This window comes from Asparagus officinalis, chromosome 8 (genome assembly GCF_001876935.1).
Source record: "Asparagus officinalis chromosome 8, Aspof.V1, whole genome shotgun sequence".
In the NCBI taxonomy this organism is placed as follows: domain Eukaryota; kingdom Viridiplantae; phylum Streptophyta; class Magnoliopsida; order Asparagales; family Asparagaceae; genus Asparagus; species Asparagus officinalis.
The window spans coordinates 116280796-116352884 of NC_033801.1; the positions used below are offsets into that span (position 1 = coordinate 116280796).

The following is a 72089-nucleotide window of genomic DNA, read 5'->3' on the forward strand; positions in this document are numbered from 1 at the left end:
TCTTCAAGTCATGGAGGCAAAGGTAAGACATTGTAATTTTTTTCCTTTTTTTATGGCGATGGAAGGTCGTGGGTCTTTATTTTTTTAAATAAAATAGTCTTCATTATCTTTAGTTGATTGCATGTATTTGATCGGTGTTTACTTACCCCCAATTTAGGGTTTTGAAGTGAAACCCAGTTTTTTTTTGAAATTGCTCATATTTTTTGAAATTATATTATTTCTAATTAAGTTAATTTTAATTTTATGCAGATGGGAGTATTAATTATGGTTAAATTCCGACATGGTGGCTATTTTAATTTTAAGAATTATGATTGCAACAATGGTATACGTGATGTTAGGTTCATAGATGATGATGCAATGTCTATTGAATTTCTTAGAGAAAAAACTGTAGAATTTGGCTACAAGAATCTGTTCACATTGTGGTATTGTATTCCAGGAAGGGGTTTGAGCCAAAGTCTATTGCCTCTTACTTTGGAAGACAATTTGGAACTTATGTTACAATATGCTCGTAAGGAAAGGGCAATTGAGATATTTTAAAATCATGGGGTTGACAGGGCTGAGTTGGTGGCAGATGATAATAAAATGGAAATAACCAATGCACAAGATAAAATAGATCCAATGCAAGAGAATCAACTAATGCAAGAGAATGAAACGTTGCAAGAGCAACCACTGCTACAGAATCAAGCAGTGCAAGAGCAACCAGTGCAAGAGAATGAAGCAATGCAAGAGATACCCAAAAAGAGAAAGAAGCTGACACCAATAAGGAAAAAAGTATGGATGAAGGTCAAGTTGATACGGGTGTATCTCCTCTTCGGAACTTAGCGATCCTCATGGGAGCTTAAGGATAGATGATTCTCATGGTAACTTGAGAATAGAGGTGTAAAACAACACGGTAGAACGCAGGTCGAAGCATGGAATGAGACGACGAATCTAAGCAATCAGTTTGCTGCCCGTGAGTCGACTCATACATGCACATGAGTCGACTCATCAGGTTGAGTCGACTCATACCTGTTATGAGTTGACTCACAAGACCCAGCCGTTTTGTCAGAAGTTTCTGACCAGTCAACTCATGACTGTCATGAGTCGACTCACGAAACCCAGCTATTTTATCAGAAGTTTCTAACCAGTCGACCCATACCTGTCATGAGTCGACTCATATATGCACATGAGTTGACTCATTGATGGTTTCTTGGTTCGTTTGGGTTTCTGTTTGCACGAATTCCTGTGGGGTTTGGGTTTGGTTATTTACCACTTTGCCATTCATATTGTTACACATATATAAGGGATTGTTTTAGGGTTTTAAAACAATCAAGAGAGATTAGATTGTATTGGAGAATTGAGAGAGATTGTTCCTCAATTCTAGTAAGATTGTGAGAGATTGTAAACTATTTAATTCTCATAATCTAGAGAAGGAATTTTCCTTCACCACCACTGAATTATCCTTGTGTTCTTGTTATTTTCTTCTCAACCACCTTTGATAATTCCGCGAACAAAGGTGCTCGCACGACGACTCGTATCAAGTTGGTATCAGAGCGATTAGATCCTGTGAAGGGACATTCTGTATATGGTCCTGACTCGATCGTAATACAAGAAGTTATGTGATATCCTTATTTCATTAGAAGGGGTCCAGAAATTAAGGAAGAAGAAGATGACTGAAGGAGATAGTTCAGCGAGGCTAGATGCATTGGAGAAACAGATGGAGACAATGAGTTCGACTCTCACACAGGTCGTCAATATCTTCCAAGAAAAGGACAAAAATGAGAAATCTTCTTCGAAAGGCAAGAAGCAACTTGTGGAGTCCGATGGAGAAGGCGAGGAATCTGATTCTGATAGGGAGGCCGAGATTGTCAAAACTATTCTGCATCAAGAGGGTAAAAATTACTACCAGAATTTAAAAATTTATTTCAAGGTAGAGATTTCTATTTATGATGGGAGTGTCAATGTGGAGAAGCTCGATGATTGGATCGAGCGTATGGAGATGTATTTCACGATGGGAGTGTCAATGTGGAGAAGCTCGATGATTGGATCGAGCGTATGGAGATGTATTTCACTCTCTATGGATATTCATGGATCGAGCGTATGGAGATGTATTTCACTCTCTATGGATATTCATCCAAGGAGAAGATTGTGTTCACGACTTTGAAGCTTTCAGGGCATGCGTTGACGTGGTTGAAATCCTACTGCAAGCAGGAGAAGAAGGCGGTGTCATGAAACAAGTTTAAGGAGTTATTGAGGAAGCAGTTCTATCCAGTGGGGTTCCTTGAGGAGCATTGGTACAAGTGGTACGGCTTGCGCCAAAGATTCAATCAGACCATTCAAGAATATACGACAGAGTTCCAGCAGCAGGCGATGGTTTTCAACATCACGACGGAGGAATATTCCATCTTTATGAAGTATGTGGCGGGTCTGAATGAATATATCTGAAAGGAGATGAAGTTGTTCACAGTCGAGTCCATGGCAGAAACGAGTGTGAAGGCCATTACCATTCAGGGCAGGCAAAAGAAGGGTAATGAAACAAAGAAAGACTCCAAACAGACGAGAGGTAAGTCAAGTGGATCTCAGCCTAAAGAAGAGAAGAAGAAGGGTGACTCGGGGAAGGCAAGATTGACATGCAATCACTGCAAACAGACAGGACACGTAGCTGATCGTTGCTGGGAGAAGTATCCTCATCTGAAGCTAAAGGGATTGAAGAAAAAGGAGGAGAAGAAGGCATACGTAGTAGCTCAGGGTCCGAAGGAAGTTCCCGGGATGACAGCACCCAATAGCAGTCTCAACCTTATGGCGGGGAAGCAGACCACGACGGAAGACGAAGACCCGAGGGAGCAGCTCTTTGTTTTGAAATTGTAGGTCAAGACCAGCTTGGTTGATGCCATAGTGGATCCAGGGAGCCAGAAGAATTTGATATCTGAGGCCCTGGTTCAGAAGCTGGGATTGAAGACGGTTAAACATCCAAAACCTTATCCTTTAGGGTGGATTCAGAAGGAGGCGATATTGAGTGTAGTCAACCAATGCGCTTTCAGATTTGTACTCCACGAGTCGTATATTGACGAGGTCACATGCGACGTCATTCCGTTGGATGTTTGCCAAGCAATACTGGGGAATCCTTATTTATGGGATAGGTTTGCGTTCTACGATAGGCGAGCCTAGTAGTATACGCTCACTAAAGATGGTGAGCAATTTTTCTTTCATTCGGCATCTCTTCCACAGGAGACGAGTTTGGTGACAATGACTCGGGCGAAGAGGCTAGTGAGTGCGAGCAAGAGGTTTATATTATTAGTTATTAGGCCTTATGAGGAGCAGCTGAGTAGGGTGTGCTTGCCTACCTTGAGCAAGTTTCAGAAGGGAGAGCTTGATAGGTTGAAAGCCAAGTACGTGGACTTGTTTTCGAAGATCACGGGACTACCACCACGATGTGGTATGGAGCATGAGATTATGTTGACCGGTGAGGGTTCTTTGCTGAATATAGGTCTATATCGCACATCTGTAGAGGAGTCTGAGGAGATCAAAAGGTAGGTTCAAGGGGTTTTGGAGACAGGAGTGATTGTGCCGAGTTGTTCCCCTTGCGGGTCACCAGTGTTGTTGGTGCCCAAAAAGGATGGAGGCTAGCGCATGTGCATGGATTATCTGGCGCTCAACAAAATAACCATCAATAATCGATACCCATTACCTCGGATTGATGATCTTATGGACCAATTGGAAGGAGCGAGATTTTTCACAAAGCTGGATTTGAAGCCTGGTTACCATCAGGTGAGGATTAGGGAGGATGACACTTGGAAGAATGCGTTCAAGACCAAGAAGGGCATGTTCGAGTGGTTGGTGATGTCGTTTGGATTGTGCAACGCTCCGGCTACCTTTATGAGACTTATGAACGATTTGTTGTGACTCTTTATAGAGGATTTTGTGATAATTTACCTCGATGATATCTTGGTGTACAGCAGTACCTGGGAGGAGCATCTTGTTCATGTCGAGAAGGTGTTTGAAGTGCTGCAGAACGAATAGCTGAAGCTTAACGGGAAGAAGTGTGAATTCGGTAAGGACGAGTTAGTGTATCTCGGGTTCATCGTGGGAAAAGGCCAGCGGAGGATAGATCCAGACAAGGTGGCGGTGATCACGAAGTGGCCGACACCTTGGGCAGTGACAGAGGTGAGAAGCTTCATGGGGGCTTACCAGTATTTGCGCAAGTTCATTCGACATTTCTCGACTTATGCAGCACCTTTACATAGTCTTACAAAGGCGAATGTTCAGTTTGAGTGGGGGAGGACGCATGAGGAAGCTTTTCAGTTATTAAAGAGGAAGATCTCGGAGACACATGTATTAGCATTGCCGAATTTACAGAGGACCTTCGAGGTAGAGACCGACGCTTCTAGTTATGCTATGGGCGCTGTGTTGATTTAGGATGGGAAGCCGGTAGAGTACCATTCAGAAATATTTACGAGTGCTATTCAGAACTACCCCACCTACGACAAGGAGTTTTATGCACTTTATCAAGCAATCAAGTATTGGCGGGTGTATTTGTTGGGAAAGGAGGTGGTTGTGCACTCAGATCACAAGCCATTAGAATTTTTACATGCCCAGACGAAGCTAAAGCAGGCACGACACATGAAGTGGATGTCCTATTTGATGGTGTTTAATATCATCATTAGGTACAAGAAGGGACGACGAACAAGTTAGCCGATATATTATCTCGCCCGCCCCTGAGAGCTCTCTTGGTGGCATGACGCGCATTCAGCCCTTGGTTCCTTTGGAGTATGTATAGGTGTACGCATCGAGCCGAGATTTCAGTAGTGTGTTCGATCAGGCTAGGGCTGGTCGAAAGGGGGAGTATGAGATTGGTTCAGATGGTTTGTTGTATCAAGGGACGTCGCTATGCATTCCGGAGGATGGCGACCGATTGCAGTGGATTTGAGAAGCCTATACATCACGTGTGCAAGGTTATTTTTGGATTCAGAAGACGCTTCTCAATCTACGGCACCATGTCTTTTGATCGAAGATGTTAGAGGATGTCACTAAATATGTTGGAGGGTGTAATCTATGTTACATATTGAAGCCTTCTAATAAGAAAAGGGGATTGTATCTATCATTACCTATACTGTCAAGACCGTGGGAGAGTATTTCTATGGATTTCTTAGGAGGATTGCTAACGACTAAGCGCGGGAATGATTATTTGTTCGTTGTGGTGGACCGGTTCCAAGATGGTCATCTTGATTCCTTGTAAGAAGACTGTGATGGGAACGGGTGTGGCACAATTGTTCTTTGAGCATGTATGGAAGCATTTTGGGTTGCCGAATTTGATTATTTTAGGTCGAGATAGCTGGTTTCTCGGACACTTTTGGCATTCTTTGTGTAGCTTGATGGACACTAGGTTGAAGAAGAGCACGATCTTTCATCCACAAATCGACGGGCAAACAGAGGTAGTTAATCAGACTATGGTACATATGTTGAGAGGATACAATTCCAAACATCCCAAGACTTGGGATGAGAGCTTACCATATCTTTAGTTTGCATTTAATCGGGCTATTCATGGATCTTCGGGAAAGACACTATTTGAGACTTGTATGGGTTTTTACCTCCGAGTCCATTTGATCTCGTGTTTTCTAATGAAGCTACGAGCGACGGTAAGGAAGGGAGTGAGAAACAACGTGCTCAGTGATTTCTGGAGAAGATTGCACATATTCATACCACGGTTGAAGCGCAATTGAAGAAATCACAAGTCAAGTACAAGGCGAAACATGATCGGCATCGGGTTCCTTGTAACTTTGGCATAGGCGACATGGTATAACTGAAACTGAGTAAGGAGAGGCTAAAGGGAGAAGGAAAGAAGTTGAAACCTATACCACATGATCCGTTTCTGATTCTCGATCAGATTGGTGACAACGCCTTCAGGCTGGATTTGCCACCTTACTTAGGCATGTATTCGGTATCAGATTGGTGACAACGCCTTCAGGCTGGATTTGCCACCTTACTTAGGCATGTATTCGGTGATCAATGCCGAGTATTTGAAGTTGTTTGAGGCATGTATTCGGTGATCAATGCCGAGTATTTGAAGTTGTTTGAGCCTCCATTACTGGATGATGAAGGTGATGACAAGATGATCTTGCCACATGTTGAAGACTTGTGGTTGGATGGAGAAGAGACACTGAAAGAAGATTGCATTTTGGAGCGGAAGATGACTACGACGAGGAGGGGGACGAAGGAGTCGTTTCTCATTAGACGTCAAGGTCAGGTTCCTAGCAAGGCTAAGTGGTTCAACAGGGGGACGAAGGAGTCGTTTCTCATTAGACGTCAAGGTCAGGTTCCTAGCAAGGCTAAGTGGTTCAACAGGGAAGGAGGAGCTCATGAGTTTCCTCAGCTAAAGTTCTAACTTGAACGAGACTTCAAGTTCCTAAAGGGGGGAGCCATGATACGGGTGTATCTCCTCTTTGGAACTTAGCGATCCTCATGGGAGCTTGGGGATAGATGATTCTCATGGGAGCTTGGGGATAGATGATTCTCATGGTAACTTGAGAATAGAGGTGTAAAACAACACAGTGGAATGTAAGTCGAAGCGTGGAACAAGACGGCGAATCAAAAATTCGAAGCATCCAGTTTTTAGCCCGTGAGTCGACTCATACATGCACAGGAGTCGACTCATCAGGTTGATTCGACTCATGCCTATCATGAGTCGACTTACAAGACCCAGCCGATTTGTCAGAAGTTTCTGACCAGTCGACTCATGACTGTCATGAGTCGACTCAGATATGCACATGAGTCAACTCATTGATGGTTTCTTGGTTTGTTTGGGTTTCTGTTTGTACGAATTCCTGTGGGGTTTGGGCTTGGTTATTTACCACTTTGCCATCCACGTTGTTACACATATATAAGGGTTTGTTTTAGGGTTTTAAAACAATCAAGTGAGATTAGATTGTATTGGAGAATTGAGAGAGATTGTTCCCCAATTCTAGTGAGATTGTGAGAGATTGTAAACTATTTAATTCTCATAATTTAGAGAAGGGATTTTCCTTCGCCACCACTGAATTATCCTTGTGTTCTTGTTATTTTCTTCTCAACCACCTTTGATAATTCTGCGATCAAAGGAGCTCGCACGATGACTCGTATCACAAGTAGAGGATGAAATTCAATCCAGTGATGATGATGATTCAGTGGAAGATGAGACATATAAGCTGGACCCTACAGAGGCATTTGATAATGAGACAGATGAGGATGATGAGAAAGGGTATGTTGATGAGTTTAATGGCAAAGTAGATGTTAGACCCTAAAGGGGGGGGTGATTAGGGTCTTATGCTAATCTAATCCCAATTAAATACCAATTAAAATTAATTAACAAGTTATCATAGCAAGGAAATATAGGCAATGTATGTGCAAGGATATATAAACTCAAGGGTAAACAATCTAAACTAGATAGTGGATAATATAATCAACAAGCAATATACAAAGGCGATATAAGATATGAACATAAAAGGAAGTGCGCCAATGCAATCACAAACAAACAATATGATTATGGAGTTCGGTCCCCATGACCTACGTCTCCGCTCCTCACCTCGAGGAGATCTCCACTATCATAACCGGGTTTTCTACGCTCACCCGAATAACGTTTACAACCACACTATGTCAGTTTTCAACGATCACCGAACAACGTTCATTCCTCACACTCGGTTTTCTAGTTCACCGAAAACTTCACAACACACTCGGTTTTCTAGCTCACTGAAAACCTTACACCACTCACAATGTAACAAATATAAATTTGTTCTCTACAATAGATGAGAATACAATTAAGCACAACTCAATGTTACAATCTCTCACAACCCTAATATACTATGTATGCAAATACAATAAGCTCAAGTGGGTGTGTGTAACAATGAGATAATATAATCAAATCTAAACTCAATATAAAAACTAGCTTTAAAGAATGATAATCAAATAACTAAGCAAATGTAAAGCTAGATAGAGTTTAGAAAACTTCTCCAATAGATGACAAGATGGAGAGATGGAGATTGGAGCCCAAACAAGAAGATGATCTCCTCCACTTGTGAAAACAATCTTCAAACCTAACAAACACTAAAACACACTTAAACCCTTGTTTAAAGCTCTTTAAACTTGTTTAAAACATTTCTTGAGTCACCTTAGAAGTATGATGGCATGGAGTATACATAGGCTCATGAAACAAGCCCAAAAACCCAAAAAAAAACCAAGCAAAAAGACAAAAAAACGGATATATCAAAATCTGGAAAATATAGTCGTTGTGCTACAGTAATCACGTCCAGAGAGTTTGGCGGTCGACCGTACCGGTCGAATACTGTAGCACTGCGTTTCAGTTTTATAAAATCAATTAAAAATAGTAAAACAGCTCTAAAAAATATGAAATTTTGTGGAAAGGTTATAGACATGTAGAATAACATGTTAGTGAAAGAATTTCTGAAAAATCATTTCCCAGTTGAGATAAATAAATGTTTGAATACAGATTTACAGTTTCTGAAAAACTGCTGACATACGCAATTTTGTAAAATCAATTGGGCACAGTAAATCAACTCAAAAAATAGTAAAATTTTGAGAGAAGTTTCTAAACATGTATATAAACATGTCAAAGAAAGAATTTCTTGAATATCACTTTCCATTTATGAAAAATCATCTGTTTTGTAAAACATGCACGAACATGTGCACGAACAAAAACATGATTTTGTAAATTCCATTAAACATAACAAATCAATTCCAAACTTGATGAAACTTTGCAAAATATTTATAAACATGAAAACAAACATGTTACAAAAATAAATTTTCAATTTTCATTCCTCAATTGTGAAAACTCATTATTTTGTAAAAGCATGCATGAATATGAATTTGTTAAGAACATATTTTTGACAAAAAGAGTTTAAACGCATATTGAAACTTTATGAAATGTCTTCATAAACATTATAACACATGAATATAAAGTAAACATGATCAATAAAACAATATCATAAAGTTTTCTCAAAATAGCTCGTTTTTGTGACAAAATCCAATATTGTGTGTGTATATGATATTGAGCTTAGAGTACTTAACACACATAATATAAAATCTAAACTAGATTACCCAAGCTTGGTCTTGATCTTCATTGTAGCTCAACTTGGTACACATGCGGATAAAGCTTGAACTTGATCTTTAACTTTGAATCGCAAGGCCTCACACCGACGTTCCGCCAACCTCCATTGGATATGATCGTTGAAGCATAATTCCATCCATCCTCCAACTACGTTGTTTGTCTATAATAAATAAGAAAACACAAATACTAGACAAACAACATTAGTGGTAAATTGTTTGTTAAACATCATCAAAACAAGAAGGCCAACAATCTCCCACTTTTTTATGATGACAAAAAATTTACAAAAAAGATATATGCATGAAAGGAAATGAATATATAACTTATTATTCACATGCATATAAACAAGAAAGAATATACTCACAATATTTCTCCCCCTTTAACAACATCAAAAAGGGGACAAAAAAATTAAGAGAGCGAAAGCTCCCCCTATCAATAAGCATGAGTATAACACATAGAAAGATATAGGGATTGCTTCCCCTATCAAAAATCCATATAGAAAATAAGCAATAAAAGATCGTGGCAAACATGAGCAAGCATAGATAAGAGCATGCCAAAAAAAATTACTCACATACATGAAGATAATGAGAACATAAAAACCGATGTATAAAACAGATTTATAAAATCAAAAGAAGAGAAACATGAGAATCATGTAAAAAGTTTTCAAATGAAAACAAATCAACCAATTAAAATCATAAATCAAAGTTTAAATCCAAAAACGTAAAATCAAATCATCATTGATTCAAAAATCAAGAGAGGCAATTATATCTAGCTCTTGAGCTAGTAACAACCCATATAAATATGTTTAGCACCCGGTAAACAATGTTTGGGAATAAACACCCAATAACTCCGGAGGGTTATATAAACATAGTCCTCTCATCAAAACAAAAATAATAATCATGAAAACAAAAGATTTGATACAAGAAAGATTGTTTTCATAACCAAAAGATTTTAAAGAATAATTTTCAAAACCAAGAAAAAGAATGATAAAAACATTAAAATTCTTGGTGTAAAAATCAAATTTGTTTTGGTACCCAAGAACTCTTGGTACCAAAAGATTTAGGGACATGACCCCTATCATTTAAGCTCAAAGCCCTAGGATTATGGACCCTCTTAGGCGCATGTAGTGCACTAACATGGTCAAAGCAATAATCGCTCAAATGACCCTTCCGATTGCAATATGTGTAATAAAAGAGATCCATTTGTTTTTGTGGACCATTAGCTCGTGCACGGGAAACATTAGAAACATTTGCAAACATAGATGGTCTTTTAAAATTATTTTGCAAATGAGAAACCTTATTAAAACAAAACTTTCCTAAGTGCAAACATAGATGGTCTTTTAAAATTATTTTGCAAATGAGAAACCTTATTAAAACAAAACTTTCCTAAGTGGCCATATCTACCACAAACATCACATTTAAAAATATGTGGTCTATTGGAAACATTTGTCAAATGAGATTTTCTTTTCAAATCAAAACAATATTTGGCCAAATGACCAAAACGATCACAATGATCACACTTGAACACACTAGCATGCTTATGATGAACTTTGTGAGAATGAGCATGTGAATGTGTAAGTGTACAAGATGAAGAAGCTACATAAGATGCACAAGGAGCAGTAGAATTCTTATGTTTGTGTGCATCATAACAAAACTTAGCTAAATGACCTTGACGGCTGCATATAGAACACTTATAAGTTTTGCTATACATGTGTGCATAATGAGTGGATGATTTTGACTTAGTCTTAACACACATATCCATAAGCTTCTTATGATTATTAATGCATGTTTTCAAAGTTGAATCTAAAGATGAAATGCTTTTATTCATAAGATTCAAATCTTCATTGTTAGGCACATATGCATTTTTAGAAGTAGAACATAAATAGTTATTTATAAAGGAAGCTGTATCATTTTGTATGTTCTCTACTTCTAAGTTGGCATTATCTTTTTCATGAGTTAAACTAGCAATATTTGAAGTTAAAGAAACATGATCCAATTTTAATTTTTTATTGTTTTCTTTAAGGATCACATTTTTATTAGAAATAGTTTCAAACTTAGATGCTAACAATTCATGATCGGATTTCAAATCCTCATGCTTGCTTTTTAAATCATTAAAATCATTTTGCAATTTGTTAAAGGCATGCAATAATTTTTCACTAGCACAAACAAGTTCATCATTAGGTAAATCATTAATAGATTCGAACTCGCAAACCTCACTAGGGCTATCGCCTAGTGCTCGTGTTCATAAAGCTCCGTATGAACTTGAAGTCGGATCCTCCAAAGCTTGTTGGATCGCCTCCAAGTCCCCTTGATGTGCTTCTATAAATTTCCAAAGTTTGTAAGCACTATCAAAATGAACAAACTTGTTAGACATAGATGAATTAAAAGCATTTAGCAAATATTCTAACAAAATATTGTTCATTGTAAACATACGATGATCATTTTTATTCCACTTGGATTTCTCCAAAGTGGACACAATATAAGCATCATCTATAATTTCCCATAAATCAAAGTGTTTAGATTGAACAAAAAGTTTAAATCTAACACACCATTGGACATAGGGGAAATTATCTAATCTAGGAGCAATATTAATAGCATAACCTAAACCATGCATATCCATAATATAAAAGACAAGCAAGATACAAATAAAGCTCAAAATTAGATTAGCACAATAAACTAACTTGGATCTTTAACTCAAAACGATTAGACCTTAAATCAAAGAGCACCAAGCTCTGATACCAATTGTTAGACCCTAAAGGGGGGGTGATTAGGGTCTTATGCTAATCTAATCTCAATTAAATGCCAATTAAAATTAATTAACAAGTTATCCTAGCAAGGAGATATAGGCAATGTATGTGCAAGGATATATAAACTTAAGGGTAAACAATCTAAACTAGATAGTGGGCAATATAATTAACAAGCAATATACAAAGTCGATATAAGATATGAACATAAAAGGAAGTGCGCCAATGCAATCACAAACAAACAATATGATTACGGAGTTCGGTCCCCACGACCTACGTCTCCGCTCCTCACCTCGAGGAGATCTCCACTATCACAACCGGGTTTTCTACGCTCACCCGAATAACGTTTACAACCACACTATGTCGGTTTTCAACGATCACCGAACAACGTTCACTCCTCACACTCGGTTTTCTAGTTCACCGAAAACTTCACAACACACTCGGTTTTCTAGCTCACCGAAAACCTTACACCACTCACAATGTAACAAATATAAATTTGTTCTCTACAATAGATGAGAACACAATTAAGCACAACTCAATGTTACAATCTCTCACAACCCTAATATACTATGTATGCAAATACAATAAGCTCAAGTGGGTGTGTGTAACAATGAGATAATATAATCAAATCTAAACTCAATATAAAAACTAGCTTTAAAGAATGATAATCAAATAACTAAGCAAATGTAAAGCTAGATAGAGTTTAGAAAACTTCTCCAATAGATGAGAAGATGGAGAGATGGAGATTGGAGCCCAAACAAGAAGATGATCTCCTCCACTTGTGAAAACAATCTTCAAACCAAACAAACACTAAAACACACTTAAACCCTTGTTTAAAGCTCTTTAAACTTGTTTAAAACATTTCTTGAGTCACCTTAGAAGTATGATGGCATGGAGTATATATAGGCTCATGAAACAAGCCCAAAAACCCAAGAAAACCAAGCAAAAAGAAAAAAAAACGAATATATCAAAATCTGGAAAATATAGCCGTTGTGCTACAGTAACCACGTCCAGAGAGTTTGGCGGTCGACCGTACCGGTCGACCGCTGGTACTGTAGCACTGCATTTCAGTTTTGTAAAATCAATTAAAAATAGTAAAATAGCTCAAAAAAATATGAAATTTTGTGGAAAGGTTATAGACATGTAGAATAATATGTTAGAGAAAGAATTTCTGAAAAATCATTTCCCAGTTGAGAGAAATAAATGTTTGAACACAGATTTACAGTTTCTAAAAAACTGCTGACATACGCGATTTTGTAAAATCAATTGGGCACAGTAAATCAACTCCAAAAATAGTAAAATTTTGAGGGAACTTTCTAAACATGTAGATAAACATGTCAAAGAAAGAATTTCTTAATTGAATATCACTTTCCATTTATGAAAACTCATCTGTTTTGTAAAACATGCACGAACATGCACGAACGAAAAACATGATTTTGTAAATTCCATTAAACATAACAAATCAATTCCAAACTTGATGAAACTTTACGAAATGTTTATAAACATGAAAACAAACATGTTACAAAAATAAATTTTCAATTTTCATTTCTCAATTTTGAAAACTCATTATTTTGTAAAAACATGCATGAATATGAATTTGTTAAGAACATGTTTTTGACAAAAAGAGTTTAAACGCATATTGAAACTTTATGAAATGTCTTCATAAACATTATAACACATGAATATAAAGTAAACATGGTCAATAAAACAATATCACAAAGTTTTCTCAAAATAGCTCGTTTTTGTGAGAAAATCCAATATTGTGAGTGTATATAATATTGAGCTTAGAGTACTTAACACACATAATATAAAATCTAAACTAGATTACCCAAGCTTGGTTTTGATCTTCATTGTAGCTCAACTTGGTACACATGCGGATGAAGCTTGAACTTTATCTTTAACTTTGAATTGCAATGCCTCACACCGACATTCCGCCAACCTCCATTGGATATGATCGTTGAAGCATAATTCCATCCATCCTCCAACTACGTTGTTTGTCTATAATAAATAAGAAAACACAAATACTAGACAAATAACATTAGTGGTAAATTATTTGTTAAACATCATCAAAACAAGAAGGCCAACAGTAGAGAGTGGGAAAGTTAAACAGAAGGGTTTGAACGAGGGGAGTAGCAGTGCGGCTGGATATGCAAGTGATGATTCAATGTATGCTTTTGATAGTGAGGCTGAGGGGGTTTGGACAGTGATGTTGAGGAGTTGAATGAGATTAGAAGGATGAATAAAGATAAGATAAGTGTTGTAATTGGTAGAATAGCATTCAATGCTAGTGTTAGATTGACAGATAATGACGAGGGACCTCCTGCTAGAGTGAGGGTGTTTCAGCCACTTAACATAGAGGAAGTTTAAGGTAATACAGTACACAATGATAGAGCTACTGACATGAATGCACAAGAGGGTAACACAGAGGAAGTTCAAGGTAATGCAACTTCAAACACAGTAGAGGAATGGGATGTTTCAGACAACACAAGGGGCACTGTAGGCTAAACAGATAATTGGCCATCTTTCTGGTTGAATTATGAGGGAAGGTATGAGTCAGAGCAAAGAGATAGTGAGGATGAAGGCCCGTTAGATGGAAGTGAAATAGAAGAATTCAAGAACAAGCTCCAGCCCCATCTTAGTTAAGAAAACTCAGGATGAGGAAAAAAGATTAAGTATCCATTATTCAATGAGGACGTGGATATGAGTTCAGTGTACTTTACACCTGGATTGAAGTTTACATTAAGGAAGCTATTGAAACAAGCTATTCTCAACTACTCTATTCAAAATCATTATGACTTGCTTTATATGAAAAATGATAAAAGAGAATAAATGTTGGCTGTTCATTGCACTACTGGGAAATAAATGATGGGCCTGACTGTGAAGATGAACAAGCTTGGCAAATTAAAGCATTCAACCATTGCACACTTGCAGTAGAACCTTTAAGAATAGGTTAATTACAAAAAATTGGGTGGCACATGAGTTCCTAGATAAAATTTTAAGAAATCCCAAGATGAAACCAAGAGAAATCTGTGAAGAAATAACTACAAATTATAAGATCAATGTCACTCTTAGAAAATGTCTGAGGGCAAAGGATACGGCATTGAATGCTATAGAGGGACTGATGGCAAGACAATATGGGTTGCTTAAACCCTATGTGAATGAAATCTGTAGATCAAATGTGGGGAGTACATTTGTGCTTAAAGTGGTGGGTGGAGGATCAGGCCTATGCACATTTCAAAGAATCTATGTGTGCTTTTTTGCTTTGAGGGAGGGAACAACTAAATGTGACCAATAACATGGGCCATGGTTGAGGGAGAGAACAGGTCATCATGGGAGTGGTTTATAAGGCTCCTGACTACTGATTTGATGATGGGAGATGGTGAATGTTGGACTGTTATTTCAGATCAACAAAAGGTATGTCTGTAGATACTAGTTCCAGCTATTTGGTGGTTGACTGATTTATTTTTGTTATTGTTTTTTATGATAGGGTATTGTTCTGATATATTATTGTTTTTGTAGGGACTAGTTCCAGCTATTCATGAAATCTAGTCTTCAATAGAGCATAGGCAATGTGCTAGGCATATTTACTCTAACTAGAGAAAAATTCATGGTGGTAGGCAACTTCAACGATAGTTTTGGAAGTGTGTGAAAGCCACAACAAATGCAGATTTCTTAGTTAAAGCAGCAAACTTGAGTAAATTGTCTGAAAAAGCATTAGAGGACTTTATGTCAAGGGATCCCAATATATTTTGTAAGTCTCACTTTAAACTCCATACTAAATGTGACAGTGTTGATAACAACATGTCTGAGACATTCAACTCATTCATACTTCTTGCATGATATAAACCAATAATATCAATGTTAGAGGATATTAGATTGGTTTTAATGGATAGAATGCAAGAAAAAAGAAAACTGGTTAACAGGTTTGTGGATGGGATTTCTCCTAGAATTTAGAAAAGGTTGAAAGATGCTTATAATGAGCAAATAAATTGTGTTCCACATTGGAATGATTCTGGAGATGAAAGTGGCTTTGAAGTCATTCATAGAGAGCTCAGTCATGAGGTTCATTTGGGTAATAGAACATGTTCATGTAGAGAATGGGAGTTGACAGTGATTCCTTGTGCTCATGCTATAAGTGCTATCATGTTAATGAGACATAATCCTAAAGATTATATTGCACACTGGTATAAATCTGAGAACTATGTAGTCACCTATGCCAACTTGTTGAATCTAGTTGAAGGTAGCAGATTTTAGGATAAAGAGGGAGAGGGGATGGTACTGCCACCTAACATTGCAAGGAGGAAAATGAGGAGGCCTAAAACTGTAAGAAGAAGGGACCCCAATGAAGAAATAAGGAAAACATATAAGGCTTTAAGGCAGGGAATACCTAAGAAGTATGGGCTATGTGGGTCAACTGATCATACAAGGAGAAAATGTCCAAATCCACCCCCACCTGCTCAAACAACAAGCACAGAAAACATACATGTAAGTTTATCTTATGACTTGCTTTATATTTCCATTAAGTAATCAATTATGACTTGCTTTATATTTTTTGTGTACTGTCAGACAACACAAGTAGTAACTGAAGTACAAGCCAAACCAAAAGAGAGGGAGACCAAAGGGGAGCAAGAACATGATTGGTCAATCAGTGAAGGAAATGAGAAGGCAAAATATTCCTGAGCCAACATCAGTGTTATTCGAGAGAAAAGATAGAGGTGGAAACAATAGTACACAAGGGGTTTCAGGAGCAACCAAGTCACAAGTTTCAACTTTGGGGAGGGGAGGAGGTAGAGGTAGAGGTAGACGCAGAGGGAGGACTATTCACAACATAATACCTGAAGGGTTTGGACTATGGAAAGGTAAACATGGTGAGGCAATATATAGAGCAACAAGTCACACAGATGCCACAGTTATCCAAGGACCATCAACTCAAGCATCAGTCAATGACCAACCAAAGTGTTAATTAAGTGGATGTGTTGTGTATATTTTGTCTAGTTTACGTATGCTACATGATGTGTTAAGCACAAATAGTTTGATGTGTTGTGCATATTTTGTCTAGTTAAAATATGCTACGTGTTGTGTTAAGTGTTAAGCACAAACAGTTTGATGTTGTTGTGCATATTTTGTCTAGCTTAAATGCCAGTTTTTAAGCACAAACAGTTTGATGTTGTTGTGCATATTTTGTCTAGCTTAAATGCCAGTTTCTGTATGCTACACGATTTGTTATGCACAAAATGTTGTTGTGCATATTTTGTCTAGCTTAAATGCCAGTTTCTGTATGCTACACGATTTGTTATGCACAAACAGTTTTTGGGTTTGCACAGGTGGCTCATTGTGTCCATTTTTTAGTTTCCCGGTTTGGAAGTGATGTTGTTGTAGTGGGTTATTGTGAGATTGCATGTGTTTGATGTTTTTAGTGTAGGTTTGCACATGTTTGATGTTGTTACCATCTCAAATTTACAACAAAATGAAAACAAAGCATTTCATGTTTGCACAGGATCATGTTGTTGTGTCAAGGATAAAAGCTACATCACAAACAAAGCATCTGACACAAATTGAAAACTAAATACAGCATTTCATTTGAAAGAGTACATCATACACCGTTACATTGTTATAAATGAGAGCATCTCATTACAATTGCCCACTCAAATTTACAACAAAGAACCCTAAGCAGATTACAATAACTCCACAGACCATAATTACCATCTCATAGAATTTGAGCTTATTCTGGTGAAGTTTGATCAGATCCTCGCATCTTGTTCTACCAATCTTCAGGTTTGAAATATCCAATAAATAAGCGTTAGCCTCTCTTTAACACATACGTAGATCTTCTTTAGTCTTGGCAATATCATCACGACATTCTTTCATCTCATTCTCAGCAAGTGCGATCAATTGATCCTTCGGTATATCATTGTTCCTCGGGTTCAATATCTCTTTTCTCAATAGAGGTACCAACTGAGATGCCATATTACACAATTGACCATCAAACAATTCTCAAACATGACAACCACCATTCTAGAACCACATTTTTAAAAACATACTATCAGTCTCAACAAATCAAACAAATGTAAAAACTGCATTGAAAATTTTACCTTATAGTTTCGGCATCTGTAGAACCTCCTCTTGGGGTTTGCATCCGTCATTGATGAATAATAGTCACATTCATCTCCATAAGAACAGTTTTTGACCCCGTACCTCTTTGCTGCTTCATTCTATTTCCGAATACAACTCATATTGTTGAATCCGCAACCAATTTGGTAGTTTACTCTAGATCTAGATATGTTTGAACCTCCAGATCTGTTCCTGCTTGAACCTGAACTTGAGCTTGACGAGGCCATGTTGGGACTGCCACTAATTTGAAGATCTGAGTGAAAGGTGAGAAGGAAGTCCCTGAAACCCTAACTTCAAGTTCATCCCCAAATTTGATCGCGAGTGGGGAATGAGGAAGAGGAGAATTTCAACGGTGTTATATATCCACGTCATTACTAAACTGCCAACTCATCGTCCACGTCAACCCTTTAAACGGCACGTGAGCCACAAGATTTTGAGTTTTGGTCGTCGGCGAACAGAATGTGCATTGTTGACAAAAATGTCCATCTTTAATGCATTGTTGTCGCCGGAGTTTTTTTAAGGGGCTGTTTAGTTTGTTTCCTTGATATAGGGAAATGCAATTCCATGTAAAGAAATACAAGTTTTGAGTTTTTTAAACTTTTCTAAGAAATAGATTGTTTTGCTTTGGTTCGCACATAAAAAATGGTGAGAAACCAATGTATTTATTTTTCTTGTGTTTGGTTCGCATAGAAAAAAAAGGAAAACTTTTGTAAACAAAGCAAAGAAGGGAAAAAATCTGACGTGGCAGAGTTTTCATCAATTTCACTCGGTTGGGGAAGGAAATCGGAGAGGGAAAAAAATCTGAGCTGACGGCGATTTCAGCAGAGTTTTCCCTCTTCCATCCGAGCAAACCAAAGCGGCACAAAGAAATGGATAGAAACAAAAAAACTGACGTGGAGGACTAAAAATCTGACGTGGAGGGGTTTTCTGAGTTTTCCACCCCTTATAATAGCGAACCAAACAGCCCCTAAATACCAAACTGGCAAATGTGTTCGTATAAATATACCAATTTGGTATTTTAGCCTTCGTAAATATGAGAAATTTAAGGGATATATGTGCAAAAAATCTATAATTTTGTATTTAAAGCTCTCCGCTAACGGTCAGATAGGCCTTAATGGCAATTTTGAGATAACTAAATATACCTTATTGTCACTAGTGCCACTAAATTGAACTTAATTGGTACATGGGTGCTACTAAATACACCAAAATGGTAATTTAGCCTTGAAATAAGTGTAAAAAGCACATGGACGCATGCTCCAATTCCCTCTCCACTGCCTAGCATTACTAAAAACCTTGTCGATCAACTAGTTCTTCTTGAGAAAGTTTAGCGACAGTTGCTCTCAGCAACTACAGTTTGACACTCAAGTTTTATTGGCCCACGTGTTAACTATTTTCCATTGGATACATGTACCGCCAAAGAAGGAAAAAAAATTGTATAGCTCGCAAAAATGGTAGAATAGATACAATTATAGTAGGGTTAATTTAGAAAGAAACCAACTGAAGTTTGGGAGAGATCCAAATAAGGTTTTCTATTACATTAAACTCCTATAAACTTTAGGAGATATATTGCACATAACTCTGAAATTTTCCATAGAACTAAATTTCACTTAAAATTTATCATTCCTTCCTCCAAATTAGCAGAAACAATTGTTAACTAGAATATGTCACGTCTTAAGCACATGACAAAAAAGTATAAAAATTCATTCTCAACCTGAAAAGTATCATTTGATTAAAAAATGGGTTATTTGTACTTTGGTATCCTAAAATTTACTCATGTTTTAACTTTTAAACTCTAGAGTTTATTTTTCAAACACTTTGATGTCCTAAAGTAATATCTTTTTTTAACTTTGATACCCCAACGTTCTTTTATGACACTTTGATACCCCAAAGTGTATTGTTTTCTAATTTTGATATCCAAAATCTTGGCTTTGACACTTTAATGCCCTAGAGTTTTGGATATCAAAGTTAAAGAAATGTGTACTTTTGGGAATCAAAGTTAATAAAGCTGTAAAATTTGGGATATCAAAGTTAAAAAATTATAAACTTTAGGGTATCGAAGTCTCAAAAAGAAATTTTAGAGTATCAAAATGTTAAAAATAAAGCTCCGGCTATCAGAGTTAGGAAAGGTATAAATGCCCTAGAGGGGGGGGGTGATTAGGGTCTTATGCTAATCTAATCCGATTTTATGCCAATTAAAACTAATTAACAAATATATTCTTGCAAGATAGATATATAAAGAGTTGTGTGCAAGAATATGCAATATACACAAGGTGATATATCCTAGCAAAGAGGTATACTATATGATATATGCAAGGATATGCAAACACAAGGGTAACATAAACAAATGATATAGTGGATGAAATAAACAATGAGAGAAAGGCTATAAAGATGAACAAATATAAGTGTGCTAAGCTAAACTCAAATAAGCAATATGATCACGGAGTTCGGACCTTCCGTCCTACGTCTCCGCTCCCCACTCCCGAGGAGAAATCCACTATCACAATCCGGTTTGGAAGCCGGAACTTCTACACACTCGGTTTACAAGCTTACCGAAAACTCTCACACAACAAACACTATGCAATCACACTCTACACCATCACAAGTGTTGGACCTAGCCGTGTCTCCCTCAAGTGCTCGGTTATAACCTCTCCCTAGGTTCGTCAAACGACGCCACTCCTCTTGGGACGATCCCCGACTCTCACCACACACTCCTCTCGGTGTACAAGTGTATTACAAAGTGTATCCTCACAATTAGGCTGAGAACTCAATTAAGCACAACTCAATGTTACAATCTCTCACAACCCTAATATACTATGTATGCAAATACAATAAGCTCATGTGGGTGTGTGTAACAATGAGATTAAAATCAAATCTAAACTCAATATAAAAACTAGCTTTAAAGAAAGATAATCAAATAACTAAGAAAATATAAAGCTAGATAAGAGTTTAAAAAACTTCTCAATAGATCAAGAGGTGGAGGGAGAATAGTTGGAAGCTCAAACTTTAATAGATTATCTCCTCAAGCTCTTGTGGAATTTTCTTCACAAACAAACTCTTGAAACAAACTTAAAAACCCTTCAACAAACTTATAAAACTCTTTTTAAAACTCTCTTAAACATCCATGAGAAACAATAAAAGTTAAGAGCTTTTTATAGCCTCTTAAACCAGCCACAAACTCCCAAAAACCGAAAATATCAAAAACTAGCCGTTACTAGCCGTTATAGGCTGAAAAGACCAAAATACCCCTAAATTCAGTATTCTGGAAATTTATATATCTGGCTTTGTAAAATCAATAACAAATAGTAAATCAACTCCAAAAATTATGAAAATTTAAGAGAAGGTTAGAGACATGTAGAAGAACATGTTAGAGAAAGAATTTATGAAAAATCATTTATCATTTGAGAGAAATAAATATTTGAACACAGATATACAGTTTCTGAAAATCTGCTGACATACACGATTTTGTAAAATCAATTAGGCACAGTAAATCAACTCCAAAAATGGTAAAATTTTAAGAAAAGTTTCTAAACATGTAGGTAAACATTTCAAAGAAAGAATTTCTTAAATATCACTTCCCATTTGTGAAAACTCATCTGTTTTGTAAAAATATACACGAACATGCACGAACGAAAAACATGATTTTGTAAATTCAATTAAACGTAATGTTTTGTAAAAATATACACGAACATGCACGAACGAAAAACATGATTTTGTAAATTCAATTAAACGTAATAAATCAATTTCAAACTTGATGAGACTTTGCGAAATGTTTATAAACATGAAAACAAACATGTTAGAAAAAGAATTTCTTAAATTGAAATTTTCATTTGTGAAAACTCATGTATTTTGTAAAACTTATAAATACATGTGTACATAAACAACTTTACCATATGAAACCAAACATGTAAACATGAAAACCAAAACTTGTGTTGTATATATATGTGATTACATATATATACAAGGAAACCAATAAAATGTGTGTGTATATGATATTGAGCTTAGAGTATATAACACACATAATATAAACCTAAACTAAATATACCCAAGCTTGATTGGTCTTCAATAAGCTCTACTTGGTAATCTCGCGGATGAAGCTTGAACTTGATCTTTAACTTTGAATTGCAAGGCTTCACCGACATTCCGCCAACCTCCTTTGGATATGATCGTTGAAGCTCTATTTCATCCATCCTCCAACTCGTTGTTTGCCTAAAATAAATACGAAAACACAAACACTAGACAAACAATATTAGTGGTAAATTATTTGTTAAACATCATCAAAACAAAGAGGCCAACAATCTCCCCATTTTTTATGATGACAAACAATTTACAAAAAAAGGATATATGCATGAAAGGAAATGAATATATAAGTTACAATAAACATGCATATAAGCAAACAAGATAGATATACTCACAATATTTCTCCCCCTTTGACAACATCAAAAAGGGGACAAAAGAATTAAGAGAGCGAAAGCTCCCCCTATCAATAAGCATAGGTGAGTATAATACATAGAAAGATATAGGAATTGCTCTCCCTATCAAAATGCCTCATGAATGTATGAAATTAAAGATCATGGCAAAACATGCTAAACACAACTCACATACAAAAAGATAATGAGAACACATATAAATATGTTAATATGAAAGAAGTGTCTCATTAACACAAAAGATATAAAAGCCATATAAAAGAATAGATTTATGAAAACAAAAGAAGAGGAACATGAGAATCATGCAAAAAGTTTTCAAATGAAAACAAATCAACCAAAAGAAATCATAAATCAAAGTTTAAATCCAAAAACGTAGAATCAAATCATCATTGATTCAAAAATCAAGAGAGGCAACTATATCTAGCTCTTGAGCTAGTATCAACCCATATAAACTTTTTAGCACCCGGTAAACAAGATTTGGGAATAAACACCCAATAAATCCGGAGGGTTATATAAGTACAAACCTCTTATCAAAATAAAATAATAATCATGAAAACAAAAGATTTGATACAAGAAAAATTGTTTTCATAACCAAAAGATTTTAAAGCATAATTTTTAAAACCAAGAAAAAGAAAGATAAAAACATTAAAATTCTTGGTTTAAGAATCAAATTTGTTTTGGTACCCAAGAACTCTTGGTACCAAAAGATTTAGGGACATGACCCCTATCATTAAAGCTCAAAGCCCTTGGGTTATGAACCCTCTTAGGCATATGTAGTGCACTAACACGGTCAAAGCAATAATCGCTCAAATGACCCTTCCGATTGCAATATGTGCAATAAAAGAGATCCATTTGTTTTTGTGGACCATTAGCTCGTGCACGAGAATCATTTGCAAACAAAGATTTTCTTTTAAAATTATTTTGCAAATGAGAAACATCATTAAACAAAGGTGGTCTTTTTGGAGCAAATTGCAAATTTGGAGCATTTTGCAAATCAAAACAAAATTTAGCAAGATGTCCAAACCTACCACAAACATCACATTTAAAAACATGTGGTCTACTAGAAATATTTGGCAAATGAGATTTATTTTTCAAATCAAAACAATATTTGGCCAAATGACCAAGACGACCACAATGATCACATCTATACACATGAGCATGCTTATGATGAATAATGGGTGCATGTGTGTGTTCATGTGATGAAGAAGCTACATGAGATGCACAAGAATAATTAATATTCTTATATTTTTGTACATCATAACAAAACTTAGCTGAATGACCTTGACGGCCGCAAATAGAACACTTATAAGTTTTGCTATACATGTGTGCATAATGAGTTTGGGCAAAATGGCCAGATTGGTATATTTTTTAGAGGCTTGGTGACATGTTGGTATATTTTCTTTTAGTTTTGTCAGATTGGTATAAATTTTTAACTCCGGCGCCATATAGACCTTAAATTTGGTCGGAGTTACTGTTCCGACCAGGGCTGATGGAATTTTTTACAAAAAACCCCCTCATCAAATATAATTTCCTGCTCCTACCCCCCCCTCCTCCTCGTCCTCTTCAACCTCCCCCTCTTCCTCCTCCTCCTCATCCTCTTCTTCCTCCTCCTCATCCTCTTCAACCTCCCCCGCGAAGTCAGCTCCTCGCCGCCGGCGAAGACCATCAGTCCCTCGGTTTTGGCATTGAAAATCAATGCAGGAAACTGATGAATCTATAAGAGACCTTCCCCCTTCAGCCATCGGTGACCCTAATAATTTTGATGCACAAGCCTTCTTAAATGCAAACAGGGGGAAACCAATGAAAGCCATTGTTGAACAAGTTCGTGATGGCAGTACACATAAAGTTTGCTCTGAAGACATTGAATTTTGAATTTGCCTAGTACAAACAGGTTGATTTGGTTATTGGTTTCTGTATATCAATTCTCAAGACATTTTTGTTAAAAAAACTGGGCACATGCATATGTTAGACCCTAGAGGGGGGTGATTAGGGTCTTATGCTAATCTAATCCGATTTAAATGTCAATTAAAAATAATTAATACGTTATCCTAGCAAGTATGAAATACAACAATATTTGTAAGCTAGGATAAGCAATGTAAACAATAAGATATATCCTATATGATGAAATATATATATATGCAAGGATATATAAACTGACACAATGGTAAACAATATGAACTAGATAGTGGATGATATAGATAATGAGCTAATGACAATGGCGATATAAGATATGAACATAAAAATGAATGAACGCCAAAGCACACTCAAACATGCAATATGATCACGGAGTTCGGACCTTCCGTCCTACGTCTCCGTTCCCTACTCCCGGGGAGAAATCCACTATCACAATCCGGTTTGGAAGCCGGAACTTCTACACACTCGGTTTACAAGCTTACCGAAAACTCTCACACAACAAACACTATGCAATCACACTCTACACCATCACAAGTGTTGGACCTAGCCGTGTCTCCCTCAAGTGCTCGGTTACAACCTCTCCCTAGGTTCGTCAATCGACGCCACTCCTCTTGGGACGATCCCCGACTCTCACCACACACTCCTCTCGGTGTACAAGTGTATTACAAAGTGTATCTTCACAATTAGGCTTAATATAATAAATGTTTGTTCTCTACTATGGATGAGAACACAATGAAAGCTCACACTCAATTGTTACAACTCTCACCAATCTAAATATATTATGTATGAAAATACAATAAGCTCAATGTAGGTGTGTGTAACAATGAGATAATATAATCAAATCTAAACTCAATATAAAAACTAGCTTTAAAGAAAGATAATCAAATAACTAAGCAAATGTAAAGCTAGATAAGAGTTTAGAAAACTTCTCAATAGATCAAGAGGTGGAGGGAGAATAGTTGGAAGCTCAAACTTCAATAGATGATCTCCTCAAGCTCTTGTGGAATTTTCTTCACAAACAAACTCTTGAAACAAACTTAAAAACCCTTCAACAAACTTGTAAAACTCTTTTTAAAACTCTCTTAAACATCCATAAGAAACAATGAAAGTTGAGGGCTTTTTATAGCCTCTTAAACCAGCCACAAACTCTCAAAAACCGAAAATATCAAAAACTAGCTGTTACTAGCCGTTATAGGCTAAAAAGACCAAAATACCCCTAAATTCAGCATTCTGGAAATTTACATATCTGGATTTGTAAAATCAATTAAACATAGTAAATCAACTCCAAAAATTATGAAAATTTGTGAGAAGGTTCTAAACATGTAGAAGAACATGTTAGAGAAATAATTTATGAAAATTCATTTATCATTTGAGAGAAATAAATGTTTGAACACAGATATACAGTTTCTGAAAATCTGCTGACATACACGATTTTGTAAAATCAATTGGGCACAGTAAATCAACTCCAAAAATGGTAAAATTTTGAGAAAAGTTTCTAAACATGTAGTTAAACATTTCTAAGAAAGAATTTCTTAAATATCACTTCCCATTTGTGAAAACTCATCTGTTTTGTAAAAATATACACGAACATGCACGAACGAAAAACATGATTTTGTAAATTCAATTAAACGTAACAAATCAATTTCAAACTTGATGAGACTTTGTGAAATGTTTATAAACATGAAAACAAACATGTTAGAAAAAGAATTTCTTAAATTAAAATTTTCATTTGTGAAAACTCATGTATTTTGTAAAACTTATAAATACATGTGTACATAAACAACTTTACCATATGAAACCAAACATGTATATATATATATATATGAATATGTATTTGTTTCATATTTAAACTTAAAAGCCAAGAACCAAAACTTGTGTATATATATATAACTATATATATAAAAACAAAATATGTGTGTGTATATATGATTGAGCTTAAAGTACTAACACACATAATATAAAACCTAAACTAAATATACCCAAGCTTGATTGGTCTTCAATAAGCTCTACTTGGTAATCTCGCGGATAAAGCTTGAACTTGATCTTTAACTTTGAATTGCAAGGCTTCACCGACATTCCGCCAACCTCATTTGGATATGATCATTGAAGCTCTATTTCATCCATCCTCCAACTCGTTGTTTGCCTAAAATAAATACGAAAACACAAACACTAGACAAACAACATTAGTGGTAAATTATTTGTTAAACATCATCAAAACAAAGAGGCCAACAAATGTTAGAGTACCAAAGTGCAAAATATCCCTTAAAAATATGAAAAATTCCTTCTCATCATGAAAATAATTTCTTCTCTATCCGAAAAAGTATCATTTAATTATGAAAATTCCTTTGAGTTGATAATTCATGAAGGTAATTTGGAGGATTAAATGATAAAATTTAGGTGAGATTTAGTGAAATAAAAAAGTTCAGAGGTGTTACGTGCAATAACTCCTAAAGTTATAGGATTATAGTGGAATAAAATAGATTATAGGGATTTAACGCGACACTCGCCAAAGTTTGGCATTTTTTGAAATTAACTCTACTAGAATTGGATTTGTTCCCTTTATCTTTGCAAACTACACAATTTATCCTTCTTTGGCCGTAGAGTATCTAAGGGATAATAATGGAAGCGTAGGCCAATGAAAACTCAAGTATGAAATGGCAGTCGCTAGACTTTCTCATTCTTTTAGGGGAGAAAGGCTCTGTTTTTGGCAAAATTAGTTGAAAGCTGCGAGATTATAGCTGAAAGCTGTCAAGCTAGCTGAAAGCTGTGAAATTGTAGCTGAAAGCTGATAGCTGTGTAGCTAGCTGATTGACTAGAGCTGTTTGGCAAAAGAAGCTGTACAACTAGTTTAAATTTGTTAAATGACTAAAAAGGTCATGTAATATTATTGATATAAAATTAGAATTATTAGGGGCAAAAACGGAAGAAGAAAATTGACAGCTTCTTCCCAAAGACAAACGCTACTTGAGATAGCTTTTCAAAAGCTACTTGCAAAAGACACAATCTCCAAAATAATCTCCTCCTATTTTTGGTCACCAAACAGCTCTACTAGCTTATTGACCAAGTCAATAAGATGGTCACCAAACAGCTCTACTAGCTTATTGACCAAGTCAATAAGACACAAGCTCTTAGATAAGACACTTTCAAAAGCTCTTCGACACTCGCCTAAAACTGCTGCAAATGGGTGGGTTGGGTTTATTTATCTGTTAAGGCTAGGTTAAGTTCATGGAACGCATGGCGGCCAATTGAAGCTAGTGATAGCTAACACTCGCGCAAGCCGAGTTTTGTTAGAACTCCTCCTTTTTAGGGTCATATGACTTTCTTGCTGCGTTTATCAACATCATGTGCTATGCTTTTCTGATAAATAAGAGTATGTTTGACGACTGATCAACGTGACTTAAAAGCTACCGAGACATGTTTGGCAAACAACTTATTTTGACTTATAAGCCTGAAAAAATAAATTGGGATAACCTAACTTATTTTTTTGGTGACTTATAAGCCACATAGTTTGATCAAAGACCATTTTACCCCTTAGCATTTAAGAAAAATCCAAAGCTCTCTTTCTCCATCTCCAACCATTTTTGGTCATTTTGACAATAAGGATGGATTTTAAGCCACTCGTTTGCCAAATGCTCTCCCGCTGAAATAACCAAACACTTTGAATTATAATCCACTTGAATATTAACCATTTATGGATTGTAAGCCAAGCAGATTATAATTCGAATTTACCAAACATGCTCTAAGGCCACTAAAGATTGCAAAGTGGTCTTCTAACTGAGGAAAAGAAAAAAATCGAAGTAGAAAATGTATCTAGTATACAATCTTCTCCCTTCACTTTATAATCCACATTCTTATTATCACTTCTTGACAGCACCAAATATTCCATAAATAAGACCAGCAAATTGTCACTCCTTTGATATATAATATTAGGAGTGCATACGGTTTGGATATGGCTCTGATGTGATACTTATCCATACTCGTTTACCAATCACGGATATGGATATACCTCATTCATATCCGCTAAAGTCGAATACGAATACAGATATGCATTATGATACATAAGCGGATATACATGTGGATACAAAACAAACACTAGAGAACTAGATAATATTGAAACAAAATATAGTTCATATGATACAAGAGTAGTCATTAATATGTTTGTTATTTCTGATAGATATTCTGATCATCAAAATTAACCTCAAATCCATTAATCTAAGAATTAAAATTGTCGCAACAATATACCCATATATATTCAGATGTTTCAGATATGCATCCGGATATTTTACTACATAACCATATCAGCAACCGGTTATAGATTTTAGTAACCATATCCGTATCCTAATGGATACTGATACTGATATTTCCTCAGATACAAATATTTTTGTGCACCCCTATATACTACAATATTCACTCCATAAAATTCAAGTGCAGCTCTCCATGTTCTACCATGTATCTACACAGCATGCACAATATCTAACTTTGTGCACACACTATAGCATACATCAGACTTCACAAAACACTAAAATACAAGACACAAGACATTTATTCTGCTTCAACTTCTGAATAAGGCCTAAAGTCTGCTAAAAGACGCAAGTGAGTTGCACATGAATATCTATTAATACGAAGGATTGAACAAATCCTGCCAATGAGTCAGATAAGAGTTTCCGGAACAAATTACTATTGTTGTATGAGGGTCTAAATGAGTATTTGTTCATAATCTTGTAAAACTTCAATCATGATCTGGCACTCATTTAACAGTATATGTTCTACAAGATTATGAACAAATACTTTTGATGTAACATGTCAGTATAAATTAACCACTAAAGGTTAAACAAGAAGTTAGACGCCAAAATTACTTACAATATCAAGTAGAATGTCATCCATAATCTAGAACTAGTTGTGAACATCAAGAAGGCTATAATTTCACATCAATTTCTGGTGAATCATGAAAAACCAAAATAAGCTCCTTGCAAAGGCTATCTAACATGTTGCAGCCAGAAACTTCTTCACTACTGGTTGATAACTGAGAATTGCTCTCTGAGGGTTCCTTCGAGGTTTTGATAAGTCAAATGCTTTCATGAAACATCTTGATCGCATCTGTTGTTGAAATCATCTGCGCAGACTGATGGAGATTCTGAAGCTGAACTTTTTTCTCAGTTCTTGTTGCCAATTTTTCTATAAAGTCATCTGGAAGATTGATATATGCACTGTGTAATATGCACTACAAACGCATCAGAGGAAATGTTTTCAATATGCAATAGAAAAGAGATCAAGAAAGACAGTCTTCTACCTAGAAATTCCTCTAACAAAGCCCCACTTGTAAGCAATAAGTACAGATTGCTTAAAGCCAACATTAAAGCCCTTTTGTGCAGAAGCTTCTTTGCCAGCTGAAATGCCATTTCGATACCCCATCTATTTTTTTTTCCTAATAAATTAGAAAATACGTAATTTGAAGTGCTTACACAGTGCGTAATAAGTGTGGATGAAAAAATTAACTGGTATAAAGATTTTCACAAAAAGGGCACCATATGAAATTGTCCATGCCTCCTTTTCCACTCCCTATTTAGTATGTATGAGTGGTTTCTGCCATGATTTGTGATACTATTTAATATTTCATCTTCGCCCCATAAGTCAATATCATCATCTACAAGCAATCAATAGTGAATAAAATAAAGACGAAAGAAAGAAAATATTATTTGCACCAGATGAAATGCAGATGATCAACATCGTGAAAATTGGAAAATAATCACGAATAAAATTGCATAGACATCAGCTCAACTCATAACAAAGTTGAAGACATGGATGGTCATGGAAGGGTCAGGAAATTTTATCAAATGATTATCCATATATATGTGTATAACCCCGGGAAACCCCAAAAGATTTCAATTAGCTATGCTCCTGGGTAATTCTGACAAGCTCTGAAGAACAGCAATTGGCAAAATAACATCTCTACTTGAGAATAGAGAAAGGGCCCGGAAATTTCTGAACGTCCATATATTAACATTAGAGTGTTTGCACATATTTTTATAGATAACCAAGCAGTGTAATTAAATACTGTTAGGAAATGATATAAAAAAAATTTGAATGTTGTTCCAAAATTTTTACACCAAATAACTTGGTTGTAAGTTTGTAACAGCACAAGATGGGCACTTTTACTCCTTATATAGAACATTTCCCAGCAAATAAAATGGCAAAAGCTAACGATCGAACTTCACGTAAAGGAAGATATATGCCATACGTTGTGATCTTATCACCATTTTTCTATAAGCAACAAGACTTCTCATTGTTCTCAATGAAAAGGGAAAGCGAGAAAAGTAATAGAAAAAGTTTATGATGAAATGTGTGTCATAGTCATATATTATCCTAACACCTAATAAGATGCCTGAACTCAAAATGTCAAACATGAATGATGTAGACAACTCCATTATTTTGTGCTTAATGTTTTGCTGTTTCACTCTCTATCCCAGCTCATGATAAAGTAGGGAATTGACTAACCAAGGCAGAGCACCAAAACTTGGTTGGATATCTAAGTAGTAAGCCTTAAAGAAAAACAAACAAATAACAAAGCTTTTATTGCAAATTTTGGGGGTTGGCTACCTGAATCATATTTTTCCATTCAGTTCTATTACGGGTTGTCATATCAAAAATTGCCTCAAACCAAGTTCATTTAGATATACTTCTTGTGCTCTTTGCCCAGTATTATAATCTTATCACACTTGTAACCGATGCATTTCGTGTCATCCATTGTACATGACAAACATGACCAAACTATCACATACGATCACAAACATAGAACATGCAAATAATAGATTGTGATAGTTTGGTCATGTTTGCATGTTCTATGTTTGTGATCGTATTGATTTGTGATTTTTGGTAAATCCGTCTCGCTAATATCCAACTCGAACTCAACTTACTCCACTATACACATAACACTGTTTATAAATTAAGATTTATTTTTTAAAGATATTAGACCCTTAAATCATAGGTATTTTGTTAGTCCCTCAAAGCTTCATATTTTGATATTAGTCATTCTAGTTAGTTGGTCTTAAAATAGGTGGGAAATATTCTATTTTCTCTAACTTTTTTCTTGAATGGTTAAGAATACCCCTCTCATCCCTCATTTTTGACATCCTCACTCTCCTCTCTGTACCTGACCACTGCCGCTGCCACCCCCTCTTCACCCTCTCCCTCCTCCACTAGGTCTGCTCCAATGTGATGGATGTGACATAAACAGTGGAGGTGGTGATAGTGATGATAGATGAGGTGAGAATATTGGCGAGGAGGTGATAGACGAGGAGGAGATGGTGATAGAGGCAAGAATGCCAACAATGGTAGACAGGGTGGCGGCAAGAATGAAGGAGAGAGTAGAGGCAGATGAGATGGAGGTAGGGGTAGTAAATGATCGATTCGAATCGAATACGAAGGTGTTCGTATTTGTATATTTAAAATTATCAAATGTGAAATCTAATATTCATCTATGGAGTTTTTCGAATTTGAACTCAAATACTTGGTATTTTATAAATATTCATGAATATTCACCAATACTTATCAAATACCAAAGTATATTTATCCTGCTAAGAAATTTGATTTTCAAATAGTCTTTAAATTAATAAATGAAAATTATTCCTTTATAATATATAATGAGTATATGTTTAAATCAAAATTTTCTTTAGAAAACATATTTAAGATTATTTAAATATTAAAATTACTATATAAAGCTTAAGTAAAAATGGTAAGTGAATTAAAAATACGGCATCATATGTGCAATAATATAAATAATAAGTGATCAAATTTTAAACAAATATCTTATAATCAAACGAATCAAATATACATCTAGTTAAATTATATTCATTAGTAAACTTGAATACTAAAAAATATTTGTTTAGTGATAAATGAACTATCAAAATCGAATATGACTGAATAGTTACTCGAACGGTTATCGAACTATTTGTTAATTATTTGGTTCCTTTCCATCCCTAAGAGGAGTAGAGAGAGGGGGAGGGGTAATAGGCTAATTCCACAACTATGGTCAGTGTATATACCCAACCATAGTTTAGGGTTTTGCACCTAAACCCAATAGAATAACTAATATCAACACATTAAGATAGTGGGGGACTAATATAAAAATATGAAGATTTGGAGATTAATATCAAAATAACTATGATTGAAGAGACTAACGTCTTGAAAACCCTATAATTAATTAAATAAAATTGAAGATACAGAAAGTTTTAAAAAAATCAAAATTCATTGGAGAAAATAAGGAAAAATCCAAAGAAAGAAAGGGAAAAGGAGAGCCGTACCAGCCATTGCTGCACGCCAAGAAAGCTTCTTCTCTTCTCCTTGATGTCAGGTGGGTTTAGATGCAGGGGTGTAAGTGGGTACCCAGTAACCCGACAAAGATTCGACCCGACTTAATGGGTACGTTTGTTAGGCTGTAAACGGGTTGACTTCAGTTCGGTTTTGTGAGAGACCCAAATTCAGATCGTAGGAAATGCCTTATATCCTGTTGAAAGGAAATTTGGATTGTAACACAAAATTTAGGAGAGGGAGCAATGTTGTCTTTAATAAATGATAAATGAGGAAGTCTAAAAATATTTTCTCAAATTTTTTTCTTTATTTGCAAATTCTGGTGGGTCTGGTGAGAAAAGTTTAAAATTCATGGGGACTTTGTGAAAAACTCCAAAATTAATGTGGATTACGTAATATAAACAAGTTCAAGGGAGTTATAGGCAACACGTCTAAAGTTCAAGGGGTTGTGCGGAATTTACCCTTCCTATTGAAGTAAGTGTAAGAAAAAGGGGATATTATATTTATCCCTCAAATATCCTCCATATAGTTTATTTTTAATATATGTCCTACTTGTTATGCATATGACCCAGATTTCACAGGCGGGCTAGTTAGACCATCTCGTGACATCAAGTTAACTTAATTAATAAGGGAACTCACTTAACTCAACAAAAGTGCATGATATCCTCACTCAATTTGTAACCAGATTACGACCCAAAGGCCCGACCTAAAAGCTCGGATACGACGAAAGACATCCATGACAACTAGGCTCATCTCAGCTCAGTTAACATACCTCAACCCTATCGTCCTGGTTTTACGGTTTTTTGCCTAACTAAAAATGATTGATTCAAATAGTATCATATATATCCTCAACAAACCATGTTAGAAAGTATCAATTGAGTACACAATCTCTTTGATTGCTAACTTTCATAGCTTATGTGATCTACACATACGTATGTTAGTTGTACCATTCTACACCAATAAGATTCTGCCACATGAACTTACCTGCAGGCCAAGTAACTATCATAACTATCTTGGCCATCAGGATGGTGACATATGTATAACTTGATCTGTTCAAGCAATTAGTATAAATATGCAAACCCTACCAATAGATGAGTGACGATGCTTCTTGACTTTGGCTTGTTTTCGCCAACCTTAGTCTATGAAACTCTCTTCTTTGAACCCTAATCTACATGCGTACTCCTTTAAACTTCATCATCAAGAGTGTCACTTAGATATCAGGTAGGCATTGTTGGACAACCTACCATCATCAATCTAACGCTTTTCCTATGTATCACAGGCACTCTCAATCGAAGATCATCATAAGACATCAAGGGAGATGATGAGACACTTAACATTGAGTCCAATTTTACCAATTCAATCTATCATGTTATTCCTTGCATCAACCATTGTAGGCGTCAAAAATTACCTATAGGTCATCGAATACAACTCGAATCAAAGAGTGGACGAATCGAGAAGGTTCACGTCAACCAGCTCGCGCACGTCGGTCAACGCGTGCGTGTCAATCAGTTCGCACGCGTTAGTCAATGCGCGTACGTCAGTCAGCTTGCGCGAGTTAATCAGCTCGCACGCGTCAATCATCTCGCACACATCAATCAACACGCGCGCGTCGATCAACACCAAGCGACCGAATGCACTCGTCAGTCAACTTGCGCTTATCGGTCAGTTCCAAGTGCCTTAAAGAAGCTAACGAGCGTATGAAGCAAGTTAGCAAATCGTACAAGTAAACAAGATGGTCAAACACGTAAAACGGTGGAAAATACAAGTCTCGGAGATTCGGAAAACACCAAAGAACTCGGCAAAAAAAACAAACCCCCGCGACCGCGCGGGTCGGACCACGCCGACCCGCGCCCCCCGCGGGTCGGCGGGCTGTTTCGCGTAGGTTTGACCCTCGGACTTGTTTTTCGACGGTTTTGAGCGGTTTTCTCGGGATTTATCTGTTCCAGAGGTTTTTAACTGTCTAGATATCATCTACAAACGTGGTTAGGCCGTTACTAACTGAAGATAAGGTCAAATCACCCATTTTTATCCGAAAACCCCCAACCGAAGCCTGTAAATACAGGCCTAGGGCCTCTTTTCAAGGGGGGCAATTTATTATCAAGACGTGGAGGTGCTGCTGGATTGAAGAGTCAAGGAGCACGAATTTCAGCGAAGGCAAATCAGATCTCGACGAACTTCGGCATAAAGAATGAGCTATTCGAAGGATCCGAAGTCCCGTACATCCGTTCCTTGAGATTAGGCTTTGTCTTAATCTCGAGAAGAGCTACTGATTTCGCTTGGTTGATTTCAGCGCTTCAAGCAAATACCTCCTTGGTGAGGTAGGAGCTCTGCCGAATTTTCCATCAACCGGATTCGATCCGCGGTGGTCCACGGATATCAAAATCCCCGACACAGGCAAAGATCCCACGCAAGCAGAAGACCGATAAACGATCTCTGCGTTTGTTTGATGAGAATTGTATTTTTTTTATTTTTATTGTGTAAAAGTCTTATAAAAAGACTATCTTTTTGTTTTCATTGTAACGACCGAAGTTGTAATGAATACCGTAATGAATACAACAATTTTCGACGGAAACAACCCTACCCAAAGTTTATTTTTTACTTATTAGACTAATTAACTTATAGATAGGGTTGTCCATTAGGGCCCAAGGCTCGGGCCTAGTGTAAAACCCTGGAAAAATTTGAGTTAATGATTAATAAATTGAATTAATATGTGATTAATTATTATAAGTGGATATTTATTATGATAAATATCATTAAATAGTATATGAGTATGATACCAAGTGTTTTGAGTATAAACAAGCCAGTGAATAAGAAAGAAACGAGTCGAAACATGCACAATGGCCAAAAGACTAAAAATCTAAGAAAACTAAAAATTTCCAGCCCGATCGACCGTCGTAGTCGACCACCGTCCGGTAGACCACCATGGTCGACCGCGAAACCTGAACATTACTTATCCTGTTTTAACTTGGTTTCGGGTATTTACAGCTCATATTCGTTTTCTTTGCTATATATATCAAATATTCACGAGTTTTCAGTATTCTAAAAACCCTAGCAACCACCAAACTCCTCTACAAACCCTATTTTGATTTTTGAAAAAGATTGAAGGCTTTTGGAGCGGAATTTTGGGTTATTTTGAGTTTGTGATTTGGAGATCTGTTTTGGAACTTCATCTTCCATGTCTTAAATCAAGTCTCAAATGAGTTTCAACTCTGCTAATCCCTCTCCCCTGTTTTAAGAATTTTAAATGAGTTTCCAATGATTTTTATAAAGCCAAATTGATTAATTTATGTATAAAAATCAAATCTTTTGTATTATATATATAAAGACTAGGTCTTTTCATGTTTAAAAGATTAAGAGCGAAATTACAGAAGTGTTGGAATCTGAAAGTAATTAATAACGTTGTTCAATTGAGTTTTGATGATTTGTTCTTCGTTTTGATGTCTCGTGCAAGTTTTAAGAGTTTAATTATGATTTATTATGCAAATAATTATGTTTTACATGTTTGATATTTCCCAGAGATGTAAATCTACTGTTTATAATATTCTACACAAGTTTTAGGAAAAAATTAAATCAGTTTGAATCATGAAAACACGCACGAACACAACACATTCACAAAAACATGCACAGAACAGAACATGCTTATGTTCATGTGTCGGTCGACTGCTCCTAAGTGTCGGTCAACCGCGTGCTAGGCAGAGGCCTAGCCAGACTCTAAAACACGATGCGGTCGACCGTCGCTATATTACGGTCGACCGCCAGACTAGTATTTGGCCATTGCATGTTTCCTTCCTGGATTTTTGATTTCGGGGGATTTTCTCTATCTTGTTATGTTGCATAACGATCCTTATGAGTTGTTTGATACCTGAGGTGTTGGTGAACACCAGATATTAATATGCACATCGAGATATGTGTACGTACACTTAGTTTATGATGTATTGACATGCATTATCGAGATACTTGACACACGTTCAGTTGATGAAAGTAAATTAACATGTGATAAAGTATTGCTCATCAGTTATGGATGATCAATGTGGTTGTTTATCCCGTAATAAGACCTCGGTTGTACCACACTAGGAGTATTTTATTATTTTTCGATAATGAGACCTCGGTGGTACCAAATACTCGAAGGTGATTGGTGTATTTTTTTTTAGGTTGGGCTGATGTACCTATTCACCGTTATACGATCATCTGGAAGCATATCCGGAATAGGGAGATAAAACATATTACCGTAGAACGATTGAGTAAGGAAGTTGAACCCATATGTTATTGTGCAAACCTTACAAGAGTATCGTTATTTCATATAGCCGGAATAGGAAGATAAAACCTATTGCAGCAGAGCGATTGAGTAAGAACCTTATAAGAGTATCGCTATTACAAAAAGAGATGCATACATATATATACAGTTGTAGTATGATTCCATGTAGTTTACCCATGAGTAGGGTATACATTGGATATATGATATACATGATATGATATTTTGTAATGTTTGAGCTGGATAATATTTCCTTATGATGGTGCTAGCTTCTTGAGGGTAGTCTGATATTATGACAAATTGTTTTATTATGATTGAGGGTAGAAGCTATAATATTTCTGTTTGTGATGATCATATATAGGTTTGAAGTTAGTAGTTAGTGATTCATAGCTCGAGATATATGGTATATACATGAGGATTTCCTTGTTTGGATTATTTCGCTCGACGTACCAGTCTTAAGTTGTGGATTTCTTGTTACTAATTTCACTTGCATTTTTATTCTTAGTTGTGATTGATATTTAGCGATTCATAATTTGAGATACAATGTTTATACATGATGGTTTCTTTGTTTGGATTATTTCGCTTGACGTACCCATTCTCATCTTATTAATCTCCAAATACTAATTTTCGTTTAGCGCATAATTGATGATTTTATAATTATATGTACTAACTAGTATTTTCTCATATACTACTACCACTTCCTCTTGGGGGCGGTAGAGATGATCTCGCTACCGCTTGACGCTCGTTGTTTCCCCTCTTTTCAAGAAACGAGTCAAGCGTACGGAATGTCGCACGGTTGATGGAGTCGCATCTTAGCATCCATCTTATTTATTTTATTAGTAGATATTTACAGAGCTCCACAGTAATTGTACATTTTTAGACTCTAAAAATTGTGTTTTTATTTTGTAGAGGCAGTGTTCCTTAGAGAGATTTTCTTTTGACTCATGATTATGAGACTTGGTATATTTATTACAGATCAGAGATATTTTTATACTAAGTTAGTTGAGCTCATGTGTTGATCATTCTCATGCTTCTTCTGTGCATATTCTATTCTTGTACTATTTCCATTATTTGTCTGTTTTCTACCATCACCTATTTGTTGACTCTACTAGAGAGATAGTAACTGTGATGGTGAAACATGTCGTAACATGGTGTTGGTGTTTTGTAGGTTTAACAATCCTGGTTTTACCTTGGACTGAAGCATTGTGTGAACCCTGGGGCATCACAGTTGGTATCGAAGCTCTAGTTTCAGTATCCTTAGGATCATTGCCGTGTCTTATAAGCTCTATTTTAGAAACCGTAGATGTCAGGACAAGCAGAGCAAGCTGATTTAGAGCATGAGCCACAGCAGACTCTAGAGTATTTGATCAACATCCTAGCATCATTTACAGCTAAAATAGCAGCCTTAGAAGAGCATTTAGACAACTAGATGATGCTAGCAACATCATCAGATGAAATTCCTTCACCAGTTGCCCTAGCTGAGTCTATTATAAAGGTGTCATCAAAAATTGCGCCAACCCCAACTACCATTGAAGCTACAAGAAAAGAAGAGAGCCCTAAGATAGAACGAACTGGAGACAAGGGCAAAAACAAGAGGACATTCGTAGAACTAGAAGGGCCTTAGCTAGACAATCAGAAGCAACTGATACGAGTCGCCGTGCGAGCACTCTTGATCGTGGAATTATCAAGAGTGGGTAAAGAAGAAAGCGACTGAAGAACACAAGAGTTATAATTAGGGCGAAGGAAAATACCTTCTCTAGATTATGAGAATCAATTGGATTTACAAAATCTCTCTCTCACAATCTCTCTAGATCAAAGAACAACCTCCCTGATCTCTTTTCTGATTACAATCTTAGTTTTTAACCCTAGAGGAGTCGTGTTTCTATTTATACTAAACAGAAATGCCAACTGGAGCAGGAAACAGACCCAGGCCCGGAACCGCTACGCGGTCGACCGCAGTGCCCAAGGCGGTCGACCGGTCAGAACGACGAAAAACTAGAAAATCGATTACAGTGTTTCCGGTCGACCGTAGCGCCATCATCGGTCGACCGCTCTCAGTCCCGAGACATAGTCTGGGCCTGTGCACTAAGCGGTCGACCGCCTTCAGCTGAGGGAACTCGCGAGCCCCTCCTTCTCTGTTGAACCACTTGGCCTTGCTAGGGACCTGGCCTTGACGTCCAATGAGAAACGACTCCTTCGTCCCCCGCCTCGTCGTGGTCGTCTTCCGTTCCAAAATGCAATCTTCTTTCAGTGGCTCCTCTCTATCAAACCACAAGTCTTCAACATGCGGTAAGATCAACTTGTCATCACCTTCATCATCCAATAACGGAGGTTCAAACAACTTCAAGTACTCGGCATTGATCACCGAATACATGCCTAAGTAAGGTAGTAAATCTAAACGAAAAGCGTTGTCGCCAATCTGATCGATAATCCGAAATGGACCATAACGAATAGGCTTCAACTTCTTCCCTTCTCCTTTGAGCCTCTCCTTACTCAATTTTAGCCATACCATATCGCCTTTACCAAAGTTACAAGGAACCCGATGTTGATCATGCTTCGCCTTGTATTTTGCTTGTGACTTCTTCAATTGTGCTTCAACCGTGGCATGAATCTGTGCAATCTTCTCCAGAAATCGCTGAGCCCGTTGTCTTTCATTCCCCTCCTTGCCGTCCATCGTAGATTCACTTGAAAACACAAGATCGAACGGGCTCGGCGGTAAAAATCCATAACAAGTCTCAAACGGTGACTTTCCGGAAGATCCATGAATTTCCCGATTAAAAGCAAACTGCAAATATGGTAAACTCTCATCCTAAGTCTTAGGATGCCTGGAATTATACCCCCGCAACATATGCACCATAGTCCGGTTGACTACCTCCGTTTTGTCCGTCTGTTTGTGGATGAAAGGCCGTGCTCTTCTTCAATTTAGTGTCCATCAAACTCCACAAAGAATCCCAAAAATGCCCGAGAAAACGGCTATCCTGATCCGAAATAATCGAGCTCGGCAACCCAAATCGAATTCGGCAACCCAAAGTGCTTCCACACATGCTCAAAGAATAATTGTGCTGCACCCGCTCCCGTCACGGTCTTCTTACAAGGAATCAATATCACCATATTGCTGAAATGGTCCACCACAACGTACAAATAGTCATGCCCGCGCTTCGTAGTTGGCAACCCTCCTAGAAAATCCATAGAAATGCTCTCCCACGGCCTAGAAGGAACCGGTAATGGTAGGTACAATCCCCTCTTTCTGTTAGAAGGCTTCGAAATACAGCATAACTTACACCCTCCAACATACTTGGTCACATCATCAAGCATCCGTGGCCAAAACACATGTCGCCGTAGATTGAGAAGCGTTTTCTGAATGCCAAAATGCCCTTGCACACGCGAGGTATGCGCTTCCCGAATCCACTGCAACCTATCACCATCTTCCGGAATGCATAGTGATGTCCCACGATACAACAAGCCATCTTCTCCAAGTGCATACTCCCCCCTTCGACCAGCCTTCGCCTGCTCAAACACACTACCGAAGTCTCTACTGGATGCATACAACTGAACATACTCAAAAGGAACCAAGGGCTGAATACGCGTCGCCACCAACAACGACCTTATCGGTGGGCGAGATAACATATCGGCCAACTTGTTCGTCGCCCCCTTCTTGTACCTAATAATGATGTTGAAAGCCATCAAATAGGACATCCACTTCATGTGTCGTGCCTGCTGTAGCTTTGTCTGGGCATGTAAGAACTCCAACGGCTTATGATCCGAATGCACGACCACCTCCTTCCCTAACAAGTACACCCTCCAATGCTTAATTGCTTGATATAGTGCATAGAACTCCTTGTCGTAGGTTGGGTAGTTCGCAATAGCACCCGAAAACTTCTCAGAATGGTATTCCACCGGTTTCCCATCCTGAGTCAACACCGCGCCCATCGCATAATTAGACGCGTCGGTCTCTACCTCGAAAGTCCGCTGCAAATTCGGCAACGCCAACACTGGTGCCTCCGAGATCTTCCTTTTTAGCAACTGAAAAGCCTCCTCATGCGTCCTTCCCCACTCAAACTGAACTTTAGCCTTTGTGAGGCTATGTAACGGTGCCGCATAAGCCGAAAAATGTCGAATAAACTTGCGCAAATACTGGCAAGCCCCCATGAAGCTCCTCACCTCAGTCATTGTCTTCGGCGTCGGCCACTTTGTGATCACATCTACCTTGCCTGGATCTATCCTCCGATGGCCCTTCCCTACGATGAAGCCGAGATACACCAACTCGTCCTTCCCGAACTCGCACTTTTTCCCGTTGAGCTTCAGCTGTCCGTCCTGCAACACTTCAAATACCTTCTCAACATGAACGAGATGCTCCTCCCAAGTCCTGCTATACACCAAGATATCATCAAGGTAAACTATCACAAAATCCTCTATAAAGGGTCGCAACAAATCATTCATAAGCATCATAAAGGTAGCCGGAGCATTGTACAATCCAAACGGCATCACCAACCACTCGAACAGGCCTTGCTTGGTCTTGAACGCAGTCTTCCAAGTGTCTTCCTCCCGAATCCTCACCTGATGGTAACCAGACTTCAAATCCAGCTTCGTGAAAAACCTCGCTCCCTCCAACCGGTCCATAAGATCATCGATCCGCGGTAATGGGTAGCGATTCTTGATGGTTATCTTGTTGAGCGCCCGGTAATCTATGCACATGCGCCAGCCTCCATCCTTTTTGGGCACCAACAACACTGGTGACCCGCAAGGTGAACAACTCGGCATAATCACTCCCGCCTCCAAGAGCTCCTGAACCTGCTTCTTGATCTCCTCGGACTCCAGTACTGATGTGCGGTATAGGCCTATGTTAGGTAAGGAACTCTCCCCGGTCAACATAATCTCATGCTCTACACCTCGACGTGGTGGTAGTCCCGTGATCTCCGAAAACAAGTCCGTATACTTGACCTTCAACCTGTCAAGATCTCCCTCCTAGCGCTTGCTCAAGGTAGACAAGCACATCCTACTCAGCTGCTCTTCATACTGCCGAATGAACAATAAAATGAACTTCCTACCCACGTTCACCAACCTCTTAGCCTGAGTCACTGTCACCAAGCTCGTCTCCTATGGGAGAGATGCTGAACGAGAAATGAATTGCTCGCCATCCTTGTTGAACGTGTACTTTTGGGCTCGCCGATCATATACTGCGTATCTATCCCACAAATAAGGATTGCCCAAAATAACTTGGCAAACATCCAACGGAACCACGTCGCATGTGACATCGTCGATATACGACTCATGGAGTGCAAATCTGAATGAACACTGGTTCACCACACTCAATCCCGCCTCCTTCTGAATCCACCCTAATGGATAGGGTTTAGGATGCTTCACCCTCTTCAATCCCAGCTTCTGTACTAACGCCTCAGATATCAGATTTTTCTGACTCCCTGGATCTACAATAGCATCCACTAAGCTGGTCTTGACCTGCAATTTCAGAACAAAGAGCTGCTCCCTCGGGTCGTCATCTTCTTTGGTGGCCTGCTTCCCCGCCATAAGGTTGAGACTGCTATTGGGTTCGGTCATCCCGGGAACCTCCTTCGGACCCTGTGCTATCACGTACGCCTTCTTCTCCTCCTTCTTCTTCAATCCTTTTGGCTTCAGATGAGGATACTTATCCCAGCAACGATCAGCCACATGCCCTGTCTGCTTGCAGTGATTGCATGTCAATCCTGTTTTCCCCGAGTCAACCTTCTTCTTCTCATCCTTAGACTGAGAGCCACCCGTCTTGCTCCCCGATGGTTTGGAATCCCCCTTTGTCTCGTTGCCCTTCTTCTGTCGGCCCTCAATGGCAATGGCCTTCACGCTCACCTTTGCGATTGTCTCCACTGAAAACAGCTTCATCTCCTTCCAGATGTAATCATTCAGACCCGCCATGTTACTTCATGAAGATGGGGTACTCGGACGTTGCGATGTTTAGGACCATCGCCTGTTGTTGGAACTCCGTCGTGTACTCTTGAACGGTCTGATTAAATTTTTGGCGCAAGCCATACCACTTGTACCAACGCTCCTCAAGGAACCCCACTGGATAAAACTGTTTCCGAAGTAGCTCCTTGAACTTGTTCCACGACGCCGCTTTCTTCTCCTGTTTGCAATAGGATTTCCACCACATCAACGCGTGCCCTAAAAGCTTCAATGTCATGAACACTATTTTCTCCTTGGACGAATATCCATAGAGAGTGAAGTACATCTCCATGCGTTCGATCCAATCATCAAGCTTCTCCACATTGATACTCCCATCATAAACAGGAATCTTAACCTTGAAGTCAATCTTCAGATTCTGGTAATGATTCTTACCCCCTTGATGTCCAGCAGTCTTGACCATCTCAGTCTCCCCCTCTGAATAAGCTTTCTCGCTCTCCTTATCGGATTCGATGAGTTTCTTCTTACCCTTCGAAGAAGATTCCTCCTTTTTGTCTCCTCCGTTGATGAGGCCCACGAGTTGGGTAAGAGTCGTCCCGATCGTCTCAATCTGCTTCTCCATGGCATCAAGTCTTGTTGAATTATCTGCTTCAGACATCTTCTCCTTCCTTAATTTCTGGACCCCCTCCGAGGAATTAAGGATCTCGCCAAGCTTCTTGTACTGTGAGCGAGTAAGGACCATACACAGTTCCCCCCTTCACAGGATCTAGGTCTCTGATACCAACTTGATACGAGTCGCCGTGCGAGCACTCTTGATCGCGGAATTATCAAGAGTGGGTAAAGAAGAAAATGACTGAAGAACACAAGAGTTATAATTAGGGCGAAGGAAAATACCTTCTCTAGATTATGAGAATCAATTGGATTTACAAAATCTCTCTCTCACAATCTCTCTAGATCAAAGAACAACCTCCCTGATCTCTTTTCTGATTACAATCTGAGTTCTAAACCCTAGAGGAGTCGTGTTTCTATTTATACTAAACAGAAATCCCAACTGGAGCAGGAAACAGACCCAGGCCTAGAACCGCTACGCGGTCGACCGCAGTAACCAAGGCGGTCGACCGGTCAGAACGACAAAAAGTTGGAAAATCGATTACAGTGTTTCCGGTCGACCGCAGCGCCATCATCGATCGACCGCTCTCAGTCCCGAGACATAGTCTGGGCCTGTGCACTAAGCGGTCGACCGCCGTGACCAAGCTGGTCGACCGGACAGGTCCAGCTACCCTCCAATGGCCTCGTCTACGACTCCTCTACTCTATTCTCAAGATACCATGAGAATCATCTATCCTCAAGCTCCCATGAGGATCGCTAAGCTCCCGAAGAGAAGATACACCCGTATCAGCAACAGAATAATACCAGTCCGAGGGGATGACCGGATCAAACAACTCCAAAGCAACGCAGATTTTTAGGATTTTTTATAACTGTAACAAATTCAGCCATAGAGCTACAGAGTGTCGTGGAGAATCAATGAGAGGTCAGCAAAGCAAGAGTCATAACTCACAAAAGGTACAGAGAGTATGGAAACACCACAAAATACAGGGTGCATGTTATAAATGCCACAAGATTGGACATAGAGCGAGAGATTGTCGCAAAGCACCAGTAGGAGGTCAGCAGGATAGAGAATCGCGAGGATGGCCAACAATAGAGGATCGAGTCACCTCTGTCAACTTCGAGAATTAAAGATCAGATGCATGCAAATCAGGAGCTACCTTCGAGTCAGAGAGATACTCATGCTACAGAGCCTTTTGTACAGCAAAACATAACGATCAACCAAGTTTTTGAGATATATTATGTGATCTTGATATGAGCAGAGTCATAGTAGAAGGTATGTTCTCGGTGAACTCCTTCTAAATTCGTATCTTTTGCGGACTTCGCAATATGCTATCATGGATAGCCTTCGGTTAGTTACACATTCTCTAGATGATCATTTTTCAGTCTTCTTTCCCTTGGGAGAGGCAACCCTCCTAGAGAGTATTTATAGGAAATGCATTATCAGCTTAGATGAGTCTAAGTTCATAGTTGGTTTATCCATTTTGCATACATATTCAAGCTTGATGTGATGTTTTGGTATGGGTTGGTTATTTTCCTACCATGTTAGTATCGACTGTCTTGTGAAGACAGACAGTTTGTGAACATTCGATAGATTTGTATAGTTTGTAGAGACCTCCAGAGGCAACCAGTTTGTGGAGTCATTTCTAGCATACGTTGAGGAGGTGATGATACAGGATCGGGACGCAGACTTGAGTGAGACGCGAGTAGTCTCCGAGTATCAAGATGTCTTCCAATATATACCAAGTTTACCTCCAGTGAGAGAGGTTGAGTTTTGCATAGAGTTGCAGCTCGGCACCGTACCGATTTCCTAAGCACCTTACCGTATGGTGCCTGCTGAGATGAGGGAGCTCCAGATCCAGTTAGATGAGTTGTTTTCTCAGAGATTCATTTGTCAGAATCATTCTCCGTGGGGAGCACCGGTCCTTTTTGTGAAGAAGGACGGTAACATGCGATTGTACATCGATTATCACAAGTTGAACAAGGTCACTATTCGGATCAGGTACCTAATACTAAGGATTAATGACTTGTTCGACCAGTTATAAGGAGCATAGTGTTTCTCTAAGGTAGATCTTTGTTCCTGTTATTATATTCTATTGCGGATTAGGGAGATGGACATCCCTAAAACCACCTTTCTGATTCGATATGAGTCTTTCGAGTTTCTTGTCATGTCATTTGGGCTAACCATATCACTCACAGTATTCATGAATTTAATGAATCAGGTTTTCCATCCATGCTTGGACCAGTTCGTGATAGTATTCATGGATGATATTTTTATTTATTCGAGATCGGAGGTCGAGTACGAGCAACACCTACGGTTGACATTGCAGCTTTGCGGGAGCACCAACCATATGTTACATTCAACAAGCGTGAATTTTCGTTACCTAAGATCAAAATATTGGATTATATTATCAGCCGGGAGGGCATCGTGGTAAATCCAACTAAGCTAAAGACCATTTTAGAGATTCATAGCTTCTTAGGTTTGACCGGCCATTATAAGAAGTCGCTTCTAGATTTTTCAAAGATTTCGACGTTACTTACACGCCTTACGAAGAAAGGTATATAGTTATTCGAAGCATAGAGTGCCAGAAAATATTTGAAGGTTAAATTGATTACAACACCAATGATGGTGATTTTGATTAGTGATAAAAAATTTGATTGTTTGCACGTATGTGAATGTATCGGGTCCTAGAGGTGTTTTGACGCAGACCCAGAGAGGAAAGATTTGTATTTTAAGATAATTAAGGACTCATGAGAAAAATATCCCATATATAGTTTGGAGATAGTAGCAGTGGTTTCCGCATTGAAGAAATTAAGACATCATTTGTATGGAGTACAAAGGAAACTATATACGGATTATCAGAGCTTGGAAGTATCTTCTTCCTAGAAGAAATTTAACCAGAGGGAGCGGCAAAGATTCGAGTTTATTAAAGATTACGAGTTTGCAATTTAGTATCATTAAGGAAAGACGAGTATTGTTGCAGACGCGTTGAGTATAAAGCGTTGATGTGAATATACAGCGAAAGTGTATGCCAAGATATTTGTCCAGGAAATAGTAAGATTTCATGAAGTTCCAAAGATGATTGTATCAAACCAAGAATTGGTGTTTACTTTACACTTTTGGAGAATATATTGCAAGCATGCGATATGGATTATCATGACAAACAAGATGACCACAACCCCATTGATGGAATTTATTTATAACAACAATTATTGAATGTCTATAGCACCATATGAGGTGCTGTACAGGAGACCTTATAGACTGCCTATTAGTGGGCAGAGCTAGAGAATAGTTATTACTTAGACCAACAGTTGTATGAGCACACTACAGAGGAATGTAATATTGATTTGAGAACATATTCTTGCCACTCATAGTCGGCAAAAGAGTAATACAGATCAGAGGAGACAACCTCTAAAGTTTCATGTTGGAGATTTTATAACAATAAAAGTATCACCAGTAAAGGGCGTTCAACGATTCAGTAGATGGGGGATAACGTACCCCAAGATATGTTAATCTGTTCAGAAATTTTAAGCATGTTGGAGTTACATCATTTAGATTTGATTTTCCAGTATTGAGGTCGAGTATACACGATATATTTTATGTTTTAATGTTCAAGAGTCACTTGCGTGACGAGGAACAACAGAGGGTGATTGATGCACCAGAGATTAAGATCTAGGATGATTTGAATACCATAGAGATTCTGATATGTATTCTTGCTAGAGAGAATAAAAAGCATAGAAATAAAGTCATTCCATTAGTGAAAGTTCAGTGGAAATGACAAGGAGCCGAAGAAGCCTCTTGGTAGTGCAAGGAGGATGTACGTTGCGACTACCCACACCTGTTTGAACAGGTAAGAATTGTCGATATTTGAATATGCTTATATGCATTTGCATTTATGTCTATATATATTGTTCAGCCACATTTATATTTAACACTAGAATAAGGCACTTAACACTTAGCTCCTAATCATTCGGAACATATGGTATATATATTGGGGGTTCCTTGTTTGGATTTTTCACCCGATGTACTAGTTCTGTCTAATTAGGAGTTAAGTGTGGGTGCACGCATCTTAGATAGTTAAGTTTAAATGATTGCTTATGTTTTGAATCTGGGGATTAATGGTACGATATGTGTACGGTAGGATTTCCTTATCTAGATTATCCCCTCTTAGTGCTTTTCTCATATTATTAATCTTTAAGATACGATTATGGAATTTTGAGGACGAAATTCTTTAGGAGGGGGGTGGGTGAATGTAAAACCCTAGAAAATTTTGAGTTAATGACTGATAAATTAAATTAATATGTGAATAATTATTATAAGTGGATATTTATTGTGATAAACATCATTAAATGGTATATGAGTATGATACCAAGTGTTTTGAGTAAAAACAAGTCAATGAATGAGAAAGAAATGAGTCGAAACATGCACAATGACCAAAAGACTAAAAATTTGAGAAAACTGGGAATTTCTAGCTCGGTCGACAGCCGCAGTCGACTACCGTCCGGTCGACCGCCATGGTCGATTGCGAAACCTGAATATTGCTTATCCTGTTTTGACTTGGTTTCGGGTATTTACGGCTTATATTCATTTTCTCTGCTATATATATCAAATATTCACGAGTTTTCAGTATTCTAAAAACCCTAGCAGCCACCAAACTCCCTTGCAAACCCTATTTTGATTTTTGAGAAAGACTAAAGGTTTTTGGAGGGGGATTTCTGTTGGCCTTCTTGTTTTGATGATGTTTAACAAACAATTTATAACTAATGTTGTTCGTCTAGTGTTTGTGTTTTTTGCATTTATTCTAGGCAAACAACGGGTTGGAAGATGGATGGAATAGAGCTTCAACGATCATATCCAAAGGAGGTTGGCGGAATGTCGGGTTGAAGCCTTATACATAAGTTTTGGTTTCTATGCATATATATAGTTATATATATACATACATGTGTTTTTGAGTTTTCATATTTATAAATATGAAATCACATGTTTCATATTTATTATTGTGTTTTAGTATATACTGCATAGAATATGTAATTTTGTGAAAATATTGTTTTCTTAGTTTTTGGACTTAACAATAATCATATACATATTTTATTAAGTCTACAAAATTATTGTGCAAAGTTTTAAAACATGGTTTAGCCTAAATGTCAAAATTCACATGTTTACATTTTCGTGTTTTAGACTATTTTTGCAAAATGATGATTTTTCACAAATGGGAAATGCAATTTGGAAAATTCTTTTTGCAACATGTTCATTTACATGTGTATATACCTTTCCCAAAGTTTCATAATTTTTGGACTTCATTTGTTATTTTTAACAATTTTCCAAAAGTCAAAAAATCTATTTTCAAACCTGTTTTTCTATAGTGTCAGTTCGCGGTCGACCGCCACGGGCGACCGCCAAGAGTTCTGAACTCAAGAACCTGTTTTTGCTGCTCGGGTCGATCGTTGGCGTCGCCGTACGCTTGTCCAGAACAGTCTTCGCCTTTTATTTTTCGGCGTCGCCGCGATTTTAGCGGTCGACGCCGATATGACCGTTGGACTCCAACGGCTATTTTTGAGCTGATTTTTTTGGGGGCTTTGTTGTCATTTAGTGGGGTTTTTTGCTGAAGTTTGGGAAGTGGTATAAATACCCCATGTGCCTTCAGTCTCCATCTAACCATGAGAGTGTTTTAAAAAAGAGTTTAAGCTTGTTTAAGGGTTTGGTTTAAAGCTGTTTTGGTTTTCACAAGTGGAGGAGATCATCTTCTTGTTTAGGCTTCAATCTCCATCTCTCCATCTTGTCATCTATTGAGAAGTTTTCTAAACTCTACTCTACTTTTATTTATTAATTATTTGTTAATTATCATTTCTATTAAAGCTAGTTTTATATTGAGTTTAGATTTGATTTTACTCATTGTTACATACACCCACTTGAGCTTATTGTGTTTGCATACATATTATAATAGGGTTGTGAGAGATTGTAACATTGAGTTGTGCTTAATTGAGTTCTCATCTATTGTAGAGAATAAATTTATATTTGTTACATTGTGAGTGGTGTAAGGTTTTCGGTGAGCTAGAAAACCGAGTGTGTTGTGAAGTTTTCGGTGAACTAGAAAACCGAGTGTGAGGAGTGAACGTTGTTCGGTGAGCGTTGAAAACCGACACTGTGAGGTGTAAACTTTATTCGGGTGAACGTAGAAAACCCGGTCGTGATAGTGGATTTCTCCCCGGGAGTGGGGAGCGGAGACGTAGGACGGAAGGTCCGAACTCCATGATATTTTTGATTGTGTTTGAGTGTGCTTTGGCGTTTATTTATATTTGTGCTCATTGCTCATATCGCCATTGTCTCATTATTCATATCATCCTCTATCTTGTTTCATATTGTTTACCCTTGTGTTAGTTTATATATCCTTGCATATATATTTCATCATATATGATATATCTCATTGTTTACATTTCTTATCCTAGCTCATATATCTTGTGGTATTTCATACTTGCTACGATAACTTGTTAATTAATTTTAATTGGTATATAATCGGATTAGATTAGCATAAGACCCTAATCACCCCCCTCTAGGGTCTAACAATTTCGGGTTATTTTGAGTTTGTGATTTGGAGATCTGCTTTGGAACTTCATCTTCCATATTTTAAATCAAGTCTCAGGAGAATTTCATCACTGCTAATCCCTCTCCCCTGTTTTAAGAATTTTAAATGAGTTTCCAATGATTTTTATAGAGCCAAATTGAATAATTTGTGTATAAAAATTAAATCTTTTGTATTATATGTATAAAGACTAGGTCTTTTCATGTTTAAAAGATTAAGAATGAAATTACAGAAGTGTTTGAAGATCTGAAAGTAATTAATAACGTTGTTTAATTGAGTTTTGATGATTTGTTTTTCGTTTTGATGTCTCGTGCAAGTTTAAGAGTTTAATTATGATTTATTATGCAAATAATTATGTTTTACATGTTTGATATTTCCTAGAGATGTAAATCTACTGTTTACAATGTTCTACACAAGAATCAAGACAAAATTAAATCAGTTTGAATCACGAAAACACGCACGAACACAACACAGTCACAAAAACCTACACAGAATAGAATAGGCCTCTGTTCGTGTGTCGATCGACTGCTCATAAGCAGCGGTCGACCGCGTGCCAGGCAAAAGCCTAGGCAGCCTCTGAAACACGATGCGGTCGATAGCTACTATATTGCGGTCGACCGCTAGACTGATATTTGGCTAGTGCATGTTTTCTTCCCTGATTTCTGATTTCCGGGAATTTTCATTATCTTGTTATGTTGCATACTGATCCTTATGAGTTGTTTGACACCTGAGGTGTTGGTGAACACCAGATATTAACACGTACACCGAGATATATGTGTAGGTAATAAAAATTGCCATTAATCCTTATAAGAGAAGTTTAGAACAAGATTGCTAAAATCTCGTCCGAAATAGCAAAAAAGGGGAAAACGCTGATATCTCTCAAACCGGAAGGAATTTGGCGAAATGAACGAAGGCAAACTGAACCCTTTGGGTGGGTTTGGTCGACTCCATCTCGTTGAAATAGGCAATTGTCATATATAATTTATCAAATTCCGACTTACGGTTTAAAAGTTATGACCTGTTCTTCATCGCATGTTCTGGAGCTCACCTGCATAAGGCAAGCTCGCCTGTAGAGCTCGCCTAACAACTTAAAGATCGTCTGATTCAGGCCAAGCTCGCCTACAGACCCTTGGTTCAACTGCAGAGTTGACAGCCTGCCTGCATGGTCGTCAGTCACTTCCCTTGATTTAAGGGATTGACAATACCTAGTAAGGGAGCGGTCAATTCTCATGATTTAAGGGATTAACCATACCTAGCATGGGAAGGGTCATTTCCCATAATTTAAGGGAATGGTCACATCCATTCCCTCACGTGAGGAAGTTGTTACTCACCACTTTTTCTCTACAAATAGCAATTGATGGCTACATAAGAAAGGGTCTTGGCCTTCTTTAGAACTTGACATTTTAAGTGGCTGACTGAACCTTCTTTGGGACATCTCCCTTGGTATTTTTAAAGTCTCAATCTAAACTCTCAGATTTGGAGACTCTTGGCTCATTGGCTTTGCAAACTCTTACATTGTAGCCTTCTTGGTGCATTCGTCCTTGATACTCATCAAGCTCGGGCATTCGAACTCCAACTGTAACTTCTATCGGATCGTCCAAGGGAAGCAAACTCGACACGAGCACCGAGGGAGGCATCCTACCGCTGCTAAAGAACCCACATTAAACAAGAAGGCTCATTCCCCTTCTCCTCTGTTGTAAACATTGATCATTAGTTTATAATAAGCCACTCTTATAAATACAAACAACCCCTCAAATGTGAAGTCAATTTTTACACCCAACAGAAGATGGTGACTACAGTGGGAGGAACCGTTTCTTCAACCGAAATGGTGGTGGCGCAATTCAACGAAATTGCGATAAGGACAACTGTTGAGTCCCTCGTGATCAAGTTCGAGGAGTACTTATTTTCATCCTCCTATAGCAGCAATGCGTCTCGCAAGTGCTACAGAGTCGTACGTGTAGCCCAGCCCCAAGTGGCCGAGGCAACCACGCCTGAGAACTTCACCCGAGCAAGCACAGGGGGTTCTATCTCCCCCAAGCTCATCATGGACAACCCAAAGGCAAATGATGCAAGTTTAAGGGCTACGCAATGGGTCGTTGAATGATCCTCGTAGGGCCTCATGCAAGAGGAGACGACGATTCATGTTGGTGCGGACCACGCCTTTACCGTCAACATGAATGCTCCCCTCTCCAAAAGATCCAAGCAATGGTGATGATAAGCTCTCGCCCTCCAAGAGGCGCAAGCCTACGTCTCCAATTATAGCCTGAATTACTATTCAGCCCTGAAGAGATCCAAACCAAAATGCAAGGTTCCTAAATTTGGCGAACTGAACTGATCAGGCAAGCCCACCTACTCAGGTGGGCTTTGCTCCGTTGGCAAAGTTCTCAAAATTAGCGAACTTGGTATTTTCGGCGAGCCTAGCAGTTCAGACGAGCCCCACGAGCTTTGCTCCATGATCAAGGTTCCTAATTTTGGTGAACCGCTTAAATCAGGCGAGCCCACCTATTAAGGTGGGCTCCGCTCTTCAGGCGAGATTCCCAAATCTGGTGAACTTCATAAGTATGGTGAACTTAGCAGTTCAGGCGGACTTCATAAAACAAGCGAACTTTATCAAGCTCGCCCGATTGCCCAAGCTCACGTGCAAGCTCAAACAGGCGGATTTCACCAAGCTCGCCTGTCGGCCCAGCTATGTCCGTAGGCTGACTGTCGCTAGAAAGGCAAAGCGGTAGCTTGCCAGATAGGCGCACTACACCAAGCTCGCCCAATAGGTGAGCCTCGCCAGACTGAATGTCGTTCAATAGGTGAGCCTCACTAGGCTGAACCTCACCGACACATGCGAGCGTGCCAACACATGTAAGCTCACCCAACAGGCAAGCCTCGCCAGGCTGAACCTTGCCTGACACATGCGAGCTTGTCAATACATGCAAGCTCGTCCAACAGGCGAGCCTCACCATGATGCACTTCGCCAATAGGCCCAAGCTCGCCAGATTTTTGTTGGGTCCTTTTGTTTTGATAATGATTTACAAACAATTTACATCTAATGTTGTTTGTCTAGTATTTGTGTTTTGTATCTATTCTGGGCAAACAATATGTTGAAGGATGGTTGGAATCAAGCATTCACGATCATATCCAATGGAGGTTGGCGGAATAGTGGAGTGAAGCAATGCAATTCAAGTTAAATATTCAAGTTCAAGCTTCATTCGTAAGTTTACTAAGTTGAGCTATATTAAAGACCTTCAAGCTTGGGAAGATAGTTTATAGTATTTGTAGTATAGGTTTATACTTGTGTGTTAATACTTTAAGCTCATATTATTCACACACGTATTTGTTGATTTTATAAAAATATAGGTGTTTTTGATAAAATATTATTTTATTAGTTTATAGGCTTTAATATCACTTTATATATAGTTTATTAAGTCTATAAAATTATTTTATAAAGTTTCAAAACATGGTTTATGTCAAAACATTACATTTTAAGTATATTAAGTTTACATGTTTTGAACATTTTTGTAAAATGATAAGTTTTCACTATTTAGAAGTGTAATTTTAAAAATTCTTTTTGTAACATGTTTATTTACATGTTTACAATGATTTCCCAAAGTTTTATATTTTTTAGAATTTATTTGCTATTTTTTAAGGCACTTTAAAGTTGGTTTTTACTATTTAAACAGGTTGATACATGTGTTCAGTCGACTAATAAAAATACTTAGTATCATAAAAAAGCCTTTGTTTCTTTTTAGTCGACTGATGAGGTCATTGGTCGACTGATCAGTCGACTGATAAGCTCATAACGGCTAGTTTTGTACTATTTCCAGATTTTTAGTTTTTAACTAGTTTACTAAATAATTTATTTTTCTCAAATGGAAAGTGATATTCATGAAATTATTTCTCTAACGTGTTCATATACATGTTTAGAAACTTCTCTCAAAATTACATGATTTTTGGATTTGATTACTATTTTTAATTGATTTTATAAAATCAGATACATAAAATTTTAGAATCTGCCAAATCTGGAACTGTCGACTTCATCAGTCGACCGACACACTGTAGTCAGTCGACTGATGACCTCTTTTCAGCCTATAATGGCTAATTTTCTAGATTTCATCTTTTTATGATTTTTTTCGGGGTTTTACTGGTTTTTGGGGTTGTTTCATGAGCCTATATATACCCATTGCCCTCTAACATTCTGAATAAATCAAGAGAATGTTTTAAACAAGTTTAATAGTGTTTTAACAAGGGTTTAAATTTTAGTTTAAGTTTGTTTAAGAAGTTTTAAGCATTTTTAATTTTCGGTTTGTGAAGATAATTTCACAAGAGCTTGAGGAAGATCATCAATTGTGTTTGAGCATCCAACTCTTCTCCCTCTCTCTCTTGACCTATAAAGAAGTTTACCTAAACTCTTTTTCTAGCTATTTATTGTTTTGATTATAATTTCCATAAGCTAGATTTATTTGAATTTAGTTTGGTTTGATTTCACTCATTGTTTACACACACCCACTTGAGCTTATTGTATTTTCATACATAGTATATTTGGGGTGGTGAGAGTTGTAATAATTAAGTGTGAGCTTACATTAAGTTCTCATCTATTATAGAGAACAATTTATTTGTAGTTGTGAGTCAAATTGTAAGGATTCACTTTGTAATACACTAGTACACCAAGAGGAGTGTGTGGTGAGAGACGGGGTCGTCCCAAGAGGAGTAGGATAGGTGGTAATGTCTAGAGAGAGGTTGTAATTCCTAACACTTTTGGGAGACACGGGCCAGAGATTAACACTTGAGGTGGTAGTTAGTATAGTTATATTGTGATTGTGAACATTAATCAGTGAGCATTAAAAACCGATATTGTATGGTTTAAACGTTATTCGGGTGAGCGTAGAAAACCCGATTATGATAGTGGAGATCTCCTCGAGGTGAGGAGCGGAGACGTAGGTCATGGGGACCGAACTTCGTGATCATATCGTTTGTTTGTGATTGCATTGGCACATGTATTTTTGTGTTCATATTTATATTGTCTTTGTCAATTGCTCATTGTTTATTTCCCACTATCTTATTTTGTTTGTTTCACCCTTGTATTATTTGTATATCCTTGCATATATCTTGTCATATATCATACTTGCTAGGATATTTGTTAATTAGTTTTTAATTGGCATAAATCGGATTAGATTAGCATAAACCCTATTCCCCCCCCCCCCCCTCTAGGGTTCTTCCTAATGGCATTAGGGTGCTTTCAATTTCAACACTTGGAGATTTTCCCAAGTGTTCTCCCAAGTTCTCTCTTGAGCCCTCTTATTGCAAGAACTCGTTTGGTCTTTCTGGCACTGGGGGTTGTCACTATCAGCCTACAAGGGATCTCAGAGGACGCTTGACTTGCAAACGCACGCCCTACGAGGCAATTCCTCTGTGCCACTATGAGAGGCTCATTGCAGTGCTGCTTGAGCACTAACGGTGTGCTAAAACGCCTAAACCATTGGTGTTCGAAAGACTCTTTCAGCAACCATCAGAGACGAGACCTCTCCACCAAAGATGCAATCGTCAGAGGAGACGAGCTTTTAATGATGTGGAGCTCCCTGCCATAACTATCAATGTGACGGGGAAGTCCAAGGCTATTGAGCATGAAGGTATCTACCAACACACTTGCACCCAAACGGGGGTGGCCATTCCGTTTGACTACATGTGCCTAGCACCCGTCTCTAACGACGACGACAATGATTCCTCGGCAATAGTGACATCGCAAGCCTCAAGCTCAGTTTAGGGTGAGCATGCAAATGTGCACATGACCAAAATCCCTGATGAGATATCCAGGAGATTCGATGAGAAACAAGCAACTATCAACTCCCTGAAGGAGATGATGGAGCAGCTTCTAAGCGAGAAGAAGAAGAAGAGGACTTCGTAGACTTCACGGAAAACCTCAAAACACAAAGAGCGGGTGTCTACTCCTTTTTACTCCTCATCTGAGTCATCTGGAGGAGCGTCATCTTCGGGTCATATTCTAAGAGACAAAAGGCTCGATGAATTCCAAAGTCAACTCGACGCCTTGAAGCTCTAGAAGCACATGAACAAGATGGGGGTTGTCAGACCGTATCTAATCGAATGGGATACAGTCTCCTAGCCAGTGAAGTTTCAGCCACTGGACCTCCTACAGCTTGATGGCAAGGGTTCTCCTACCCAGCACATCTACTACTTCCAGGTAAAAACTGGACACATAGTGGGGAATGATCCCATTATGACTCAACTGTTCATTAGCACCCTCAAGAGAGTCACTTTTGATTGGTTTCACAGATTGGAGCCTGAATCCATCACCTACTGGAAGGACATGGAAAGGCTCTTCATGGCCAGATTCTTCAATGATGACAAACAAGTATTTATGGCCACCCTGCTAGCTGCCAAGCAGAAGAAGACAGAGACTGTGAGTAATTTTGTCAAGAGGTTCAGAAACTGATCGCTGCATACGTGTGATCAGTTTTCCGAGGCCACTCTCATTGAGATGTGCCTAAACAATCTCTCCATCAACATTTTGTCCAATATGGGTGCTGTCATAGCTCGCTCGTGGAAAGACTTAATCCACCAATGAGAGCAAGTCGAGAGCATGCTCAAGCGCATGGTTGCTGAAGGGCCATATGAATTTCAAGGGGGTGATGACCAAGACATCTTGGTAGTGGAAACCACCTCCTCATCCAAACCCTCTTCACAACAGAGGGGCAATGCTTCGAAGTACAAGAAGCCCTCGATGGCATTTGCTGAGTTCTTTAACTCGGACCCAAACTATGGGGCCGACTGCGAAAACTTAGCTACTATTGGCCATAGATGATCGGTGATACTTAAATACGTCAATTGTTGGAGGACCTGCATCCGATAGCAACTTCATACCCATTCATAGTAGAATGGGCAATGTGTCAGCATAAAATTTCATCCTCCGACTCCAATGGGTATACGAGTACAAACCGTTCCCTACCTTTGACGGGAAGTTCCTGGAGGATATTACACATAATATTCTTAAGGATAACCCGGCTGACTTCAACGGGTATATGAGTATAAACTGTTCCCTACCTTTGACGGGACATTCCTGGAGGATATTACACATAATATTCTTAAAGATAACCCGGCTTACTCTAACAGGTATACGAGTATAAACTGTTTCCCAAACCTCCAACTGGTGTATGAGGCTAAATTGTTCCCTATCCTTGACGGGAAGTTCTTGGAGAATGTTCTTAAGGATAACCCAACAACCTCTAACTAATATACGAGGCAAAACTGTTCCTTACCTTTGACGGGAAGTTCCTAGAGAATATTCTTAAGGATAACCCGACAACCTCTAACTGGTATACGAGGCTAAACTATTCCTTACCTTTGATGAGAAGCTCCTAGAGAATATTCTTAAGGATAAACCGACAACCTTTAACTGGTGTACGAGGCTAAAATGCTCCATTTTCTCCAACCAACGAGGCAAAACTGCTCCCTTTCCTCCAACCGGTGCATGAGGTGAAACAGCCGCTTTCCTCCAACCGATGCATGAGATGAAATTACCTCTTTCCTCCAACTGGTGCACGAGGCTAAACAGTTCCCTTTCCTCCAACCGATGCACGAGGTGAAATAGCCCCTTTCCTCTAACTGATGCATGAGATGAAACTGCCCATTTCCTCCAACCGGTGCACAAGGCTAAACTGCTCTCTTTCCTCCAACCGGTACACAAGGTGAAACTGCTCCTTTACTCCGACAAGTATACGAGTATAAACTGCTGCTCCATTCCTCCAACCGGTGCATGAGGTAAAACTGCTTCCTATCCTCCAACCGATACACGAGGTGAAACTGCTTCCTATCCTCCAACCGGTGCACGAGGCTAAACTGCTCCTACCACTCTGACTAGTATACGAAGTTAAACTGCTCCCTACGCTCTTAATCCAAACACCTCAAATGACTAAGGATAGAGGAGAAATCTTAGCATTGAACCTAGGAGAAACTCCTCGATAACTTACCATGCTAAGGATAAGAGCATGGCTAGTCCAACTTAAACGGCAATTGGTAAAAATAAATCAAGTCCGTTGATAGCTGAGGGTTTGCTTAAAATCCTAGATGGCGATCATCAGGTGTGAGTGAAGAGGTCAATTTCACTAAGCTCGTTGGAAGGTTCCTCACTCCGTCTGAGCAGTGATCACTTTGCAGGTCTTTATATCCAAAGTGTTCTAGACCCCATGTGGCCTAATTCAGGTCTAAAAACTTTGGAGGTGGTTCTGTAGGAAATAAAAATTGCTATTAATACCTATCAGGAAAGTTCAGAATAAGACTGCTAAAACCTCGCCTAAAATAGCAAAGAAAGAGAAAACGTGATATCTCTCAAACCGGAAGGAATTTAGCAAAATAAACGGAGGCAAACCATACCCTTTTGGATTGGTTTGGTCGGCTCCGTCTCGTCGAGATAGGTGATTTTCATATATAATTCGTCAAATTCCGACTTACGGTTTGAAAGTTATGACCTGTTCTTCGTGGTATGTTCTGGAGCTCGCCTACATAAGGCAAGCTTGCTTGCAGAGCTCACCTGACAGATTGAAGTTTACCTGATTTAGGCTAAGTCCGCCTGCAGACCCTTGGTTTGCCTGCAGAGTCTCTAGCCCGCCTGCAGGATCGCCAGCTCTCCCACATGGGTCTTCAGAACAAGACTGTTAAAACCTCGCTCGAAATAGCAAAAAAGGGAAAAGCGCTGATATCTCTCAAACCGAAAGGAATTTAGTAAAACGAATGGAGGCAAACTAAACCCTTTGTGTCAGTTTGGTCGGCTCCGTCTCGTCGATTTAGGCAATTTTCATATATAATTCGTTAAATTCTGACTTACGGTTTGAAAGTTGTGACATGTTCTTCGTTGCATGTTCTTCAACTCGCCTGCATAAGGTAAGCTCGTCTGCATAGCCTCGCCTGCAGAGCTCACTTGACAGCTTGAAGCTCGCCTGCAAGATCCAAGCTCACCCGAAGGCAAGCTCGCCTGCACAATCTCACCTACAGAGCTCGCCTAACAGCTTGAAGCTCGCCTATAGACCCTTGGTTCACCTGCAGAATCGCCAGCCCACCTGCAGGGTCGCCAGCCCACCTATAGGTTTGTCAGCTCGCCAACAGGATCTCTAGCCTGCCTGCATGGTCGTCAGTTCGCCTGTAGGGTCGCCAGCTCGCCCGCATGGGTCGCCAGCTCGCCTAGCCTATCAGCCGCCCACTTGAGGCATGTGTACAGTCACTTCCCTTGATTTAAGGGATTCACCATACCCAGTAAGGGAGCGGTCAATTCCCATGATTTAAGGGATTAACCATACCCAACATGGGAAGAGTCATTTCCTATAATTTAAGGGAAAGGTCACATCCATTCCCTCACGTTCTGAGGAAGTGGTTGCTTACCACTTTTTCTCTATAAATAGCCATTGATGGATATATGAGAAAGGGTCTTGGCCTTCTTTAGAACTTGACCAGGGGTCTTGGCCTTCTTTAGAACTTGACCTTTTAAGTCGCTGGCTGGACCTTTTTTAGGACAGTCCCTTTGGCATTTTTAAAGTCTCAATCTGAACTCTCAGATTTGGAGACTATTGGCTCATTGGCTCTACAAACTCTTGCATTGTAGCCTTCTTAGTGCATTCGTCCTTGATACTCATCAAGTTTGCGCATTCGAACTCCTACCACAAATTCGATCGGATCGTTTAAGGGAAGCAAACTTAGCACGAGCACCGAGGGAGGCATCCTACCGCTGCCGAAGAACCCACGTTAAAGAAGAAGGGTCATTCCCCTTCTCTTCTATTGTAAACATTGATCATTAGTTTATAATAAGACACTCTGATAAATACAAACGACCCCTCAAATGGGAAGTCAATTTTTACACCCAACAATATGCACGTACACTTAGTTTATGATGTATTGACATGCATTGTCAAGATACTTAACACACGTTGGGTTGATGAAAGTGAATTAACATATGATAAAGTATTGCTCATCAGTTATGAATGCTAAGTGTGGTTGTTTATCCCGTAATGAGACCTCGGTTGTACCACACTAGGAGTATTTGGTTATTTTCCCGTAATAAGACCCCGGTAGTACCAAATATTCGAAGGTGATCGGTATATTTTTTTGGGTTGGGCTAATGTATCTATTCACCATTGTACAATCATCTGGAAGCATATACAGAATAGGGAGATAAAACCTAATGACATGGAATGATTGAGTAAGGAAGTTGAACCCAAATATTATTGTGCGAACCTTACAAGAGTATAGTTATTTCATGTAGCCGGAATAGGACGATAAAACATATTGCCCACAGAGAGATTGAGTAAGAACCTTACAAGAGTATCTCTAATGCAAAAAGAGTTGCATACATATATACAGTTGTAGTATGACTCCATGTAGTTTACCCATGAGTAGGGTATACATTAGATATATGACATACATTACATGGTATTTTGTAATGTTTGAGCTGGATAATATTTCCTTATAATGGTGCCAGTGACCTGAGGGTAGTCTGAGATTGTGACAAATTATTTCATTATGATTGAGAGTAGAAGCTGTAATATTTTTATTTGTGATGATTGTTCATATATAGGTTTGAAGTTAGTAGTTAGTGATTCATAGCTCGAGATATATGGTATCATATATAGGTTTGAAGTTAGTAGTTAGTGATTCATAGCTCGAGATATATGGTATATACATGAGGGTTTTCTTGTTTGGATTATTTGTAGTTAGTGATTCATAGCTCGAGATATATGGTATATACATGAGGGTTTTCTTGTTTGGATTATTTCGCTTGACGTACCAGTCTTGAGTTATGTATTTCTTGTTACTAATTTCACTTGCATTTTTATTCTTAGTTAAGATTGATATTTAGAGATTCATAATTTAGGATACGAGGTATATACATGAGGGTTTCCTTGTTTGGATTATTTCGCTCGACGTACCCATTCTCGTAGGCTAAATACCCATATTGGTATTTTAATTCAACCCCATTTTCCAAGAAGGTATTGTAATTAGGAAAATCGGTGTTACGATATTTTAATTGAATAAAATTATCAATTAGGTCCTTTTTCTCGTCGGCGACCACTTTTCCGACGAGAACTCGTCACGTGCGTTGCATGCGGTGGCTTAATCTGTGTTTAAACTGCTGATGTGGCACTGTTTTCTGACGTGGCAAGGAATTAACCCTCTAAAAACCAATATGGACCCAAAATAGGATAGATTCGCCCTTTCATTTTCAGAATTTGAGCGCGAGAGAGAGGGAGAAATAGAGAGTGAGACATCATCATTGAGGCAGTTGAAGGCGATAGATTATAGGGATTTCAACTAATGGTATTCCTCGGTTGATGCATTAGGTGATTTGCGGAGGACGACGACTTGGTACGGGTTGAAGCCGATGCGAAGGTTTGATTCTCTTTATACCTATGAGATCTTTTGGTGGCTTTGAAGAGGATAAGTTAATCACGTATTTAGTTTGAGTTAAATGTAAGATAAACCTAAAATTTGTTGCATTTTGTTAGATTTGATAGAATTAGGGTTTTCAAAGTTGTGGTTTTTTTCCAAATAATGGGTTGAATTTGATAGAATTATTACATTTTTTTGTAAATTATGCAGATGGCTACGCAAATTATGATTAAATATAAACATGGGGGTTCATTGGACTTCGAAAGTAATGTGGCGTACATTGGTGGTTCATTTGATGTTGAGTTTTGTGATGCAGAAGATATTTCATTAGAACAATTGAAGATTAGTGTTAAAGAATATGGTTATAAAGATATCGGGGTGTTGTATTATTCTATTCCTAGTGTAGGACTGGCTAGTGGAGGTTTAAAGCCTCTAAATTCAGATCAGGATCTTGTAGAAATGATTGAGCATGCATTGAGGTACAGAGTGATAGAAATCTATGCAAATCACGGTGTTGACATGCCAGTACAAGTGCATGTCCCTATTGAAGGTGCTACTTCAATTACTACATCTCCTAAAATAAATATTCCTATGATTAGGAGAAAGAAGTTAACACCCAAAAAAAGAGTAGATGTAAAAGAGGGCCAAGTGAGTGTTTCAAACCCTACTATTTCACCACTACTCATTCCCTCCAAATCACCACTTCCCATTCCCTCCAATTCACCCCCTCACAAATCTGCACAAACATCTTCTAGTGATGATGATGATGACCCAGTGGAGGATGAAAATTTCAGAATTGATCCCACAGAGCCATTGTATGATGATGATGGTGAAGATAATGAATTATTTGATGAGTTTAGTGCAAATAATAGATCAAGAAAGGGAAAGCAAATAATGAAGTCTAATAAGAATGTAGATGAAAGTGTTGGAGGAGGAATTGATGTAAGAGTAGGGGTTTCAAATGAGGATGATGGTAGAGATATAGACTCGGCAGAATCTGAAGATATTGAGAGTCATAAGAGCTCAGTAGGAAGTGATGATGATGAGTTGTTTGAAATAAGGAAAAAAATAAGAAAATTTTAGAGGAGGAGAAGGGTAGAATAGCATTTAATGCTGGGGCAAGATTGGTAGATGATGTAGATGGCCCCCTCCTATAGTTAATGAAGCACAACCTGAACCACAACCACAACAAGCTAATGAAGTCAACACCAGTTCCACCCCTATTCATGATACAGATGCTGGTAATAACCAAGCACATGTTGCAGAATTGCAAATGTCACAGATTGTGGGATTGAATGTAGTAGGTCCAAACTGTAGAGGCACAATTCCTAAAACTCAAAGCTGGCCTAGTTTTTGGACAAATTATGAAGGAGGCTAGTAGAGTGATCAAAGAAGCAGTAATGATGAGGGACCATTGTTTGACAGTGATCATGAAGCATCTGAGATCAATATGAAAAAGAAAAAAAAAGAAAGAGTGAACTACAAGTATTTCAATGAGAGAGTGGATACATGAAAAAGAAAAAAAAAGAAAGAGTGAACTACAAGTATTTCAATGAGAGAGTGGATATGAAAGCTGTGTATTTTGAGCCAGGTATGCACTGCAATAATTATTTCATTGTTTTGTCTTAATTATAGGTATACATCATTACACTACTAATCATTTGTGTTTAATTTCTTTTTCTAGGTTAAAGTTTACTTCTAGGAGTGTGTTAAAGGAGGCTATTCTAAATTATTCTATTCAACAGCACTATGATCTAGTGTACATAAAGAATGACACTAAGAGGATTCACATGGGCTGTTCACTTTGGTTTTGGCAGATGACTGCTGGTCCAGATTGTCATGAGGCTAGTGTTTGGCAAATAAAATTTATTAATCATGATCATACTTGCTACAGGACTTTTAAAAATAGATTAATAACTGATAACTGGATTGCACATGTTTATCTTGATAAAATTCTGAGGGATCCAAAGATGAAGCCAAGAAACATTTTATCTGACATTTATGAGAAATTTCAAATTAATTTCTCATTAAAAAAATGTAGGAGGGGGAAGGAGAAAGCTCTAAATGCAGTCCAAGGATTAATGCAAAGACAATATAGCTTGCTAAAAGCTTACATGAAAGAACTAATGAGGTCAAATGTAGGTACTACTTGTGTTCTGAAGGTAGCTGAGGGAGAGGCAGGACAACCAAGCACATTTCTTAGATTTTATGTTTGTTTTGAGGCATTGAAGATGGGTTTCACTTTGGGGTGTAGAAGAATATTTGGTCTTGATGGTTGTTTTTTGAAACATGCTTATGAAGACTTCATGGCTAGAGACCCCAACACATTCTGTAAGTCTCATTTCAAATGCCACAGTAAATGTTATGTTGTAGACAACAACATGGCCGAAACATTCAACTCTTTTATATTACTTGCAAGATATAAACCTATAGTGTCCATGTTAGAGGATATTAGATTATCTATAATGGATAGAATGCAAGAGAAAAAGAAGCTCGTATGTAAATTTGTGGGGGGAGTTGCACCTAGAATTCATAAGAAGTTGGAGGAAGCATATCAGGAGCAAGTTCATTGCCGTGCCCATTGGAATGGTGATGAAAATGAAACTGGTTTTGAGATAATCCATAGAGGGCAAAGTCATGCAGTAGATTTGAAAAATATGACATGTACATGTAGGAATTGGGACTTGACAGGAATACCATGCACACATGCAGTCAGTGTTATCTTGCTTATGAGAAGGAAACCTGAAATGTACTTATCAGAGATGTATTCTCAAGAAAATTATTTGATTGCCTATGGAGGAATGTTGAATCCATTACAAGGGAGTAATTATTGGGATACAGAGGGAGAGGGAATGGTGTTACCCCCAAATATTGTTAGAAGGCCAAAGGGGAGACCCAAAACTTCTAGGAGGAGAGACTCATCTGAAGGTTCCAAGCATCCTTCTAGGTCATCAAGGTAGGGATTAATACAAAAATATAGCAATTGTCACAGAACAGGGCATAGAAGACCCAGTTGTCCTGATGCAGCAACAGATCCTCCCAGGCCAACACATCAACAGGTATTGTAATGCCAATTATTTAGATATCTTTAATAATCTCATATGCAATCGTATTATCTAATTTCTCCATTGATTTACTTCTAGGAAAATCAATCTCAAGTTCTTGACGAAGGCACAAGTGGAAGGAAGAAAAGAGGAAGACCAAAGGGGAGTAAAACAAGACCTAACAACTCCATTGTAGAGCTCAGTCAAACTAACCCTATCCCACCATCTCAAGTTTTCATAAATAGAAGAGCAATGGCTAGAGGTAATGAACAATACATACTCTTGTGCACCAAGTTTTCATATAGATTCCTACTGATATATGAATTTGTTATGTATTCTGTAAGCTCAATCTCAAAATGCTAGAGGAAGGAGTGATAGACGACGGGGCCGAGGCAGAGGAAGAAATAATGAAGTCATTATGCCAGAGGGTTTTGGCCTATGGCATGGTGATCATGGTGAAATAGCTTATAGAGATCCAAGTGCCTCTCAAGCAACAATCATACAAGATTCAACTCTAATTTCAACCCAGCATGTACACCAAGAGGAGCATACTTAGGCCTCATGTGCACATAATAGTGGGTTGTAATTATATGTAATTATAGTTTGGCTTTTGGTAATATATAGACTTATGTAATTGAATGACTTTTTACTTGTTGCTGGTGACTGTAATCATGACAAACACATGACAATTGATGGCGACTTATGTAGTTTGGATTTTAGTTATGTTCATTTTGCAATGTGTATTTCTACACAGCTTGGAGTTACTGGTTAGTATGTTGATTGTGCAATGTGAACATGAGCTTATGTGCATGAACTTAAGCTTGTGAGTATGCTTTGTCACAGGAAAACTATGTTGTACAGGTTCACTCACAAAGAAAATTCATGAAAACAGGGTATACCATGACAAAATTTTCTCTTAAACAGTGACAGATCTTCATGTTCAATGCTTCTTCTCATTAAATTCATAAGTTCATACAATATGCTCTTAAACATTACATATCCATGTCCATAAACCAAAAAAATACACAATAAAAACGACTACAAACAAAAGTGATATCAAACTTCCTCTCTTCAACAACATCATCCTCCTCTTCTCCAATTAAAGCAAACCCTCTAATCTGAAACTCACATCTCTCAATTTTGATATTTCTTCCAAAGAGCAAGCGTTCTCATCGTATAAAACCTGGAGCTGGTCTCTGAAATTGGCATTTTCAACATGGCAATCCTTCACTTCGGCCTCAACTCTTTGAATCTGCCTATCCCTGAGCTTCAAGTCACTCCTCAAGTTAAGTATTTCATCTCGTAGAATAGGAAATAGAGTAGAAGACACATTGCACATAGGTTTATCAAACCATTCCCACATTCCACAGCCACCATTAGGATTCTGACATTTATAAAACCTTCTCCCAGGATTTTCATCTGTAAATGATGTATAATACCCACAATCCATTCCACACTTACAGATTTTCATGCCAACCATCCTTGCTTCCTTGTTCCACCTTCTAATACCTGCCTAAGCATTCAAACCATGATTAATACTTACATGCGATCCTAATTTTCCACTGACCCTGCTTGCTTTAGAACGAGAGCTTGAACTTGATGACGACAACATAATTTCTTCTCTTCCAATGGCCCGATTTGATAAACCCTAATTTCCAATTTTCCCCAATGCGATCCCTCTTTTATTCTCCCTGCCATGTAAGAAAACAGTGCCACATCAGCAGCTTAAACACAGATTAAGCCACCGCGTGCAACGCACGTGACGAGTTCTCGCCGGAAAAGTGTGCGCCGACGAGAAAAATGACATAATTGGTAATTTTAATCAATTAAAATGCCTTAACACCGATTTTCCTAATTAAAATACCTTCTTGGCAAATGGGATTGAATTAAAATACCAATATTGGTATTTAGCCCATTCTTGTATTATGAATCTCTAAATACCAATTTCCGTTTAGCGTAGTATTGATGATTTTATAATTATATGTACTAACCAATATTTTCTCATATACTACTACCCCTTCCCCCTGGGGGCGGTAGAGATGATCTCGCTAGCGCTTGACGTTCATTGTTTCCCCCCTTTCTAGGTGACGAGTCAAGCGTACGGAGTGTCGTAAGGTTGATGAAGTTGCATCTTAGCATCCATCTTATTTATTTTATTAGTAGATATTTACAGAGCTCCACAGTAGTTGTTTATTTTTAGACTCGAGAGATTGTATTTTTATTTTGTAGAGGCAGTGTGCCTTAGAGAGATTTTCTTTTGACTCATGATTATGAGACTTGGTATATTTATTACAGATCAGAGATATTCTTTTACTAAGTCAGTTGGGCTCATGTGTTGATCATTCTCATGCTTCTTCTGTGCATATTCTATTCTTGTACTATTTCCATTATTTGCATGTTTTGTACCTTCACCTATTTGTTGACTCTACTAAAGAGATAGTAATTGTGATGGTGAAACATATCGTAGCATGGTGTTGGTGTTTGGCAGGTTTGACAATCCGAGTTTCACCTTGGACTGCAGCCTTGTGTGAACCCTAAGACGTCACAGTTAGTATCACAGCTCTAGTTCTAATATCCTTGGAATCATTTTCGTGTCTTATAAGCTCTATTTTAGAAACCGTGGATGTCAAGACGAGCAGGGCAAGCTGATTCAGAGCATGAGCCGCAACAGGCTCCATAGTATTTGATCAACATCCTAGCGTCATTTACAGCTAGAATAGCAGTCTTAGAAGAGCATTTGGACAACCAGATAACACTAGAAAAACTGTCTGATGGAATTCCTTCACCAGTTGCACCATCTGAGTCTATTATAAAGGTGTCATCAAAAGTTGTGTCAACCCCAACTACCATTGAAGCTACAAGAAAAAAAGAGAGCCCTAAAACAGAACAAATTAGAGACAAGGGAAAAAAACAAGAGAACATTCGCAGAACCAAAAGGGCCTTAGCTAGACAATTAGAAACAATAGAATAATACTAGTCCGAGGGGATGACCGGATCAAACAACTCCAAAGCAGCGCAGATTTTTTGGATTTTGTTATAACTGTAACAAATTCGGCCATAGAGCCGCAGAATGTCGTGGTGAATCAATGAGAGGTCAGCAAAGCAAGAGTCAAAACTCACAAAAGGTACAGAGAGCGCGGAAACACGACAAAATGTAGGGTGCATGTTATAAATGCCACAAGATTGGACATAGAGCGAGAGATGAATCGTGAGCATGGTCAACAACAGAGGATCGAGTCACCTCTGTCAACTTTGAGAATTAAAGATCAGATGCATGCAAATCAGGAGCTACCTCCGAGTCAGAGAGATACTCATGTTACAAAGCCTTCAGTACAGTAAAACATAACGATCAACCAAGTTTTTGAGATATATTATGTGATCTTGATATTACTAGAGTCGTAGTGGAAGGTATGTTCTCGGTGAACTTTTTCTAAATTCATATCTTTTGGGTACTTTGCAATATGCTATCATGGATAACCTTCGGTTAGTTACACATTCTCCAGACGATCCTTTTCCAGTCTTGTTTCCTTTGGGAGAGGCAACCCTCCTAGAGAGTATTTGTAGGAGATGCATTAGCAGCTTAGATGAGTCTAAATTCATAGTTGGTTTATCCGTTTTACATACATATTTGAGCTTGATGTGATGTTTTGGTATGAATTAGTTATTTTCCTACCATGTTAGTATCGACTGTCTTGTGAAGACAGACGGTTTGTGAACAATCGATAGATTTGTATAGTTTGTAGCGACCTCAAGAGGCAACCAGTTTGCGGAATTATTTTTGTCATACGTTGAGGAGGTGATGATACGGGATCGGGGCACAGACTTGAGCGAGACGCGAGTAGTCTCCAAGTATCAAGACGTCTTCTAGGATATACCAGGATTTCCTCCAGTGAGAGAGGTAGATTTTTGCATAGAGTTGCAGCCCGACACCGCACCGATTTCCGGAGCACCTTACTATATGATGCCTGCTAAGATGAGAGAGCTCCAGATCCAGTTATATGAGTTGTTGTCTCAGAGATTCATTCGCCGTAGTCATTCTCTATGGGGAGCACCGGTTCTTTTTGTGAAGAAGAAGGACGATAGCATGCGATTGTGCATCGATAATTGCAAGTTGAAAAAGGTCACTATCTGGATCAGGTACCCATTATCGAGGATTGATGACTTATTCGACCAGTTACAGGGAGTGTAGTGTTTCTCTTAGATAGATCTTCATTCTAGTTATTATATCCTGTTGCGGATTAGGGAGATGGACTTCCCCAAAACTGCCTTTCTGATTTGATATGAGTCTTTTGAGTTTCTTGTCATGTCGTTTAGGCTGACCATTGCATCCATAATATTCATGAATTTGATGAATCAGGGTTTTCACCCATGGTTGGACCAGTTCCTAATAGTATTCATAGACGATATTTTATTTATTTGAGATTGGAGGCCAAGTACGAGCAACACCTACGGTTGATATTGTGGCTTTGTGGGAGCACCAGCCATACGCTACATTCAACAAGTATGAATTTTCGTTACCTAAGATCAAAATTTTGGATCATATTATCAGCCGGGAGGGCATCACGATAAATCCAACTAAGCTAAAGACCATTTCAGAGATTCATAGCTTCTTAGGTTTGACCGGCCATTATAAGAAGTTACTTCAAGATTTTTCAAAGATTTCGACGTAACTTACACACCTTACGAAGAAAGTTGTACAATTATTTGAAGCATAAAGTGCTAGAAAACATTTGAAGGTTAAATTGATTACAGCACCAGTGATGGTTATTCCGATTAGTGATAAAAATTTTGATTGTTTACACATATGTGAATGTATCGTGTCCTAGAGGTGTTTTGACGCAGACCCTGAGAGGAAAGATTTGTATTTTAAGATAATTGAGGACTCATGACCAAAATTATCCCATATATGGTTTGGAAATAGTAGTAGTGGTTTTTGCATTGAAGAAATTAAGACATCGTTTGTATAAAGTACAAAGGAAACTATATACGGATTATCAGAGCTTGGAAGTACCTTCTTCCCAGAAGAAATTTAACCAGAGGCAGTGGCAAAAAGTCGAGTTTATTAAAGATTATGAGTTTACAATTTAGTATCCTTAAGGAAAGATGATTGTTGTCGTAGACGTGTTGAGTATAAAGCGTTGATGTGAATATACAGTTTTGAAATGTTTAATGTTTATTGCATTGAGAAATTTACATTCTCAGCCAAATTAGCTTTAAACAGTAGATTAGTGAAAACAGCGTTTTCGTAGGAGCTTTACCAGTGAAGTCATTTTGGAGTGATAGAAAGATCAGTACCCGGTTAGCAAATTTTTAGATTAAAAAATCCGAAAGAAGGGAGCTTCTATAGAGTCTAAAGCAAAATGAACTATCGAAACCGACGGGAGTTTCCGAATTAAGGTCGGATAGTGATGTCGGGTTATCCACAACTTAAGGAGGATTTATTTGATGAAGCATATCTTTATATCATACCAAGTATACAGAATATTTAGATACATCGAAAATGTACAAAGACTTGAAAGGACGTGTTAATGGAGAGGCATGCGTAAGGAGATTTTGAAATATGTAGCTAAATGTTTTACCTGCCAATAAGTAAAGGCAGAATACCAGAGACCTGCAGGAACCCTACAACCTTTACCCATTCCCGAGTGGAAATGGACAGATATTTTTATGGATTTCATTGTAGGATTGCTAAGATCAAAGAGAAGAAAATGGATCTTTTTGACGTTTGTGACCGGACCGGGTTCAACAGTCTCCTAGGTGACGTTTGTGATTGGACTGGATCCGGACCAGCCCAGTGCGGGCCCGGTCTAGTCTGTTATAACGATCATTTTTTGCCTTTTGACCAAAATACCCCCACAAACTCTCAAAAAAGGCCAAATTTAGGGTATTTTGGTCATTTGGCTAGGATACTGCCTTTATAAATAGAGGGAGTTTCATTTATTTTTCTCATTCAAAACTCATCTACTTCTCTCTAATACTCTCTTATACTCTCTAATACTATCTTATTCTCTCTTTTACTCTCAATTATCCGATCAAATGGCTCCCTCATTCGATTATGAAGCGCAAGCTCCAACTCTCAAAGTTGAAACGAGTCCTACTCCTACTATACCTATAGGAGTTACTCTTTCTACTAATGTTGATTCTAAATCCGATTGTGATGATCCCATGCCTAGAGCTCCTAAAAGACTGAGATCCGGTGTGTGTAATTTTTTTAAGAAGATAGAAGTCACCAAGGATCAACACAATAAACTTCTCACCCATAAGGCTAAATGTGCATTGTGCGCCCATATTTTTCAAGCTCATCATAAGAGCAGAACTAACCATCTCAAACTACATATAAAAAAGCACAACCGAGCTCAAGCGGCGATGTCTCAAGGGGACATTTGTTAATCTATGCTCTCCCAATCATCAACCTCCGGTAGCCCCAGTTCTTAGAACTATGACACAATTTTTAGGTCTCATGTTTATAAGCCTACTATCTAATCTAGTTTTGATGATTAACAATCCTAACAATATTTGTCGAGTATTTATATTTGATTGTTAGGTATCATACACAAAGATCCTACGTTAGAGGTTGGATGAACTTGCACTTTCACGATCACTTTCAACGTAGGTTAGAAGGAAATTGGAATAAATCTTTTCACAATTCAAGTCAAGATTTATTATCGCTTCATCCGCATTCAAGACAAGCTAATTGAAGATCAAATTGTTTGGGTATAGTGTTTTAGGTTTATACTTTGTGTGTTTATACTTAGAGCTCAAAATTCATACACGTACACGGTTTTGAGAAAATATTATTTTTTAGGGTTATAGACTTAACAACATAATTTTATATCTTTTCTCAAGTCTATAAATCTATTTTAATGTGTTTCAAAACTTATTTGAAGAAATTTTATCAAAATAAAGTTTTAACGTTTTCGCATTTTTGAACAGTTTACAAAATACACGAGTTTTCACAAATGGGAAATGGAATTTGAAAACTTCTTTTTCTAACATGTTCAACATCATGTTTACAAACATTTATCTAGGTTTTACAGTTTTTGGAGTTGATTTACTATGTTAAATCGATTTTACAAACTCAAGTGTTTCAATAGTTTTCAAAATCTGAAACATCTATTTTAAAATAGAGATTTTCACAAATGGGAAGTGGTATTTAAGAAATATTTTCTCTAACATGTGTATCTATATGTGTAGAAGCATTCCTCAAAAGTTTACAACTTTTGCAGTTGATTTGATATTTTTAATTGATTTTATAAAGTCAGCTACGTAAACATTTTAGGACTTGTCAAATCTGCGTGTGCATGAATTTGGTCGACCGACACACCTCATCCAGTCGACCGAAGACCTAAATTCGGCCGACCGACACTTGAAATTCAGTCGAACGACAAGAGAGCCATTGCATAACGGCTAGTTTTTTTCAGATATCATTTTTTGTGGGTTTTACCTCCTTTTTTGTGTTGTTCTTTGGCTTTGGGCTGTTGTATTGAGAACATATAAATATCCCTCATCCCTCAACACTTAGATAGATAAAAGAAAAATTTTAAATAAGTTTTTACAAGTATTTAAGGGTGTTTTAAGTTTGTTTTATAAGTGTTTATGTGAGGAGAGTTTCACAAGAGAAGGAGATCCTTTCATCTACTGTTTGAGCTTCAATTTCTCATCTCCATCTCTCTTGATTCTTAGAGAAGTTTTTCTTAGAGATGTAGGTCAGAAGGACCGTACTCCGTGATCATATTGTTTGTTTGATTGTCTCATTGTGCACT

At 38.1% G+C, this 72089-nt stretch overlaps 1 protein-coding gene across 2 annotated transcripts; it reads right to left on the reverse strand.

Moving 5' to 3' along the window:
* On the reverse strand, window positions 29196–32675 carry LOC109851238 (yae1 domain-containing protein 1). Of its 2 annotated transcripts, none has more exons than XM_020421280.1 (2): window positions 29556–29677; window positions 29196–29472 (listed from the first exon to the last, which is right to left on the reverse strand). In XM_020421280.1, exons 1-2 carry the CDS (start codon window positions 29675–29677, stop codon window positions 29331–29333), a joined length of 264 nt encoding a protein of 87 aa, XP_020276869.1. In that variant the 3' UTR covers window positions 29196–29330. The 2 variants fall into 2 exon arrangements, 1 of the variants encoding a protein (XP_020276869.1); XR_002249727.1 differs by lacking the exon at window positions 29556–29677 and adding an exon at window positions 32566–32675 and having other exon boundaries at window positions 29387–29472.

Excerpts from the sequence above, each read along its gene's own strand:
- LOC109851238 (XM_020421280.1), bottom strand. The coding sequence starts at position 29,677 with ATGGGGTATCGAAATGGCATTTCAGCTGGCAAAGAAGCTTCTGCACAA. Across the intron at positions 29,473-29,555 it reads TTTGTTAGAGGAATTTCTAG|TGCATATATCAATCTTCCAG; the intron begins GTAGAAGACTGT and ends CATATTACACAG.